The sequence below is a fragment of the Osmerus eperlanus genome, chromosome 1 (assembly GCF_963692335.1).
Source record: "Osmerus eperlanus chromosome 1, fOsmEpe2.1, whole genome shotgun sequence".
Taxonomy (NCBI): Eukaryota; Metazoa; Chordata; class Actinopteri; order Osmeriformes; family Osmeridae; genus Osmerus; species Osmerus eperlanus.
The window spans coordinates 9,520,908-9,592,996 of NC_085018.1; the positions used below are offsets into that span (position 1 = coordinate 9,520,908).

The 72,089-nt window shown below is 41.6% G+C and overlaps 2 protein-coding genes across 2 annotated transcripts; one reads left to right on the forward strand and one right to left on the reverse strand.

Moving 5' to 3' along the window:
* Nucleotides 1-287: 287 nt before the first annotated feature.
* Nucleotides 288-15,114, forward strand: tgm2b (transglutaminase 2b). Its single transcript, XM_062458047.1, has 13 exons — nt 288-427; nt 3,428-3,607; nt 4,769-4,987; nt 5,338-5,456; nt 6,064-6,192; nt 6,961-7,138; nt 7,425-7,560; nt 7,768-7,871; nt 7,975-8,214; nt 10,130-10,408; nt 10,832-10,992; nt 12,602-12,738; nt 14,235-15,114. Exons 1-13 carry the CDS (start codon nt 418-420, stop codon nt 14,383-14,385), a joined length of 2,043 nt encoding a protein of 680 aa, XP_062314031.1. The 5' UTR covers nt 288-417; the 3' UTR covers nt 14,386-15,114.
* A 4,332-nt stretch (nt 15,115-19,446) lies between these two features.
* vstm2l (V-set and transmembrane domain containing 2 like) lies at nt 19,447-39,232 on the reverse strand. Its single transcript, XM_062466354.1, has 4 exons — nt 38,911-39,232; nt 21,149-21,318; nt 20,209-20,253; nt 19,447-19,932 (listed from the first exon to the last, which is right to left on the reverse strand). The coding sequence occupies exons 1-4, from the start codon at nt 39,026-39,028 to the stop codon at nt 19,618-19,620; spliced, it is 648 nt and encodes a 215-aa protein (XP_062322338.1). The 5' UTR covers nt 39,029-39,232; the 3' UTR covers nt 19,447-19,617.
* Between the last annotated feature and the right edge of the window lie 32,857 nt (nt 39,233-72,089).

The window sequence follows — 72,089 nt, forward strand, 5'->3', positions numbered from 1 at the left end:
AGGCCTATATGCACGGAAGTTATTGTATTCAATGGAAATACTAGTCTTTTTTTAATTCGTTAAAGTTTATAATCCCAATATGTATAAACTTTAACGAATGAAACGAACTTTGCCTGGCCATTTCCAGCTATTACTTGTTTCGACATGGGTTTATGATAATTCGGCATGCTCTTAATGTCTCTTGGATTGTATCGAATGACTCAATGACTGCAGGTCATCACAGAGTTGAACTACAAACTACAAGTCGACACTCCCCTTCCCCGAAAATGAAGGGAGGGGGTGAAAGGGGTGTGGGTGGGAGTGTATGTCCGACCCTCTTACACTGGTCTCTACAAATATCAAACGGACAGGCACAAGCACAACACTGCGAACGATTGGCTGGTCTTCATAACACTCTGCGAACTGCATCACAACATAATGACTCAAGGTAGGAATCTTTATTAAACGTTTATACATTTTAAATGTACGTTTCTAACGTGTGTCGACAATACTTGTTTATACTGTATATTTCCTTTCGTCTATTTTAGTAAAAGCTATTTAATATGGCGCTGTTTGCTGGTGTAAAAGTTCATTTGCTTTGGACATATTCTAAAATATTTGATCAGTTGTTGATATGCTTAACAAAAAAGAACGGTGACACAATGATAAAAAGGAGTAGGCCTGTGCCCGGTATTCTTTATAAAAAATGACAAACACAAACCTCAAAGTTAAACTGATCGACCCCTGTTGGCAGCTGCCAGCATGTTTGAAACAACGTTGCGTCAACTTAACATAACTCTTGGGAGTTAGAGACATGCGACTAACAACTAAAATATGCTCCGAGATAATGTGCTTGTGAAGACCCCCCAAAATTAAGTGTGATTTTAATTCCATCATATCGTGCATCTCGAGAATGTGTGATGTCATCATGAAAGTGCTTGAAGTTGTCAATACCATGCCTTCTTTGCAGCTGATATAGCTGTGGCGTTTGAGGGGAAGTGAATTATTTTCACAGGACTTTAATGCGTTTTGTAGGTGTAAAGAGTAGCTCAAATTGTACCGTTTGTTATGCCTTCTTCTTAAGATCCAGAGGTTTTTTTTTTGGAGTCAAGTGGCTGAGCGGTGAGGGAATCGGGCTAGTAATCCGAAGGTTGCCAGTTCGATTCCCGGTCATGCCAACTGACGTTGTGTCCTTGGGCAAGGCACTTCACCCTACTTGCCTCAGGGGAATGTCCCTGTACTTACTGTAAGTCGCTCTGGATAAGAGTGTCTGCTAAATGACTAAATGTAAAATGTAATGTAATGCATCCTTTTAAATTTACAGTTTGAAAAGGGAGAAGAAATGTCACCTTGTTACTATGTGTCACTACACATGCACACAGTAGCCTACTCTATTACTGTATGGCTGCACTCAAGGCAGGTTGGGCGGAAAAACACAAATATTGTGGGCTTTGTGAAAACCATGCAAAACACTGGCCATTCACAGCTGAGTAAGACAGAGAGACGTCATGTATCATCATCTAGTTAGTTTGGTAACATTGAGTGTGTTTGTTCTTCCTGTGACTTCACCTGATTTTTCTGTACCTGCTTCGTTCTGCTTTCGCCCTCTGGTAATCGTCATTTTATTGCAGTTTTCTCTTGCCTTGCCTGCTTTCTTTAACCCAGTCATTCATGTGGTGCTAATCGTGGTTGGCAGACAGGAAGCAAAACATGTTTGTGTTTACCAAGGCTGAGGGAGTTGTTCCAGAACTGCATAGGACCATGAGCGGTAAACCAACACAGACCTGAGACTGTCCGTCCCTTCATTTACGACATTACAAGCAGATGAATCCCTCTTGGTGTGATTTCACTCTTGCAGTAAAATGCAGATGTACTTTAACTGCACGTAATACACAGAAATGAAATCTACCACACACAGCACTTTTATACCTCTATGTGAGAAATCCCCAAATATATATTTGAGTCCATAGAAAATTATGTAACACAGCCACAACTTGACCTATACTTGTTAATTGATTGAACTTTGATTGGCCTTGCTTATTAGAAAAAAGTTTGGACTTACCACATCTGCTATCGGTCTGCCTAATGGTCTTCACGTTCCAACAATGAAAGATCGATTTTAAATTATTTTCAGCCTCTTATGTGTGTGTGAGAACAAAAATGTGTCATGCAGCTTTGTGGTTAGCTAAAACTGGCATCCTGCCAACATTCTCTCTTGAGAAAGATAAGCACCAAATGACTCTTGGAATCCATTTAAAAACACTTATCTTCAGCACCAAGAGGTAAAACATGCAGCTCATGTCATTTCAGATGAAGTATTTTGCACATGGTAGTCTAAAGCCCTATTAGATAATGGGGGAAAAACAGGACATTATTTATGTTATATATTGCAGGAAGGCTGTACAATCCAACTCACCCAATGCTTTTTCATGTTAATATAAAAGAAACCTTTACTGAATTCAAGTAAACTGTGAGCTCATCTCAACAGAGGTTGGGGTACAACACAATGTAGACATTGTAGCTAGTTAGTTAGATAGTTAGAACATAAGCTAGTGATGTTCCACTAAATCCAAAGAATGAAAAAGCAAGCATCATCATACACAGTAGATGTGTATTACCCCCCCCCCCCCCCCCCACATGTGAGAGTTAAAGGGGTCAAATTTAGGTACAGGCAAGCAAATCAAAAGCAATACTGGATGGTGTGTGTTAACACTGGCGTGCCCTTTAAAGCCTCACGTCTTATTTCCGTGGAAGGGATTAGTTTAGTCACTCCAAGCCAGGAGGAGAAGGCCAGGCACTGTAATGTGTTTGTATGCCTTCTAGTTGACTGTCTGCCTTTCCCCCTTGTGGAATCCATTCATAAAACCATGAAAGGGTTCACGTTTGTGTCGCAATGAGTAGGTGTGACATTTGCTTACGTCCGCATAGGCTATAGCAGTAAAGCAATTCAGTTTCTAGGATTTTCAGTCACGATTTGCAGGAGGCTACAGATGTCTGGTAACACTTTACACGATTATTTGAAATGCACACAATGTAATACCATATGCATGAGTATGGTTTTACTCAATATTAAAGTAACAAAATATAGATTTTAATATACCACAAATAAATGAAACTGGAACTTGAAACTTGAATGAACTTGAACTTGGGTCATAGCAGTCTTGCTGTGAAAGCTGAGTACATAGACATTGAATAGCATTAAAAAACACATGCATCACAGCAAGATCTAGAAGCTAGAAGAAACCACTGCAATACTGGAATTGGAATGTGTTTTATTTCACCTTAGTAGCTAGGGGTCTAACTTGACGAGCGAGGAAAGCTATATTTAGGTTATGTTGGGTGGGGGTCATTGCATACCTTTACTACCCTGAAAGACCAGTGTCACCACACATAAAACAACCACAATCGCTGAGTTCACTTCATCTGGTCCTCTCTTTATTGCCCTTAGCTTTGGACGTTGCCCGTTGGGACTTGGAGTGCGAGTTCAACAACACGGACCACCGCACCGACCTCAATGGCTTTGATCGTCTCATCGTGAGGAGGGGACAGACGTTCACCATCAACCTCTACCTGAGCTCTGGGGTCTACCAGCCCGGTGCCAGCAGTCTCAGCCTCCTTGTTGAGACAGGTATTATGTTGTAGAAGACATGGATGTGTCTGAATGTAACAGCCCACCATCCCAGAGGTCTGCTATCTTTCCAGCCAATTGTGTTCCAGAAACCCTGTTCTAGTCAATCACCTTCAGCAAGGTGGGCCATTCTCATCGGCTTATTTTGAGAAACCACTGTCAATCAAACTCGAGCATGGAAGTTCAGACAAGACATTGTTTATCAACTTTGAATTGATTTTATTGCAGCTTTAAAGTACCTCCTAATATGGAAAAGGCCTTCACAATTCACTGAGGTAATTTGTCAAGACCAAGCAACCTGGCTCATGGAAGTAAAATAGTGTCAAGGACATAGAAAGAGGGATTTGGAAATGCCTTAATGAAGTTAATTGTGAGTTTTCCACCATGCCCATTGTGATATTAAGGCTGATAGGGAAATAACCATGTACCTTTGATGAGGCTTGAGAGCCTTGTGTTGTTGTAAGGAAAAGGAAGCTGAAGTAACTCGATCCAAATCTTAGTGACCTCTGCAACAGTTTCAGAGGAAGTTGGGAACTCTGAGACTCTACATTGCTCTTCCATTAACCCCTGTTCCCTTACTCCTTACCAGTCCATTTTCATCACCTAAACTCGAGAAAACAATGTCTTATTTCACAAGGCCTAAGAAAACAAAGATTCTGGGTTATTTGACATTTGTCCTGTTTTAGAAGCCTCAAATGTTGTCTTTAAAGTATTTGTGCCCTGACTTTTCAGGAAAAAAGTGTGGAAAATACATTTTCATTTGGACAGATTCCTTTAATGTTGTGTTATGTGAAGGGTGGGGCCGTTGTCTAGACCATTATCCAGGCTTGCACAGCTTCTATTCTTCAGTCAAATACAGGAAATAGAGGGCTCAACACTGAAATGTGTCCCACTAAGATAGCAATATTCAATATAACACAAAACAAATTTCTAGCTATTTGGAGTACGAAGCCATGAACGGTTAATGAGGTCACAGAATCTTCTGTCCTGACTAAATCTAGATGTGTGACAAAAATTGGGAGTGATTAAGGAACCCTGTGGGAATATTTTTCGTCATTTTGTCTGGTCAAAATATATCAACCAGTTTTCCTAATGTTTTCCCTATCTGCTTGCATCAACATTCCTCCTTCTCCTACATCTCTCCTTCCTATCTGCCTCCAGGCCCCCAACCCCATGATCAGTATGGCACACGGGCCTCCTTCGATCTGTCTGAGACCATCGACACCTCACGCTGGAGCGCAGCCGTCAGCAGTCCCCCTGGGGATACGGTGGCTCTTTCCATCTGTTCCCCCGCGGATGCGCCCATTGGGCGCTACATCTTGACCCTGGGAGGATCTGGGCGCATCGAGTTCATCTTGCTCTTTAATCCCTGGTGCTCAGGTTGGTAAACAGCTGTCAACGAATGGGTCCAGTTGTCTTTTTGCAAGCTTATCTTTAACCTGTGGAATGCAAGAGGGAGTCTCCAAAATAGTTTTAAGCTTCAGAAGGCTCAAAGTGAAAAAAGTTGCCAAATAAATTATAGTGATTAATAGGTATTTTTGAAACTAAGAAATTGCATCATGCATATTCCTTTGGAGATATAAACTTCATGATTCATGATTTTTGGCATCTTTAGTTTTGGCATAGCACAGGTGCCATTTGGAACATTTGGAAGGTTATACTTTTCCATAGAGGACTTGGTACATGCAGTTCTTAACCATTGTTTTGTTTTTTATGTCTCTTGACAACAGAGGATGTGGTTCACATGGAGAGTGAGGAACAACTGAGGGAGTATGTCTTATCTCAGGATGGAATCATCTTTAGAGGCAGTTTCAAATATCCTATTCCTACACCTTGGAACTTTGGCCAGGTACCAAAACCAACACAGCTCTTATCGGTATAAACCTCCTTGTGGAGAAAAAACCCTGCTTTCTGCCACTGTGGTAATATAGATTTAGCTTTTGAATTTAGATTAAGCTTTATCTCAATAAGGGCTGTTTTATCTCACATGATATGTTGTGATTGTATAAACAGTTTAAACTACTTTTGTTTCTGAACCTAAACTAAGTTCATACAAATGTCAGGGCCTTCACGCACTTAAAATGTGATGTGGGTTCAAATGGAATGGCAGTGAGTGTGACTTGGAAAATAAATGTTGGAGGCTCAGTGGGTCTAATGTGTTACTGACCTCAACGATAATTAGTTTCAGAGACTTTAATCTTATGTAATTGGCTGATCCATTTCAGTTGGCCTATTCAATTTTTACATTAGTTGCAGTGAGTGCATGCACAGCATGTGACTAATATATATATACATATATATAATCTATATTGATATATAAATATATATATTTAAAGCACCTGTTGTTATTCCAAATGGTATCCTGGGGAAACAGTTTGTATCATTTCTGTGTTTTTCATAAAACGTGGATAAACATTACAAAATCAAATTGTACTGTGTTTTGCCTGCTTTTGCAGTTTGAGTCAGGGATTCTGGACGCCTGTCTCAGAATTCTGGATATGAACCCTAAATACGTCCGTAATCCAGGCAAAGACAGCTCGGGCAGGAGAAACCCCATCTACGTCTCTAGAGTGCTGAGTGCCATGGTGAGAAACACAGAGAAGTTGTTTCCTAATATGTCTGTGCTGGGTTGCAGTAAATGGATGTCCTTCTGGGGAGGGCAGCAGGGAAGTTATTTAAGGACAGTATTACAGTGGATCATTTGGGAATGTATACTGAGATAACTAGCAATCTGTCAACACTTTAGATGGAGGTAACTTTAACTACCACGTAACAACATAATGTAGCTTTACCTATAGTAAAATCATTGTATGTACTAAAGAATGGTCATTTCTTTAAATCGCACAGTATGAAGAGGGATATAGGGGGTAAATGGATATTGCAAAGGAGCAGTTGAAGGTTGTATTTCCAAAACAAAATCATGGTAAACATTCACTTACCTCTGGAAAGCCCACCTTCCCCTGTACCAAGTTTAAATTGGGGGAAAAACGCTGAACTGTGATTGTGAACTGTGTCTACCGCACCTATAGCAAACATGTGTAATACACTCATCACTCAACATCTCACATCATGTCACATCTTGCTGCAGCGCCAGAACTCTCAAATGAAATGAGGATCAGCTCTTGCTACACAGCAGCTCCAATGTAACAACAGTGTTGTTAACATAGCTATGTCCTGACATGGTAGTTAACGTCATCTCAATGTAAAATGTCGCCTGCAATCTTATTTCGGACTTTCTGATACTATAAAGTCGACGCTTTGCCCCTGGGAATCCCAAACAGCATCACATTCAGTCATAAAACCAAACCACAGGAGGGAGAATGCTGTTGACTTTCCTCGTCTGGATCATTCAGGTGAACTGCAATGACGACAAAGGGGTCCTCCTGGGGAGATGGACTGATGACTATGATGGAGGGGTGAGCCCCATGTCCTGGAAGGGCAGTGTGGAAATCCTCAGGAACTGGGACACCAGCGCCTGCCAGCCTGTACGTTACGGCCAGTGTTGGGTTTTTGCGGCTGTGGCTTGCTCAGGTAAACATGTCATTGTGGGTCGGCTTTTTAAAATCTTACTGTAGAGTATGTGACTAACCATTTAGGTTGTCAACGTTTCGGTCCACCCACTCAAAGCATGAGTGCAAACTGTGAGGCAAACACAACTCATTTACTTTCGAATACAATGATGATCAATCTTTGGAACCCATGTCTGGTTTCATGATTAATTCAAATACTATCAATTTAGAGATGGGTTGTTTCTTTCCACAAATAAATTATTCACTGTACATAATTCTTTCTGCATTTTTTATTTTCCAATCAACAGTTTTCAGAGCCCTAGGTATCCCCTGCCGAGTAATCACCAACTATTTGTCAGCTCATGACACCAACAGCAACCTTGTGATTGAGCGATATGTGGATGAAGATGGACAGCCTATCCAGAAGTCCAGAGACATGATTTGGTGAGAACAAAATGGATTCCTAAAAAAACTACATGTCTCCTTTAACCTCTACTCTAGCAGTGATGAATGACTAGCCAGGTGTGCCAGAGAAATAGTTAGGAATAGGAAATGGTTGTCTACCATGAAGAAAGTCTAGATGTTGAACAGAGTAATTTACTTTAGCCATCTGGAACTGATGAAAGTTTATCTCTGGTTTTGTGTATTTAGGAACTACCACTGCTGGGTTGAGAGCTGGATGACCAGACCAGACCTCAAGCCAGGCTTCGATGGCTGGCAGGCAAGTGACCCTACTCCTCAAGAAAAAAGTGAAGGTAAGCTTTGAAAGGAGCCTTGAACAGAACAGTTTAAAGAAGGCACCAATTTAGAAGAAGAAAAACACAACTCTTCCCTTTCATGTCCTGTTCCTTTTCTTAGGGGTTTACTGTTGTGGCCCGGTCCCGCTAAAAGCAATAAAGGAAGGCGAGCTCACCTTCAAATACGATGGCCCCTTTGTGTTCGCGGAGGTCAATGCTGACATTCTCACCTTCATGAAGAAAAAAGACGGCAGCACAGAGAAGATCATCGGCTCCTCTCAGGTCGGTCAGAAGATCAGCACAAAGAGCGTGGGGAGCGACAGGAGGGAGGACATCACACATCTGTACAAATATCCTGAAGGTACGAGGCATTGTGGCATTGATGAAATGCAATTCAAAAACATGTTCCACAACATGTAATTGGGTGTGCTCAAGCCTTCGGCGAGAGCACAACCTTTGTTCTCTCACATTTTTATTTTTTTTATTTCTTTTTGCCCCCCTAAAACTCAGTCAATATTTGGCCTACCTATACAACCTAGGTGTCAAAAGTTTCGTCTTGGTAGCGATTGAGTTGCTTCTATTGGGATTTACGTTCCGTTGCATGGTTTAGGCTGAAGTTAAGTTTTTGTGGCGAAAAGTGAAGCTAACGGTGGCTAATTTGCTAGCCACAGTCACTGACGTTACTAACGTCACTAACGTCACGAAAACACGCGTGACTACCTTTGGCAGAACATTCGTTTCGTATCTGTTAACTTGGGGGATAGCTAGGCTAACTATAGCTTTACTGCAAGACAGCTAATTTGCTAGCCACAGTCACTGACGTTACTAACGTCACTACGTCACTAACGTCACGAAAACACGCCTGACTACCTTTGGCAGAACATTCGTTTCGCATCTGTTCAGGGATAGCTAGGCTAACTACAGCTTTACTGCAAGGCAGCTGCAGAAACGCCACAAGCAAAGAGGCCAGGGTGATAACTATTTACTCATTTTACTTTGTGATATGACACACAATTGTGATGTGTAATGTAACTACAATATAAGCTGATATTATTAAGGAAGTACATCTACTTTCGGAAACAGTAGTCTACTATTTCACTGAAGTATTAGCATCATGACATTAGCCTGTGTTGCCCAGGCAACACATACTACAGTGGTCTATGATGTAGCATTATCTGTTTTCAATCGTTAAAATAAACATTCCTCACATATACATTTTCGTTGTAGGATTTATTCTGACATTAGTAAACGATTTGTTGGTGAAATTACCATTACCTGTGGTTTCAAACCAGTGTAGCTAACTGCAACGCTGTAGCTTACACGAGACACACTACAAAAACATCTACAGTACACAGCTGTTTAGGAAGTCAAACGGCGACAGAACATGTTCGGCACTCTCCTTACTTAAATCAAAAGTCTATCTAACTACTAACCTGAACTTCATTGCCACAGCCTAAACGTTGTCAATCTGTTCATGAAAATAATTAATTTCAGCCTAAACCGTACAACGGAACGTTAAATCCAATTCAACCAACGCAATCGCTACCAAGACGAACACAGCAGTAGTCTAGTACTGTACCGTAGTAGTACAATTTACCGGGGAAGCTTCTACGCACAGGGCTATATCGCATTTTGCGTTGTTACTGACAATGATCGCTACCAGTGAGCTTTTTATGAATGAGCGATTCTCCACTAAATAAATGTCAAGCTTATTTACGTTTTTGGGGGCATATTTTCAGTTAGCAGATGGTACTGTTTGAATCGCGATTCCATCTTCTACTGCCGGTAACGTCGTTGAATAGTCTTCAAAGGGGGTTCTTTATTAATGAATGAATGCAATATGAGTAGGCTAAATGCCTGAAAATATCACGAGAAGGGAAAAACTTAAAAGGACGTTTAAGTCATAGAGATTAGGTCAATTTTTACACCGGTCTGCCAAATGTATTCGTATTGATTCAGCTATGAGGCTGCCTCTTGCAGGGGAAATAAGAAGACATCATATTTCATTCTACACTTCACTCGTATTTTGAGTTGTAAATGAGCAGCAAAATCTTTATAAATCTTTATAAATAATAAGTATGCATTTTTATATAAAATATACAGAAATATCAGTTGTAAAAATGTCATTAAAAAACGGACCCCTGTGCAACCGACCCAAGCAAGCACACCCTACAATTTCTCCATAAATTGTATCCTCTCTAGTTTGAAATGTAATATGACAGTACTGTATGGCCTGAGACATAGAGAGTGACTGAGGACCTCTGATTCACCTCCAGGATCTGAGGAGGAGAGGGAAGCCTTCAAGAAAGCCGACCATCAGAACAAACTTCTGACGCAGCAAGGACAGTATGAAGGCCTGCACGTCACCATCAAGGTCACCGAGAGCATGTTAAAGGGTTGCGACTTTGACGTGATCGCTTTGGTTACCAACAACTCGTCTGTCGATAAGGAGTGCCGTCTTGTGTTTGGCTCCAGAGCTGTATCCTACAATGGAATTCTGGGCGAAACCTGCGGATACAAAAACTTAATTAATGTCAAGCTGTCACCAGGAGGAGGTAAGTGTGAGTGTGTGTGGGTTTGGTCTTGTTTAACTATTCTCAAGAATAGTAAAACAAGGAAAATGGGAACTTGTGGGGGCATTGTCTTGGTCTTCACAAGTTCTAATGCTATTTCTAGGGGGTTTAGGATCAGGGTTTGAATTCATCAGTACATTAAGGTTTGGGGTTAGGGAATGTTTTAGGGATAGGTGTTAGGGTTAGGTTTAGGATTTAGGTTATAATTTGGGGTTAAGGATAGGGTTAAGGACAGGCTTATGGTTAAGATTCGGGGTTAAGGAAAATGAATGGAACTGACCTTGAAGCTCCCACATGAATAACCATGCAAACTTGTGTGTGGGTCTGTGCATGTGTGTCTGTCTGTGTTATATATGTATTCACATAATAAATTTGCATTGTGTCTTATCCACTGTCTTGTTCCAGAGAGGAGAGTTCCTCTGCGGCTGAACTACTCCAAGTACAAAGATGCACTCACTCCGGACAACCTAATTCGTCTGGCTGCCCTTCTCGTAGACTACAGCACCAGAGAAGCAGTGATGGCAGTGAGGAACATTGTTCTGGATAACCCTGAGATCAAAGTCAGAGTAAGTCAAAGAGACAAACGCACACACACACATCTGGGAAGTCATAAAGACGTGCCCTTTCTGCAAAGCATGCCTCAGTGTCTACTGGTAGGAGATTCATCTCCAAGAGGCCCGAAACCAAGTGACAATCACACAGTGCTGTGGGGTAGCTGAGCTTTTCCCAGTGTCTCCATGTCTTCTCATGACAAGCCAACCATAGAATTAGCTTAAGCCTACTGTCACACCTTATATAAACATTTTAAATATAGTTTCCACAGAATGTTTCCTTACAAGGCACAGCAGGTGATATGCATGTTTGGACTCTTAAAAGGGTATACCTGTCAGTGTCATCATCACTCATTGAAGCCTGTTCCTCTGAACAATTGAGACCATTTTCTATAAGTGTACTGAGGTGAAATCCCTGGCATGACTTAATGACCTCAGAAGGAGAGAAGCCTCTCTCACACAAAAACTCGTATCTGCGTATCAAAAGTCAAAAGTGGCTTGTTTATCATGTGCACAGTTCAACACAGGTCAAACAAATAAACACTAGCAGCAAAAATACACTTGCATCCAAAAAAGTATATAAATATAAAGCAGAAGTATTAAGTGCCGATGGATATGTTTGTTGATAGGGTTGTTAGGGTTAGCGCAGCCTGATAGCCTGGGGGGAATAAATGTTGTGCATCTGTTAGTCAGTTCCTTTATGCTCCGGTACCGTCTTCCAGATGGCAGCAGCTAGAACAGTCCACAGGCTTGGTATCTTTTATTACTTTCTGGTCTTTCTCATGCATCGTGTGTGCCTTGCATGGAGGAGAGTTGGCAGCCAATGATGCAATGATGCAGAGCAGCTGCCTTACCAGGAAGTGATGCAGTCAGTGAGAATGCTTTCAATGGTGCCCCTGTAGAAGTGGCGGAGAGTTTTGCAGACCCTGCCATGCCAAACTTCTGAAGAAGAAGTAAAGGCATCTTTGGGCAGTTTTTCCTCCCACGTCCGACTGCCTGGACCAGGATAGGTCATCATTGATATATACACACTGAGGAACTTGAACTTGAAACAGGAGACTCTCTTCACCTCAGCTGACGTTGACCTCTCTGTAGATTAGAAGGTCTCATTATTGGTAGAGATGAGGCCCAGGATGGCGGTGTTGTCTGCAAGCTTTAGAATGACGTCGGAGCTGCGCGTGGCCAGACTGTCGTGCGTGGACAAGGCTCACTGGAGGGGACTGAGTACGCAGCCCTGAGGGGCTCCGGTGCTCAGGGTCAGTGCAGAGTAGGAGGGGTTATCCATTTTCACTACCTTGGGTCTGCCTGTCAGGCAGTACAGGATCCAGTTGCAAAGTGCGAGACCATGAGCAGGCACACTTGATGTTGCCTGCTAAACTGTAATCTCTATGAAGTGTCATCTCTAAACTGTAATCTCTATGAAGTGTCATCTCTAAACTGTAATCTCTATCAAAACAGCATCCTCACACACGTCACCCTTATCCAGTGGGAGAGAGCGGTGTGCACTGCCAGGGCGATGGCGTCATCCGTAGATTTATCGGGGCGGAATGTGAACTGAAGGGGGTTCAAGGTATCAAAAAGGGAGGAGTTTACGTTGGCTTCAAGACATTTTCCTGTTCAACAGATTCTTGGAGAACCCAAAGAGAACCGGAAGTTGGCAGCCGAGATCACCCTGCAGAACCCTCTGCCAGAAGCACTGGAGAGCTGCTGCTTCAGCATCGAGGGAGCCAACCTGACAGGAGGACGTTCTCTGACTGAGAGGTAGGAGAGGTCGCCCTGTGTTACAAAAAAAAGCACTTTATTTGGAGTGACAACACTGCTTTAAAAAGCAAAGGCTGGGCAGAGGAACAGATAAACTTAAGATAAACATCTGTTTAGTACATTTTAAACAACCAACAATGAATTGTATACAAAGAAAAGATTTTACTTCAGCCTCCCTAAAAGGCTGTCTAAATAAAACGGCAATTCACATCTCAAACAAGCTGGCACCGATAATATTTTGTGCAAGCTATCAAGCATTGAAAAGAACATAAAGCTTAATTTTTCCAGATTTATTAATTCAATGATAAAGAGTTTGGATCACCACCCAACCCCTAGATAGTCTGGCAGAATGTGGCATTCCAGTCAACTTAGTTCATTAAGTAGAAATGGTAGTTCATGGGAACCATGGGTTCATGCAGACATTGAAGATTGTTGCCTTAAAAATTGTATAACTACTCCTGACAATTTAAATATATAAAACAATTATATAAAGGAGATTTCTCAATAACTCAATGATAGATGGTGTACATTTGATAAATGATAAATACCGATAAACATCAATGAAAATGATAAATGATATGAACTCAATGAAAACATTTGGGGAAAGCATACAAATGTACTTCTCTATCTTTCTATGAATTTTCTCTCACAGCTGGCCTGTTTCATTAGAATAGGTACAGAATAACCCAATTCATGAATACAAATACGTACAAAACCACGTGAATTTGCTACGGGCAGCAAGCTGACCTAAATACAGGAGGTCGCAACACAGGACGAAGGAATCAAATGAAGGGGTTTTCAATGGATGGATGGAGGTGTAGTGGACAGGCAGACAAGGCAGGAGGAACGGGCTGGGTTGGCAAGTCACACAGGGCAGACAGGCAAACCAGGTAGGAGGGTAGGTCAGACAGGCATGCAAATGTTATACTGTATAACAGCAGTTAACTATTAGTACTGACTAATACACGATTTACAATGATCTGGTGGTCATTATATTGAGAGCCGTAGTAGGTATACTGCAGGGTGCCACAGGGGTATGTGGTGAACAGGTGGAGTGGGAGATGTGGTCTGGGACAAGTGGAGTTTGGAATTACGCTCACATACTGTACATACAGTACACACACACACACACACACACACACACACGCTCACACAGACAGACAGACAGACAGACAGGGACAGACAGGGGAAAACAGGAACCCGGAAAGCACAAAACACAAGAGAAAAGATCAACACAAGGGAAACACAAGGGCATGGCTGCAGCCATAGCCATGACAGAATTGAAGCATGTGTTTAAAAGGGACTACCTGTAATCAGTGATGAGAAAATGCCCCAAAAAGCGAACAAGAACTTTCCTGGATGTGGCTTCTCACTTATTTCAGGAAACCAAACTTCAGATGGAGTTGAAGAACCACTGTCTAAACATCTGCGGTCAATACAGTTTGATAAAGTGTGTGTAATCAATGATATGTATAAATATTTACCTCTCCCACCAGACTGGACTCTGCCGTGGGACCCGGGCAGGATGCCAAAGTCAAAATCTACTTCACGCCCACCCACTCGGGACTGAGGAAACTGGTGGTGGACTTTGACAGCAACAGACTGTGTCACATCAAAGGCTACAGGAACGTTATCATTGGAAAGTAGGCTTCGGTTTACATTTACATAACATTTATTCATTTAGCAGACGCTTTTATCCAAAGCGACTTACAAGAAAGAACTTTACAAAAAGCGCATAGGTCAATGATAGACATTTAGGCTATGATATGACAAGGCTATTCAATTTTTATATGGAATATAGTACATGTACTGCAATATAGCCTGTACGTACACAAAACATTATGCTTTTTTGTTGGCAGAGACTACCAGTGATGTCTGTAACGCGTTACTCTAATCTGACTACTTTTTTCAGTAATGAGTAATCTTAACGCGTTACTATTTCCAAACCAGTAATCAGATTAAAGTTACTTGTCCAAGTCACTGTGCGTTACTATTTTGTCATTAATAGTAAAATATATGTTTGATTTCTTCTTGCATCTCTGGGAGTGAAGTAATGTAGCCTATGCGACAATTAAGTCACGTTTTCAGCATTTCACATAGACCTACCACTCCCTCCCAGTGACTCTGAGTCGCCACTTTCCTCAAGCCCCTTTGCTCCGGTGCCATCTCGATTTGATTATATATGACAAATAAGAAAGGCAAATAAGATTAATAAACTATTACATGAACAAATGCAACTAAATCCATGTTTTTTCTAAAAGTAATGGTTCGCAAATGATCTCAGATTTACTGTACTCGGGGCCTACGACTTGAGTCGTTTTTCCAAGGTCAAGGTGTTCTTAGGTCAACATTTCAAAAGAAACTCTTGTCTATAAATCAACATGAACATCAACAAACAACAACATGTCAGGAGATACATTTTTACATTGTTGTGTACTTTACTGTTAAAAATGCACTTCTAATAAAGTGAGTGTTGGCAAAACCGGTTATCATTTTTATGTTGAGGTGGCGGGGGTGTTGTCAGCAGCTGCTGAATGTAACTAATAAAGTAACTTGTAATCTAACTTAGCTACTTTTAAAATCAAGTGATCTGTAAAGTAACTAAGTTACTTTTTAAAGGAGTAATCAGTAATCAGATTACTTTTTTAAAGTAACTGTGACAACACTGGAGACTACCAACAGTTTTTAATAGATACATAACCCAAAATGTTTTTCTTATAGATTCATGTATTTGTGTATAGTTTTGTACTTAAATCCATGTATTCACCCAAGTATTTTTTTTAATGACAAAGTATCCCTCATGTTCATGTTGTACTTCTTTCATATTTTGGAAACTAAGAACATTAAAATGTTTTATACTTACAAATTGTCTTTGCAATAAAATTTTTTTGGCTTTCAGCTATATTTCCATTCATACCAATGCAATTACTGTATCGAAGACAGTAGTTTGGCAATGCAACAAAATAGAGGTTGTTATCATTTGTGCATACTATGAACTTCTGTCAAGAGAAATTGTCATAAGTTTCCCATTCAACATTCTTGACAATTAAGAATAACAAATAGTGAATGATCCCTGTGAGTGAGGTAAGATTTTGGCAGTAGGTGATGATTTATTTTTACAACTGAAGTGAAATGGCCTAGCACAGGTAGAAACTAGTGAGACACACCCCCGGAGGAAGTGAGTCTGTCTGTTATTAGTACATCATTAAAGAATGTATGGAACATGTATGTTCATGAGGAAAATGTCTAACGTTGCAGTCACTACCTGCCCTTGGTGGATAAATCTATTAGTAATACGAAAGTCAAAGATATTCTGTCTTCTGTCAACAGGATCCACTAGTCAGTGGTTTTATGGTGGCAGCATTCACACCAAAAACCCTCATCACATATCTATAGATGTGGAGTCTATAGATAGGGGGGTCAGATGGCTGAGCGGTTAGGGAAACGGGCTATTAATCAGATGGTTGTTGGTTCGATTCCTGTCCGCGTCCGATGACGTTGTGTCCTTGGGCAAGGCACTTCACCCTACTTGCTTCGGGGGGAATGTCCCTGTACTTACTGTAAGTCGCTCTGGATAAGAGCGTCTGCTAAATGTAAATGTATAGATGAGGGTCCTATGATAACATTATTTCGTTATTTTCCATGTTGTGGCTGTTTGCGGTATGCTACACCCAAGATATCTATAAGAAAGAAACTGTACATTTATGATCAGCTTTTGCTCTAAGTTAAACTCAACATCATTCTAAATACACCAAGCACTCGTTCTGAACAGAACACTACACCCAATGAACAGATGGTTTTGCTAGGTTGTATCATAATAGAATTATTTCAAAGAAATATAACTACAGTAGATTAATTTACCTGGGGGCTCTTGATACTGGTAATATTGTAGTTTGTAGTGGTTGTGTACACACTAGTATGGTGAGGTGTACAGGCATTCTTCCATATTCCAAAGCCCAGCCTGTTAAATTGAATAACCCCAAACCATGTGAGTGATTCGCTAACCAACACATTCCACTTTCGCAGCTGCAGTAAATTAAATCCACGGGGGGGAAATGAACAAATGCATTCTAAACACATGGATGCAAGGTTTCTCCTTATGGTTGCATATGGTCTCTCATTCAATCTGGTTCTTTGGAACTGTGTCGATTTACCTTTGTATTACGGAGAAAGTCAATGATGTAGTGGTAAAGCCAGATCCATTGTTTGGATACATACTTTGTAAGAAAAAATGCAGGTGTTAGTGTTTAACGAAAGCCGTGAGATGGCTGACTTGCCTTCAGCATGTCCTTTTTTAGTGTGATACTCTTCCAGCAGCTGAACTGCATTATCAATTCTTCTCTACCCCCGGGCATTTGCAGATATGCTGAAAAGTACCACACTGACCTAGTTGTGCTAAGATGGCATTTGCTTGGTGTTACTTGTTCGACGTTACATACTAGTGTGAAATTGCAGGGTACAGGAGGAGCCATAGACCGTGATGAGGGCCTCTTTGTGTGTGTTTGTTGAAGAGGATAACAACCCACTGATCACCTTCCTTCCTTCGTTTGATAAACCACTGATCTGAGGTGACAGGATTGGCTGTAGCCAGTCATAGCAGTACATTATTTCACATTCCCAATACTGATAGATCAGTAATCACTGCAAAGTAATTGACTGTTACATTTTTCTTTTTATTGCTGAATCCAATGATGAGTTGGCTATGGGGGACCTCTGCTGGTTCAGAAAGACTTGTGCAAGTTCTTAAGACTTCCTTGACAGGACTATAGGTGGCAGCAGTGTAACACTACATACCTAAAAACTAAGAACAAACGAGCAGCAAGGTGAGCTATGCACTTTCAGCTTCTACTCTCAGATACTGTGGTTCAGTATTATTTTACTGACAAGAAGTGTGTCTGTGTTGTAAATTTGAGAAAACAGTTAAGTTAGTTGCAGGTTGTGTGCAGAAAGTATGTTCTTACCTTTGATTTGTAAATGGATTGGGGGGGGTGGGGGGTGCACTGCCTTCCTCCAACTTGTTGTACTTGACGTTGCACTGAGCAGCGATGTTCTTCACCAGACACAGTGGTGGTCACCAAGATACTTTGACTAAGATTTCAATTCTGTATTTAACCCATGTGGACAATGACTAGGGGGAGAGTTGAAGCCCCTTGAATCATAACGCCCCCCCCACCACCCCCGCACACACAAACTTCAGATCCATCTAGACTCCGGTAGGTTGGAGCGTTTGGACATCAACCTCCCTTCCTGTATGCTATTGAACATTATTACCATTATTGATGTGGAGTTAAAGGAAGAGGTGAGAAGTGTCAGGTCCTAAAACTGTGATGAGAAGTGAGTGTGACACAAGTCCTTCACAGGGTTCATTTACAATATTGTCCACTTATACATGGTTACTCTGTGTAAAAATCTCAGAGGATTCGAATCTTTACCAGATCACTGGAAGATTGCTCAGGTTTACTTTTGAGTATTTAGTGTTTAGAATCAAAGAATATCCTGCAGCCGTAATTTAATCTATTGACTATGTTGAAAATACGAAATATTCGAAGTTGTTTTAGCACTGTGGCATGAGCAGAAAGCTACATGCATAAACTATTGCGGATGAGTCATACAACTTCTGCAGAACCTTTTCAACCTGTTTCACAGTGAACAAGACAGTAACACTGTAGTACATAACTCCCTAACATGCCTTTCAAGAACTCTACTCTTTTACAAGAACACACTGCCTTTTCAGATCCAACTGAATTGGAACAGCAAGGACGCCTCAGTGTCTTTTTTGGTATCTGACAGACAGATTTATACATCAAAAAACAGTCCTTTGTAGACTGACAAAATGCTCACCAAAAAAAGACCAAAGATATTTTCCCACCAAATTAATGTATTTAACAGAATATATATTAAACAGTAGCAGTTAGATAATAGAACAAACAGTCAAGAAGAGAAACATGATATACTGTATAGTTTAGTTCAATGAAAAACAGTGGCTAAGCCCCAAAGCTAGTTTAGAATACATTAACATAAAGCAAGGATTAACATACTTGTTTGTTGTGTTCTATGACTCATTTGGTTAATTAGCACTAAATACATTGTGTTCATAGTGCTGATAGGAAAGGTAAGTGTACAGTGTGAAGACAGTATACAAGTTGTTGAATGCAATGAAGGCATACGCTTGGATTTCGTTGAACATTCTAGATGTGTTTTAGAAAGGTACACCATTTTACAGATCTTTTGTCTTTCAAAACATCAAAACAAAATACATGAAACAAAGGACGACTTTCACAAAGATGGAACTAAACTGTATTCATTCATTCTCCTTTAGAAAGCATTTACAACAAAGCTCTACAGCCTTTTGGCATAGGCCTGTGTTTTGACAAAAGACCCTTTACAAATTAAGCATTTGAAAGCATTATGTCACCGAAAACAAAGCATATTTTCAAGGTGCTGTGACAGAATCACATACTTCTTTACATTCTATCACCCACAAGGAGTTTTCCCCCCATGTGCTGTCTGCCAAGACAATTCCCCGGCCCGTGCAGATCAGCCAAGCAACCTGATCTCACAACCACTTACTCATTCTCCGGCCAGCAAAGGCCAGAACAACAAAAAACAGTAACTCAAAACTATGATAAATAACATTACATTATTAACACAGAGAACACCACCACGCCCTCAGTTGCCTTTGACAATTCAACCATAAATAACGGACAGACAAACGTATTAATAAATAAGCACTGAACTGGAGGAAAAAGGGTTCAGGTGTATTTTTTTTTTCTCATCCTGGCCTCTCCAGATGTTTAGAATAACCATCCTTCTTAAGATTATCGGGAACATGCACTCTTCATCTCCCCTACAAAACTGTGTTAAAGCACCCACAGCTCTCTAAAGAACACAGCTCTCAGTGCAGTCAGTGTTGCTGTCATCGGCCGATCGCCTCTTCAGTTCCCGAGCCTCTGTTTGGTGGGGGTGTACCGGGCTCCCTTGTCCCTTGTGCCGGTGCTCCTGAGCCTGGGTGTCCGCCGACCCGTGACCCTGGCTTCGTTCGGCCTCCACCTGGAGGTAGGCCCGGACCCGGTGGTGCTGTGCCACAGAGCTGCTGAAGTCGATAACGCGACATTCGTACGTCCCCTCGTCTGACGGCTTGACGCTGGAGAGACGAAGCTTATGGGAGATGTTGCTCCCTGCCACCTTCACCACCTAGAAGCGAATTACATTAATAGGCAAATTGCATTCAAGTTGGAAAACCAATTCATTACGCACGCAGTATTTGTACCATTCATTACAAAAATTTAACAAAGTTCATTAGAAATGTATCAAATGTTAATTAAAAGCGTATTGAGCACATGGTGCACATTAGTGCAGGCATTTAGTTATAATTACTGTGTCAAGAGTAAGCTGTGTTAATAGATTAGTTTTCCTCAGCCTTTTAGATAGTTTATAACCTAATAGACAGTTGACAGGCAAACCACTCACACTTATTTTAGTAGCATCCTTTGACAATTCTTCCATGGGCACCACCTAGAAGGAATCAACACATACAGGTAAACAACTACCCACTAGAATCATCTTACCTTCTGGTATTGGATTACACAACCTACATGACAGAAGTTTGAAAAGCAGCTCCTGTTCTCCAGCAGCTATGCTTTGCCGTTGTGGTCAACAAACAAATTCAAGCTTGTATAATATCTCTGTTGTTGTGTCTGCTGTAGCTAGGAGATATTTCTGGGCACTGAGAGGTTGTGTTGCATGAGTGTGTCTAAGTTTGTGTGTGTGGCCGTGTAGGGTAAGGTATTCTTTTGGGCATAGGCATGAATTATGCATAAAACAGGTTTTGAAAATCTATTTTTTCCTCAGTGCCAATTATAGTGTCTAGAAGCTCAACAGGGGGCTCTGTATTCCTCCTCTTTGGGGAAGAGGCAACCTGCTCCCACAGCGCTAAGAATGCTAATCAGCAATTATCCATTCCTTTCCACTGCCCGAGGGCCTGGTGCTACCGCTAATGTTGTATTTCCTCTACCTGCTGTATTGGACTGTTAAGCTAATGTAGATTTGGGCCATTCAGTCCTGTCCACAGAAGTGTAACAAGTCTCTTTGTGGAGTACTATGGCGATAAGAAAATGCTGCAGCCTTCCTTCTTCAAAGATAAATGGATTCAGGATGGTGACTTCAATTTCAGAAGCAGACACAGTAAAGTGTTTGCTGAAACTACGATTACAGTTTATGAGATTGACCGACATCTGCCATTAAAATCTTGCAAATGGTTAACCAAAGACTTGAAACGACAGAATCAAACAAAGCCCTAAATAATAACTCTCTCACAAGACAAGAAACAAACTGATGCAAGTGCGACTGACTGTCACTCAAGAGCACCCCCAATATGACCCTGCACGTCATGTGTTTCCCAACAGCTCACCTGATTGGTGGTCCAGGCAGGCTTCTGGGGCCAATCTCGATGGTTCCTGATGTACCACCACTGGATCTCTAGGGAGTAGGAGGGAGAGCCGGCGCCTCGAAATGAACAGGCCATCTCCACATCCTGTCCACTCTGTGTCGTAATGTCATGCGGGACCTCTGTGAAGAGAGCTGTGAGAGAGAGAGAGAGAGAGAGAGAGAGAGAGAGAGAGAGAGAGAGAGAGAGAGAGAGAGAGAGAGAGAGAGAGAGAGAGAGAGAGAGAGAAAAGATCAAAAAGGCTGATGGGTTGAAGAAAACATACCAGGGGAGAGAGCAGTCAAAAGCACATTGTTGACATGACAACCATTGCGGAATTTGGGTCTTTTGCTTCGGAGGTGGAGAGAATTTGACTGAGCGGATGACGTGATAAGAGTGATAGGTGGGTGAAAAAAAATACATCTTCAATTCAGAAGGGTCCAATCTCAAACCGAATGATAAGATAACTGATGCCTGCTCCCACCAATTGTTGAAACTCTGACTTGTGGATTGTAGGCACTTGACTAGTATCATCTTTTGACACATTCTGTCTTTCATAGGCCAGTATTCAATTCTGTAAACGTTTTAGGGAGGATCAAGCTCTCAATCCTTTGTCCATGAGTTAAAGTAGAGCTTTGTCTTCAGAAAAGTAAATACTTTACACATCCACACAAAAACAGTTAGCATACTCTGGATGACCCTAAATTCTTTCAATCCATAAAAAGTCCCACACTGCATATATTGCTCCAGCACTGTCCTTCACTGTCAGTTTCTCATGTGAGGCATTTCAGCTGAGTCAGTGTCACTTGGTTGCCGTCCTCTCTAATCCCACTGTGGGACTGAAGTAGACGAGGTTAGAATGGAGACATCAGCTTCTCCATATCCCCTTATCTATCCCTGCACATCCGGCAGCCATTAAAGAACCGCTGTCTAAATCCTCTTAACCAGCCTCCTTAAAACACATTGCTAATTTGTCCTTAATCCCTTTTATGACAATGCCACCACGGAGTTAGTCCGTCCGCATGTCCGGCCTGAGAGGAGTCTAGCAGAGATAAAGAAATGGATGGTGCTTTGTTTACACACTGAAGAGTCAGAAGAAGCGTAGTTCGCCGAGGTGTTTGAGGAAGAAGCCTCAAGAAGAGATACTGAAACAATTAGGATAACTGGCACATGGAAGATTATCAAGTTGAAGAACAAAGCATTAGTGAGCTGTGTAGTTCGGAACTGTGTCTATATATATACATGGATCCGGATATATATATTCCGGTCTATTTTGTATCCTATACTGTATCCTACATTTGAGTATGGAACGCATTATTTTTCTATTTAAAAGCCAAATTTGACATGTTGCTACCAGCAACTAGGTAGTAAACAAAACCTGACCTTGTCACACTGTCTCGCGACAGCTTGGTTTCAACATCTGGAAATGGAGATTACTTTGTCTTTACAGAGAGGTACATGAGCACACAGTGACAGCTGAGGGAAACCCTTAGGCCTAACAGTACATGCAGCTCTCTGGATCCACAGATGATCATATAACAGGCAATTTCATCCAAAGGCAGTGTGCTTGTCTAGTATTGCATGAATCATTTTTATTCACAACAAATGATGAAGTTAATGAATTGTGAAATGATGTGCATGGTTGGTACATTTTGTGGTTGCTTGACGTCGTGTAAAACCTAGACCAGAGGTCACACTGTAGGAGGTTGTAAAGTTATCACACCCCATTGATTTCCACAGTCATATCACAAAGGTCCTTCTCTTTTCCTCAGTATAGATTTGATAGGACTATGTACTTAACAATAGAGAATTATTGTCAGAAGCTGTATTATGCTCTGGGGTAGTGCAGGGTTTAATTATTTGAGATGAAAAACTTGGTAATGCCTTCTCAAAAGTAGTGCTGTGAGGGAAGTTTTTAAGCTTAACGTTTATCAGGCTATTCCCGACTTGACTGTCAATGAACACAAAACCGTTTTTCAAGCATTTAGGTTACACTATTCAGAGTCCATATATTCTAAAACAATAAGCAACACATATCAGGACATATCAGTATATCACATACCAGGACTAGATATCATCTGAAAAAGCCGAGAGATCATTGTTATCTTATAAGTCATGTCAGTTCAATAGACCTCATATTCTCAACAGGAAATGAAAGGAGGATATCAGCATGACTCCAACCCCACTGGTTTAATTGTTATTACATTCAGCTTTTAGATATAAAGGCTGCTACCAGCCTTGTAAATGCAGTGTGTGGGCATGTACACTGAATAAATATCCCCCAAAAATAGATTGATGCCTGATCTTTGATGCTTTAAGATGACAATGGTCAAACTGACGAAACACAGTCTGTGTGTGACTTTGATGTTTTGGATGAACTACTCCTTTAAAGCATCACAGAGAATATCAAAGGTGATTCGGAAGTAAATGGAGACAGCTCTGAGCTCTATTCTCAATCTCTGTTATTTAAATAATCCTCTTTCAGGGAACCCCTGCTGATAAAAAAGAAAAAAGACTTGGGGATCTTTAAGCCTGATGAGGAGAGGAGAGAAAGATCCCAAATATGTAATTGATATTCCACCATGCCTGTGGGTCTGTGGCGCAGAGCCCCAGGGTGATGGCCATGGAAGAACGGAGGGAAGAGGGGATGGAGCAGAGGAAGAGGAAGAGGAAGAGGAAAGGGGGGGTGGGGTGGGCGATGGGTCAACAGCGCCTGACTAAGTTCCCCGGAGTGGTGCCCTCAATGGTTCACCGCACTCTGCCAGGCAGCGGCCTCATTTGTGAGAGGGGTACTGAGGGGGGAAAGAAGCACAGAGAGTGACAGGAACAACACTCCCCATAACAGTGCTGAGGCAGGAAACACATCATATCTCTCTCTCTGTTACTGTAGCCACTGATAGCATGTTAAAAGTCTTTCAATGAGACTGTTTGCCTGCAAACACAGCCATGAGTACAGTGGGGGAATATCAATTATGGTATGTTATGCTTCTGTTCCATGGCAGTGAACAATTCAATACCTAAGACCTGAGGCATATTATATGCCTTATCCTTATTGTAAAACATTCCTACTACTATTTTGATCAATTTGATCTGCTAAAGTGTGTCTTGGGTTAGGCAAATGTCAACCACACTCCATCATGAGCAATTTAACTGATACCTTAAGTTCTGGAGTACAACAGCCAGTTTTGGAATTGTGTAGCTTCTTAGGAACAATAGCTCTGTTACATTGTCTGCTTGGGAATCACTGGAACAAAATGAATGCATGTGACATGGTGTTTGTGTGGTACATGTATTTAAATATATTTGCCTCCTTTGACATGGGTTAGATGTAAGTTTTATCATTTTGGCTTGAGTTCGAAGAATTCAAACCTAAATATCCCAACCCCTCCCTTCAAAGCCACTACCCCAAAACACATAAACGTGCTGCCTGACTACTGCCAGGAGGTAGGTAGAACGACAAGCCTATCCAATCTTTGCATTCGTGAAATGATCAGTCTGTTTATTACAGTCCTGTGACTCCTACAGATAATGGATACATTTCATTTTACTGACAAACCTTTAGATGTAATTATTTAGGATCATTTCAGCAAACATGACAAAACGTGCATCTCAACAACATTACTGACCCTGCCTCGAAATCGGATTTGGGGAGGGGCAACACCTGAGTTTGGTTTCAGTTCAGTTTGGTTTAAAACTGATTCTTTCAAATCTTTAGGTCTTCAGAAGCTCTTTTTTCTTTCTTTCCAGAAGGCAGCCACTTGAGCCTAGCTACTGAAAATACCATCCCTTTTCACAAGAGTTGCATAGTGTTTCTATCGGCGAGACAATGATGTGCTCCCGACAATAAAGAACTGCCGGCAGACAATTTCAACTAGTTTATGCTTGCTCGCACACTGCAAAATGCTACCGGATGTGGTAGGACATCCTGCTATTTTTGGTGTACTGTATTAGATATAGGGCCCACTATGTATTGAGACATAGGGCTTGCAAAATCTTTTTCAAGGCATATTACAGGCAATATGGTAATATGGGTATCTGAACGCAGCCACAATGTAAAGGAAGTAGATCACCATCAGTGCTGATGATAAGAAACCCAACAGCTAATAGCCCTATGTCTGAGAACATGTGCATCTCAACAGGAGATTTTAGCATGTCTTCTCATAGGTATGGGGAAAGTCTAATTTGCCTCTATTTATTTTAGTTAATTACTAAGAAGTGGGACAGAAGTTTGTGTCAGCCCTTTTGGGGGAGAATGAAGAACATGATAAAGGCTTTATTCAAAAGTTTGATTCATGAATTAAATGCTGCTAGGTCCTAGACCATGTGTCAGTAAAAATATATTTATATATATTCTTTATTTTTTGTCTCATACAGATTTTATATTAAAATGTGAAAGTACAAATGGCTTAGTCGCTGAATCGCTTAATCACTGCTCATAATTTGTTTATGTACAATTAATTCATTTGAGCATTTGGCATGTCATAATCAGGCCTACACTTAAAAGTAACAATGTTAAAAGTAATATTTTGAGCCAGACAGTATTGACCTATTGGATACTTTTTTGTTGTATTTATGAAGGAACTACACATTTCCCATCTGATTCGTGAGACTATTTCACATTCACGTGAACTTCTGAATACTGGAGTGAATCTTTACCAGGGTTGGATGACCCAAACATACGCTTGTCATTTTAGACATACTGCAGGCCTATCTAAAGATACGTCCATTTAAACAAGGCTACTGTTGTCAGTACTGTTCCAAACTAGAATATAGTTGAATAGAAAGAATACAATAGAATAGAATCCACAAAAAATAATATAATAAAGATTTGCTTCTTTTTTTGTGCTTCATTCTTAATAAGATAAAACAAATTGGGTGAGCAGTACACCAAACTCTTTACATTATAAGTGTTATATGGTGTTACACAATACCCAGGTACGGTCTTTGGTTCCAATATCTCAGCCAATGTATCAACAAATTAATATTCAAACATCCCCAAATCTTATTTTGGGAGCAAGAACAATGTGTTCTAGCACCCTCTTTCATTTAACATATTGTTTTTGGGGAGTACTGTGTGTGCTGTTCCAAAGATAGAAACATAGCTTGTATAAACTAGGCACAAACTGTGTCATTCTTTCACTGAATACTACAGCACACAGCATACAACATTGTCAAAGAGAAAGAGAGCAAGATATAAAAATATGATGGAGGAGGAGGGTAGCGTAAGCGGTCCCATTATTGTCCAGTTATCTCCGACGCTCGTCAGGAATTTGAATAAAATGTAGATATAATACTAATTAAAAATGTTATGTAACAGCATTGTACTTTCATACGTAGATATACACCAATATTATAACATTCAGGTTTTAAAATCCAATAAAGATATGCCTAGAAATGCTATCTTCCTCATTTTGGCAGTTAGCCAGGGGGCCCCATTATCGTCGGTCCAACCACTTTCAATAAAGAAATGTCAAGTTTGACGCTGCGCAAGGCAGATGGAATACATATGGTTGAGGAGCGTGTTTACATATTTAATTATATAGTAAGTTATAAATGATAAACAAGAGGAAATGTGGGCTTGTGTTTATAAAAAACAGACTTGTTAACATTGTTTGGTTCAGGTTAGCCTGAAGGAAAAGTCAAATGAAGGGCTGTGCGATGTAGGGGGTCCTGTAACTCTTAATTTAGGGATTCGTAACTACAGGAGGATGGTCTTAAAAGCTTGGAGGTAAATCCTGTGCTGTTTTATCCAGTCTGCCAGACAGAAACTCTCCAACCTACAGCTCAATTCTCTTTCTCCATTGTCGGTCTCTCCAAATCTGTTCCCTCTCTCCTACTGTGTATCATTTCATTCTCTCGGTCCACCCCACAGTTTCTACTCTGACACCCTCTCTCCCGCGCTGTTAAAATGCAATCCGCCTCTCAAGGGGCCAAGAGGTCTTTTCTTAGTCCACTTTCACTCATGGTTATACATTCTCCCCCCCCCCTTCCATATTTCTCTCGCTCACGTTTTCCATCTCTGCCACCCTTCTTTTTCATCCTCTTCCTCCCCCTATTTTTCTCTGTCCTACCTTTGTCTCTGGGTTTCGTTTCCCCCCAATTTTCTTAGCTAACTCGCCTCTGTCCCTCGTTCCTTTTTATTGCGCCCACCTTCTCTCTCCGTTTCCTCACCCCCCCCCCTCTCTCACTCTCGCTGAGTGTGCAGTACCTGCTCTGTCTCCCTGTCTATCTGGAGCCCAGAGATGCTCTCACAGTCCCAGTGGCACAACGGAGCTCCGGGAGACATTCCTTCTGGCTCTGGCAGGTGTTCAAAGTCCCTAGTGACTAAGCCTGAGTGTGTGTGTGTGTGTGTGTGTGTGTGTGTGTGTGTTTGTGTGTGTATACGTCCGTGGACTCGGGTTCTATGCAGTATAGGCTACAAGGGGGTTCATTGTGTGTGCGCTCTCTCAACTCATGTGTGTGTGTGTGTGTGTCCACCTCCTCCCGTACCCAACACCTTCTGATGTATTCTCTCACACTAATCCCAGAACAGCCCACACACACCCCACACCCCTTCTCCCCTTTCCAGCCTCTAGCCTCCAGCCTCCAGCCCCACACATACACATACACTTCACAGAAAAAAAGGCTGCCAGCTAGATTCTCCAGAACATGGAACCATAGCTGTTTTCAAAGATCAAAGGCAGACATTTTAAAACCTATCCTCGGCAGATGGAGAAAGGATGGGAAGCACAGACAGGGTGGGAAATAATCAGTTTGATTAGCCTACCTAGAGAAAGTGATGGTTGTGCGCAAAATAAACTTTCCCTAGTTAGTTCCTTCTCCAAACATTTTTGACGAGGGAAATGTGATTGAAGCCTTTGAGACTCTTAGACCCAGTTTCTCAGACATGGATTAAGCCTAGTCCTCGACCAAAAACCTTTTTCAATTAAGTCTTTCATTGAATCTTTCTCTTACTTTAGGACTAGACATAAAATACATGTCTGGGAAACTGGGCCTTAGTGTTCACTTGTTTATGTGTTCCGTTATCTATATTTATAGGTTCGTAAGTAACTTCTAAGGATATAGTCAGATAAATACAGAGTTTGGTTGGCTCAGATGAGCTACATAGGATTCTGTCCTTCTGGTAATATGCAAAGGATCACTGGGAAAATGCAACCAATCTGTATCTCAAGTGAGTTAACTACCATTTTGTTCACACCTGCTTTTCAATCTACTCTGTTAGTGCTTTAAGGTTAAAAGCAACACCAGGATAATTCTACACTTCTATGTGGGATCCACCATTCCGATTGATGCCTGAGTTTGGGTATTGCATGTTCTTTGTAGACTGGCAAACTTTAATGCTCCATTATTCTTACCACCCAAATGCACGAGCTAACATGTAGAAATGAACCTAGAAAGGAGTAGTCATTTAAAAGAACCATTATACCAGTGATCTGAACTTTTTTTCACAGTTGTTTATTGGATGCTCTCTCTTTATCACTCTCTTTTTGTTGCTAACACTGTGGGCTCAGGGCCAGCCGAGCTCGTTCAGTTTTCTGTGCTACTCTACAAGGCCTTAGAATAGCATTCAGTCTAATGAAGGACTGGAGGAATTACATTTTACTCACTTACTGAATGGTTATGATCAGGATAATGGTTATCATCAAAAGATCTGCTGGCTTTTTATGAATATAAATGTAAATAATGGTCATTTGCTGATAAAAACAATCGGATGTGCAACTCCCCAGTTAGTTAGGCGCTCCAGGACAATTTCCAAGGCATGCAAATATTTATTTATTGCCTACATTATTTATTTTCTTTCCAGAAAGATATTCAAAACAGCTAGATATTTTCTTTTTTTCGTCTAACTGAGGCAGAGGATAAATGGATACTACAAAGGGTTTCTCAATGGTGCATTCAGCCGTTGGTGTTGAGACACAAATGTAATTACTGGGAAGACACATACAGACTCCATGAATACGTTTTGGCATATGTAGACCTTGTAGATACTGGAAATGAATACTGCACCGGAACACCTACTGAAAGTAGAAAGTTTGCGAAGAGACTAGCAACGATGACCTGGTTTTGACCTGGGGAGACATCCAATGTCCACTTCAACAGCATAAAATCTCAATTTAGTCACACAAAACATATGGAGGACACCCTGAAATGTATTTTACGCAAAAAGCTTCTTTTTTAGTGCCAGTCGAGGCAATTAGGGTGGATCTTCACAGATCAGAGAGCGGATATCTGAACAGCAAGGCCATCGAGGCTGACCGTGGACTATCACAGCAGGGGCAAGTGTCGTTCCGGGGTTAATTATCCCACTACCCCAAACTTCTCTGCTAAGAGGAGAGGGGAGGAACTCTAATTAGCTTTTGCAGCATGAGAAGGGAACAAAGGAAATGAGGGGGGAGGGGTACTTACAGTGCCTATCTTTGATGCCATCTTCAAGATTGACATTGTTACTTTATACGATAAAAAATCTGAGGGGCGACATGATTAGCCTACGCAGTGGTGGAGACAACTATTAGTATTGTATCAGTGAGTATTTGGAGTTTTCTTGCCATTTGCTGGATTGCCAAACGTGTTGGTCTCCATAGATGGCTATTGTCTTTTAAAGCATTACTGCCAGAAATGCACGTACGAAGCCACTTGATCTTAACCCATCATTCACACCAAGCACACACACACACTCTCACTCACCCCTCCACCCATGAATGCATCCCAAATCATTACCACCAGCAAATCATGACTCGACTGGACAAGCAGTCCGCCTCTCTCTCTCTCTCTTTTGGCCTTATCGATCTGACAGTTGTCAAATTGCCTTTTCAGCTCAATATGCAGGCAGCCTTCCTCAACCTGCCCATGAAACATGACTTGTTGACAAACAGAGCGTATCCTAGGGTGCATTGTGCAGACGTCAGGTCCTGACAGGACTGCTCAGCAAACATCCGACAGGTTTGTGACTTTAAATCAAATTAGCGAGGTGGGAAATCAATCGTCTAACCTTGGCCTGACGCTGAATCAACAAGATGGACACGGCGGTCAGCTTCGATGAAAATTTCCAGCTGAAAAAAAGCCCAAGGGAAAATATCAGTGGTGGAAAATTGCTATTTCGAACCAACATAAACCTTAACATGAATAAGTCTTGAAAAGCTATGCTATGCTGAATATCTTTGATTTGGTTTACTGCTCAATTGACTTGTATATGCAGCTATTGAGTAGATGCAAGTCAAATTTGGTCAACTCTGCAAGTTCCAAGAACAAAACTCATAAAAGCGTTGTTGTCATAATCCTCTCCTGGCAGTGGCAGGAAGATGCTCGTTTGAAGATGCAAGCACATGCATTTTTAAACAACCCTGCCGCACACACGGCATTTTTCTCCATACCACTCCCAGTTTTGTGATATAACCAGGGCTCTGCTTATTTTCCTGACTGAGGCCTCATTAAAAATGAAAAGGGAATGGGGTGGGGGGGTAATCAAATAAACTTGGAGAGAGAAGGGCGGAAATAAAATATAATACAAAATAAATACAGCTCAATCTCCAGAGGTCCCCCTTCCATATCTTTCCCTCACATCCTTCAGGCAAGTCCAATGCGAAATTAGATGGATAAATTCAGCCTGAGATGCCAGGGTGGGGTCAATCTGTCAGTCTCTTTCACCCTCCCTCCTTCTCTCTCTCCAAATGGAGCATGTGTTTGAAACTGGTGAAATCACAGCACCATAATTAGTATGTGTGAGAATTGCATGGTTATTAATAAGTGTGCCACCAAAGCTGTGTGTGTAAGCGAGTGTACCATGGGCGTGCATATTTTTAACTGAAGATAAAGGATGGAAACAAGAATTTGGGGCTCAGAATTTCCCACACCCTTGAGAGACCAGCACAAATCTGTCAATCATTCCTTTCTTCCCTCATTCTCTTCACCTGTTCTTAGTTAGCAGCTCTCCTTTTTACTACCTGTCTCTCTTTTAAACCCCACAAACACATTCTGGTCCCACAAGGAGTGGGGATGGTTACTAGGCCATTTATATCTCTTTTCCTTTGAGTGTCGTTACAGAGCTGTGCAGCTTAAAGGCTGTGCCGTGGCAAGTATTTGACAGTCGACGTAAAATCAAGTAGTGGATATTCACTTGGTATAGGTAAAGATCTAATAATAAATACCTGTAAGATATATCCTGCTGGATTTGGGAGTTTGTGCAATTAATTGCTCATCTTGCATTGTGTTTGTTATATGAATAAAAACTACGAACAGTGTCTACTCAGCAATGGATATCTGGAAGTTCCTGGGGTGAGATTTAAGAAGGCCATACTACCACACTTCAAAACATACTGAGACGTTTCAAGTGATACATGGCTTTGAGGATATCATGTAACAACCGTGGTTGGGAGCAGCAGAGAAATCCGTCTCCCCGCTAAGTACAAACATTTTTCAAATGAAAGGTTCCGCCCTGAGGTGACAGCTCACAAAATCAAAGGGTCATTGACTCATTGCTTCCATTTGAGTCGTGTCCAGAGGGGGGAGAGACAGGAAAAGAGATATTAACAGTTTGTGTGCATAGCAATAGAAGCTAGTGTATCTTTGCACAACCTCCCAAGGTGAATGTGAATAATTCTTAAATAGGGCGTTCTGGGCGTAAAAATTACATTACGTTGATTAATGCGTTTAATAAGGAGGGCAGGCCCAAGGGGATGTTTTCTAAAACCGTGAGTAGATTGTTGCCTATGAAAATGCTAAAATAGCATATTCATATTCCACTTAAAGATAACTTTGTCAAATGTGCATCTTAAATGGTTTGAATAGAGTCGGGTTTAGTTTGAGTTGGTGAAAAGTTTTCTTTGAAATGTTTGTTGTATTGGCTAGAGTTGATTATCAATGCTCAGTAAGGATCCAAATAAGCAAGATGTTGTGACAGGGTTTCTAAAACAGATGAAATACCACTGTGCCTGAAGGGTGAACAAAGAAAAAACGGCCTCAATCTCACACCAGCGAGGGATATCTGTGGAAGACAGTTACTGTCGACAGTCCATAACCAAATACATACAAACATGATAATGCTGATAAACAGATATATAGTCTTGGAATTCACAAAGAAGTCAATAACAGACAATTCAGTTTATAGGCAGAAGCGGGTCGAGCAGGCAGAAATAGTCCTGGGGGAAATACTCGCTTGCGAGACCTTCAGCCTGTATTCAAGGTGGAAGGTAAAATAATGAAATAAGAATGGGCCGGAAATCAACTGAGCAGCTGTCTGGCTGTTGCAGCTGATACTCATCCTCGGGAGGGAATTTTTCATAGCCCTCGGGAAAGGTGGCACAGAGGCTATTCTGCCTTCCTTGCCGTCAGTGTGTTGCGCTTGGATGTAGCGACGCATGTTGACACAAAGTAGCCGGAAAGGTAATGCTCAACCGATAAGTCACTTTTCTCCATCAGATGTCCCTGGAGAGAAGAGCCTCCATCTGCTATAATCAACCAGTTCCCCCGAATGGCTTTCTCTGGGCTGCATGCTTTCAATGGAATTGACATGGGGTTTGGAAGAAGTGCATCTAAGTTTCTAGTTGTGAGGCATGTCCCCACCCCTCTCCTGCAACCTTTCCACAAGGCTGGGAAACGCAACCCCAACACCGGACTTCATGAATGCACCCCTCACAGCAGATCCCAGTCCCCGGAGTACTGATTACAAATTCCACTCACCTGTTATCCCTCTGCCACGTACTACCACTACCTTAACTGCTCGTTCACACCCTGCCCTTTGTGAGGTATTGTTTGTCTGTTTGCCACTCCACCAAACCTACTCGTACTTCTCTGGAAGTAACTACATCTCTAGAAACAGTGCTTTGTAAAAAAAATTGTCTTTGGACCTGTATCTGCTTTTGTTTTCTTTTGTTATAATAAATACCCCTGCGCTCTGTGCTCGGATCCAGCCATTCCTGTCTCCGTGGGCTTTCATTACACTAGTAATGGAATCTCAAGTGTCTCCAAGCAGTTTCAAGGCCTTTCACTTGGATGAACTTGATATGGGCTTGCTTGCTTAAAAAAATGCTGTTATGGCAATGCCTATACTGTGCATAAAACCTGTAATAGGTAGTAGAAATTATATTAAAGATGATCTTAACCAAAATACTTAAAGCTGTGATAGGTGTGTTTGAACGTGTTGGTCTTTTCTAAACTTCAATTTGCTTGTTAAAAAATACCATCAAACGTTTCCCCTTTGACTAGTTTTCTCACCCCACAGGTAAAGGAAGATAAAAGATTGATAAAAAAAAGAATATCAAACCACACTTCAACTGTGGCAAAAGTCCTTCAGCACTTTTGCACATCAAAACCCGAGTCTGGAGCCAAACTGACCCTCTCGCACAGAGGTTATCCCTGTGAGGGAGTCTCCAGCCAAGGTGTGTATGGAAAGAGATAAGGCCCACACAAAGCTAAATCCCTCAGGCTCGCTGCTAAGTGTCACATTCTGCCGACCTATTCCTCTACGCTTTACGCTCCCTGTGATCTCAATTCACAGAGAAGACTCTTTTCCAGTGATCAAAGCCAGGATGCATTTCTTTTGATTTCCTCACCAGTATTGCAGTCACAGTCTAATTTGCAGTGTCAATCTTCTTGGCTGTTATCTTATTATTTAGTCACATTCAATCGGTAAGCTGTCGGAACAGCATTTTGTCCTTTTGGAACCTGCATGGTCTGCATATTTGACTCTTGAACCCCCCAAAAAACTGCTCCCCAGTGGAGGCTAACTCTGTGTTACTGACCGTGCGCTTTGAAACACTGTGCACTCACCTTAAAGGATTTCTGTCCATCAAGTCAAACGAACACACTGGAGTTCTCAGAAGTCAATATCTTCTTCAATTCTTTGTGGGCAACTGTTCTCAAGTCAAAAGAGTGGATCGACTCATTATGGTTTCTATATTTCCTCTACACTAACTCATCCCTCTCTTGTTTCCTGAGCTGGTCCTCTGAACATCATTTCAGCGGCCCTGGCACTATGCTTCTCCCACCCACTAGGGTTGTTTCACAGCCCTTCAGAGTGCCAACGAGAGCGTCCAATCTGTCGACCTGCCTACAAATGTGAGAGCCGTTAAATTGAAAGCAGAAGCAAACTGCCTAGGCTGGCCATCCTCATTAAAGTGACACCAAGTAGAAGGCTGGCAGAGCAACCGTGAGTCTTTGGAGGCTAATGAATCGTGTGTACACCTGGAGACTGCCGATGCAGCACCACGCACAACGATCACACGGTGAAACCGTCCGAGTGGCAAGAATGACAACATTCTGTTCTCAGCCTGGATTTTGGATTCGGGGAGCTGGAGGTGCGAGGGGGGAGGGGGGGAAGGTGTCTGATGAGCACGATGAACAGCGTGACTTCCCACTTCGTGTCAGGCACGGCTATACATCGCTGGTCGCACGCGCAGAGGACGACACAAACACAAGGTCTCATAATCAGATGCTATCTCCTTGCTATATCTCTCCATGCCCTGTGCAGTCTTCCGTGACCCACCTCTGTGAGACTGACAGGTCGAGGCCACAGCCAAAACCCAGGGAAGTCGGGGGTGAAAGACCGAGCAACACACAGGTGTTGTTCTACCCAACCCGATCACCTTGCTTTGACACGTTCCATACAAAGTTCCGCCCAGCTGCACAGGTGGGCGGAACAAGACCTACACGTCGACTGAGCCGGAGAAGGTGCAAGGGACTGAGATAACCCAGCTGAATGCACTTATCTGTGGGTTGGAAATAAACGAGCCTGAGCTGAATCTAACAAGCACTCTCTGGAACACCGCATCAAGCGCTGTGTTCTACATGAAGGCACAGCTCCCTTGCGCCTGGGCAATTTATCAACCCACCAGTCTTTCCCGATAAAAAAAAAGAAAGTCCCGTGGGGATTACTTAACCTCAGAGGATGCCACTCTCAATTCTGGCGAGAAAGATGGTCTCCTCCAATAGTGAAACAAAATATTTTTTTCCAGGAAGTAAGACTAGTGTACATCCTTTTATCTTGAATTTCAAACGACTACAGTAGCCCATTTCTATAACCCGGGAGTCAGGTGGCTGAGCGGTTAGGGAATCGGGATAGTGATCAGAAGGTTGCTGGTTCGATTCCCGGCCGTGTCAAATGACGTTGTGTCCTTGGGCAAGGCACTTCACTCTACTTGCCTCGGGGGGAATGTCCCTGTACTTACTGTAAGTCGCTCTGGATAAGAGCGTCTGCTAAATGACTGAATGTAACCCCCCCCCCCCCCACACACACACACACACACACACACTTTGAGGTGAAGACATGGATTAGGGTAGGGAACACAGCAGTTAAACCTCATTTTAATTAACTTCCTCTGGGAGTTATGCGTGCTAATTGATTTTCTAACCAGTCCAAGCAGTCAATTCACCGCCCATATACGCCACGCTCATTTATATTGATCAGGCCAAAGCTAACATTCTAAGGAGAGAAAGCTCCTGTGACTAGCAGTGAATATACAGTGATAAAGCACAGCAAGTAAGATATATAATTCACTGAAGCCTGCAGGATGGGATCATACAAAAAACAACAACAGTATGGCAGGGTAGTGGCCACAGGGTAGAGATTGTCAACAAATACTAGCTAATTCGTAAGGTTCTGTTCTGAACAACATTCGATTTTGAATAATGAAAACAATGGTTAAACCCTCACCCCACCAGTGCACTTGACCACCAGCAATTGCGGTAAGCAGATCAAATGAATCTTAGTCAGATGAATCTAAAGTTAGCTTAAACGGTACATGGTCTATGGACCATACTTTGTCCCCTGCATCTAATTTAATGGGGACAGAGTGGATGTATAACTGCAGGAACATGAATTCTCGTCATATTTTTTTCTTCCCTTGCATTGTTTTGTCTGTGAATGAGAACAATAAATCCAGCAAACTCAAAGTCAAATACCACCCACGAAAGACAACAGAAGTAAAATTATAAGTGCCAAAAAACTGTATATTGTCATGAGATGAAAAACAACTATTGCCATTGAAAGACAAGATGCACTTCATATGTGTGGAGTTGCATTAATGATTCATAAAGAATGCAACACATCTTCTGAGCCTCATGAACAACTGTCTCTCTCAGTCATGAAATACAAGCTTGCATTTTATGTTTTTTTGCTCATAGCTTTAAAAGGTTTAGTTTGTGGAGAAACTGACTACAGTATAGCTCTGCCTATGAATGTGTGACCGCATCCCCCAGGACTCATCATTTAGCATTAATATGCAAGCTGACTGGCAGTGAGCTGTGTGTTGATTTAGCATTTAAGATCAGCTACTGGTTTATTGTTTATGGGCAGCTGGAAACAGGAAATGTGTTATGTTAATTCAGGTGTGGAATGGCATGAATGGCATCAATGCCAGGCACAATGGAAACATTGTATTTGCCAATGCTTTTGCAATGATTGATACTCAAATTAAGAAGTCAAGTGTAGTCTAGGACTACATTATACATCTGTCACATACAGGGGGTAGCAAACAACAATGATATTACTACTCCAGACATATGTTCCAAAACTTGACCCTAATATATCTGTCAAGATCACATACATTAACTAGAGAGGGTACAATTTCTGGGGAAATTGTAGGGTGTGCTTGCTTGCGTCGGTTGCACAGGGGTCCGTTTTTGAATGACATTTTTACAACTGATATTTCTGTATATTTTATATAAAAATGCATACTTATTATTTATAAAGATTACATAGATTTAAAAGCATTTTTTTTTGCTGCTCATTTACAACTGAAAATACGAGTGAAGTGTAGAATGAAATAGATGTCTTCTCATTTCCCCTGCAAGAGGCAGCCTCATCGTTGAATCAAAACAAATACATTTGGCAGACCGGTGTAAAAATTGACCTAATCTCTATGACTTAAACGTCATTTTAAGTTTTTCCCTTCTCATGATATTTTCAGGCATTTAGCCTACTCATTGCATTCATTCATTAATAAAGAACCCCCTTTGAAGATTATTCTACGACGTTACCCGGCAGTAGAAGATGGAATCGCGATTCAAACAGTACCATCTGCTAACTGAAAATATGCCCCCCAAAACGTAAATAAGCTTGAAATTTATTTAGTGGAAAATCGCTCATTCATAAAAAGCTCACTGGTAGCGATCATTGTCAGTAACAACGCAAAATGCGATATAGCCCTGTGTGGAGAAGCTGCCCCGGTAAATTGTACTACTACGGTACAGTACTAGACCACTGCTGTGTTCGTCTTGGTAGCGATTGCGTTGGTTGAATTGGATTTAACGTTCCGTTGTACGGTTTAAGCTGAAATTAATTATTTTCATGAACAGATTGACAACGTTTAGGCTGTGGCAATGAAGTTCAGGTTAGTAGTTAGACTTTTGATTTAAGTAAGGGGAGTGCCGAACATGTTCTATCGCCGTTTGACTTCCTAAACAGCTGTGTACTGTAGTGTAGATGTTTTTGTAGTGTGTCTCGCGTAAGCTACAGCGTTGCAGTGAGCTACACTGGTTTGAAACCACAGGTAATGGTCATTTCACCAACAAATCGTTTACTAATGTCAGAATAAATCCTACAACGAAAATGTATATGTGAGGAATGTTTATTTTAACGATTGAAAACAGATAACGCTACATCATAGACCACTGTAGTATGTGTTGCCCGGGCAACACAGGCTAATGTCATGATGCTAATACTTCAGTGAAATAGTAGACTACTGTTTCCGAAAGTAGATGTACTTCCTCAATAATATGAGCTTATACTGTACATTACACATCACAATTGTGTGTCATATCACAAAGTAAAATGAGTAAATAGTTATCACCCTGGCCTCTGTGCTTGTGGCGTTTCTGCAGCTGCCTTGCAGTAAAGCTATAGTTAGCCTAGCTATCCCCCAAGTTAACAGATGCGAAACGAATGTTCTGCCAAAGGTAGTCACGCGTGTTTTCGTGACGTTAGTGATGTAGTGACGTTAGTAACGTAAGTGACTGTGGCTAGCATTACTTTTCGCCACAAAAACTTAACTTGAGCCTAAACCATGCAACGGAACGTAAATTCCAATAGAAGCAACTCAATCGCTACCAAACTTTTGACACCTACGTTGTCTATGTAGGCCAAATATTGACTGAGTTTTAGGGGGGCAAAAATAAAAAAAATAAAAAATAATAATATATATGTGAGAGAACAAAGGTTGTGCTCTCGCCGAAGGCTTGAGCACACCCAATAATATATATGTGAGAGAACAAAGGTTGTGCCCTTGCCGAAGGCAAAGCACACCCAATAACAGAAAATGCAGATATGAATGATATGCAGTATGTGTAACTTTTTTAATATAGCCTATGATTTAGGAAAAGTCTAGTGAGATTTGTTTATATAATAAACTGGTTACAATAGAGCACTAAAATGAAACAAGAGCTATGCTCAAATGTAATTGTAAGTAGAAACTAAAAGTTACCTAAATTATCTCAAACACAAATCTTTCAGTCACCTAGCAAATTAAAAAGCCCCATATCCACGTTCTTAAACTAATCTTCAAAGCTCAATTATAACTATGCGGCCACATCAAATACCTGTAATATCCAACCTGGCAGCGGTAACCTATCTTCAACATCTAATAGTTTGATATATACATATCACAACTTTATATCGAAAGGCATAATCTCAGCAATCATCATCATCGAGACAATAGAGTTAACCCCACCCAGTCACACTATTCGGCATTGTTCAGCCTCATTTTAAGTCAAAGCAATGATTGACAATTATTACTAGACGACTGTAGAAACCGTACCGTTTCCAGATATCTGATTGTCCACTTCGTCATGTTCAATCGGTTTGAAAGCGGTGCTAAGTTGAAGATAGAGTCCCATATAATGTAAAATCCCTATGATCACACCAAATGCTCCCATTGCTTTTGTTCGTGTTTCAAGTGGTCTATGAAAATTCACATTAGGCGGAGGTAATTAACCAATATCCACACCAGTCCAGGTTGTCTATTCTCCCTGATGCACGAAATAGCTCTAGGACAAAAAGTGCGCTTTCACGCAAAAGGTGCAGCAGGCTGCTCGATATCGAAAGCGCCACTGGTTTCCTACAGTGTCGACAAGCAGGCAAAGATGTGCCAACTGAGGCGGAGGGGGAAAATGTTGGTGACGTGCAGCGGCTTGCAGGGAAAGTAAATTAGACGGAGGGATCTCTAATTATATTGTCGCTAACTTTTAGATAGTTTTAAAATAGATTCTTTATTTATTTTCCTATATTTTGACACTCGGAGTAAATTTTTTTGTACATTTGTGGACATGACTGTCCTTATATTTTTTTCCAAATTAAAAGGCACTGTGCATGAAGTTCTAATAGGCCTATTAATTTAGTAGGCTACTGTGTTATCACACTGGTACGATTTACCAAGAACTAGCCTATATCTATAGTTTTTATAACATAAAACGAAACCCGTAACGTTTTACGGGTTAGTTATAGTAGCCTAGTAGTCGTACGACTATGTGTAGTATGTGTGGCGTACACCCTAGCAGCCTGACTGATCAAGCAATATTCACCATAACAGTTCGAGTCTCAGAAAGAACTATGGCAAGTCAAAATTATGAGATACCAAGTACGCATGCGCTCCAGCATGGCGCTGGAAGATCCCGTCAGCTACCTGGCCTAACCAATGTCCGAGTCAATGTACCCACAATCCATTTTCATTTCAAATTGAATACGCTCTTTATAGTACGCCAAAAAGCTGCTACTTTGACCGTATTGTGTTAAAGTGAGCACAGTGAACACATGCTCACTGTGTGGGCCTATCTCATCATTTCTACTATTTAATCTAAAAATAATGACTTTTTATCATCATTTTGATGTAGGTTAGTATCTCATGATTTCTATTTAGAATCTCTAAATTTTGATTTAGCCAAAAAAAAATCTTTTTTCTTTCTTTTACTGGCGGAAATGGACTTCCATACGGAAAACATTGAACAACCCTCCGTCATAATATTTAACACTGGGAGTAAAGGTATTGTAAAACCATGTCTAGATGCTCCTGCTGTTAGCATAGTACCTGTCTCTTTCTTGACATGAAGAGTTCTCCCTGATTCTTAATGGGCATCACGATGGAAACGATGCCCTTGAATTTAAATGGTCACGCCTGCTGGCGACTATCCATGGCGTGGTTGAACACCCACACAGGGCATTAATAAAACACACTCCATGAGCATCGTTCATCATACAGAGAGAGGTAACGCCTTACATGTGATTAAGGTTTGCTGCTCAGCAGCTAGAAAAATGTCGCTGATAGAATAAGACAGGATCTCTGTGTTGGTGATGGTGGTTGGTGCAATGTATATATACCTGTTGTGGTTGACAGTTAAGTGTTACCTGCTCCCATTGTAATACTGTGTTTCTGTTTCTATACAGTAGACTAGGCCACATAGGCCCACCTACAGTAAATTATGTTTTTTTTTCTTGTGATATTCCTAGAAGATTGTAGAGGAGGGGATCAACTTTCTCAATCCATCTCTCTTCTCTGTCCATGGAGCATTGTGGCGTGACTTGTGAGTACTGAAAGTCCTCTTTGGGATTATATATACAGCTCTGGAAAAAATTGAGAGACCATTGCACCTTTTTCTTTCATTTACAAAAAAGTTGATAAGTACAATTTTGAGTGAGGAACAGAAAGGTAAAAATGAAGAGTGAGGAACAGAAGGTGAAATTGAAAAGTGTCCTTTTCAATTTTATATTTCTGTTCCTCACTTAAAATTGTCCTTCTCAACTTTTTTGTAAATGAAAGAAAAAGGTGCAGTGGTCTCTCAAATTCTTTCCAGAGCTGTATATATATTCATTATTTATTAAGGATGGTAATTTCTTTTGAAAAAGCAGTTTAGTGAAATTCCCTACTAATATTTACTTTAACACTCATGAAAGAGCTGTGTTTTGCACGGCTCACTGTGTGTAGGGAGCAGTGTTGGGAGTAACGCGTTACAAAGTAACGCATTACTGTAATTCCACTACTTTTAGCGGTAACGAGCATGTAACAAAGTATTTTTTTAAATCAATTAACGCAGTTACAATTACTGAAATTTAAATGAGTTCGTTACTCGCGTTACTCTCTTTTGTGAAAAATGAACACTTGCAGAAAGAAGACAAGATAGGCATACTTTAGCTGCTTCTGATCTGACATCGCAGGACCTTGGAGGCGCAATGATACACCAATCGAATCAATCTGAGCATTAAACCACATCATGGCCGACAGTGCGGATATAATGAGCTTTCGCTCCTGGAAGTATGGACATTACTTTTCGCTCGTCGAAATTAAAGACAAAAATGTAGTGGTGAGTTGTACATTATGTGCAGGTGCAAAGAAACTATCCACATCTAAGAGTAGCAATTCCAATCTTCTGAAGCACCTGTTGAAACAACACGCTTCGACAAAGCTAGTAGCGAAAGACCCCAGCCCTACGGATGCTGAAGGCGCCACTCCATGCAAACAACCAAGGCTAGACTTTACACGGACTGCAGTGCAGCCGATAAGCCAGGCAGAGCTGAATAAATTGATTGCTAGGTATGTTGTCGATGACATGCATCCCCTGTCAACTGTCGAGTCAGTAAAAATGACAAAATAAGTAGCAATAAATAAGCAAATAAGCAATAAATAAGCAAAATTACAGGGATAAATGGAGGCTCGGGGCAAATGTGCAGGAAGACGTTTTCCAGCTATTTAGACGGAGAATATGCGAAAATGCAGGTCGAGCTAAAAAAACATTTGAGGGTTTACTGTAGGCCAATCACTTTTATTTCATTGGGCCTAATGTGGTAAAAAAAAACACTGTTAAATGACTGAGACAGTTATTTTGTATTAAGTTAAGTATTAAAAGGGACTTTTGTACTACTGCTTGATTTGAAGGACTGTTGTCCTGTTGATTACAATAAATAGGTCTAAAAAATATGTTTATTGTGTTTGACTGTTCAGTACTGTTCATTACATTAAAAAAGCAGACATAAAAGTAACTTAAAAGTTACTTTCCCTAGTAACTAATTACTTTTGATATACAGTAACTGGTAAAGTAATTCAATTACCTTTAAAAGAAGTAACTAGTAACTAATTACTAATTTTCAGTAACTTGCCCAACACTGGTAGGGAGTTAGGCTGCAATCATATCAGAAGAATTTAGACTACATATTTTAGTAAATTATTTAAGTGTTTCTTGGGGACCTAATTAACAATACTTGCCCATTTATATTCTACGTACCATTATCTGCAAGACATAAATATTCTATTTAGCACTCCAGTTTCCTAAAGACAAGTAAACAAGATTACATTTACTGGAAGCAAAAATTAGACTAAACATCTGCCTTATCTCCTGTCCTTTTAAGAGAGAATAATCCACCCTTACTTAATATGCAGCCCTTGCGCTCATTTGTTTTGCTTGAGAATGTAATTAATGATCATTAGCAGTGAGAGAACTATTTCTCTTGTTGACAAACCTCCATCTGGGCAAGCTTTGAACATCTACAGAAGGTCAGTCCACGTTGAAATATGTTGGTTTCTAGAAATAAGACATGCCGCTGGTGGTAATATCCCACACTTGCATATAGAGGTTATGACTGTGCCCATCCAATTTCATCGGAAATCCTGGCCATTAAAGAGCGAAAGATTGAAGATCAACATTTTGAGAACGCTGGTGTTTGTATTCAATTTTTGCTCAGCTTAGCTTGAGCACAACAAAGGTTCAGCAATCAGAGTTCCTGGACTTGACCGCAAATAGTTGATTGTAAAGTACGACTACGATATATTAAACACACTATCCCCCGTAAGACACATAGAAAGATTGACTCTCCATTTTGAATAGCGTTCAAAAATGGGCTTGAAAACCAGTTAACCTCAAGGGTCTCTCAGAAAAGTCTCCCATATTGACTTGGTGCAGGTCTAAAAGCGTCTCATATTCCTCTATTCTTTTCCCTTTCGGGTGTTCTGCCCTGCTGTCCTCCCAGAGGTGTCAGTCCTAGGCCCCAGTCAGGAAAGCACAGGGTGAAATTGAAGCTGATGTATGCAGACATGAGGCCTGAGAAGGACACAATACCTGCCTGGCAGCTTTGAGCTCCACAACTCCCTACAGCTAAGTGTTTGAGACAGCCCCATCCAGAGATGAGGTGTGTGAGTGTGCCTTTGTGTGTGTCTGCACATACTGTAAGTGCGTGCATGAACCTGCAGCAGTTTCTATGGGCTTGAGTGTTGGTTTTGTTGTGTGTGTGTGTGTGTGTGTGTGTGTGTGTGTGTGTGTGTGTGTGTGTAGGGGGCTGGCGGTTATATAGCACAGCTCCCGTTAAATGTAAAATGAAGGGAGAGAGAACTGGGAGTGCAACTCAACCAGGGAGCGGATTCCAAAGCCGACAGCTTCCACAGAGACATCATAACATCCATAATTTATTGAGCTTCCTTTGACATATTCAGCTGGTTTTTCACCTTTTTCACCACCATATAGTTTTTGTTGGCCAGTTGAAACCATCAGAACATGAAAGAGTAGAGGACAACGGTTATTCTCACAATAGCATCTATGTTCGTCAAATCCTTGATGATTCATGAAGGCTATAAATAATAGCATGCAGGCCATCTCTTTCCCAGCCTATGATTGTGGCTGCCCGGGAGCACCATGAGAATCCACAGTAGTCATACTGTATTGCATGTTTGGGTAAATGTTAGATTTAACTGATTTTGTGCTTAGTGAACCCTTGAGGATAGCTTAGGAGTTCCAACACCGTTCCAATCTGTTGGTTCTCTGAAAACGCATCTAAGGAAGTAATAGTGTGTCTTGAAAAAAATGGCTTCTCTGGTGTAGTTAAATTTGTTGCCAAGCCTCTGTTTACCTCATCAAACATTTTAATGCAGAGAGAACCAAATATATTTTGGCCTCTATGCGCAAAGCAAATCTGGAGTCATGCGGCACTTCATGAATATTAAACCCTGCTCCGAGCTTTAGAGAAAGCAAATAACTGGAGCTGCATTCCGCAAGGTGAGGGCTTGGAATGTGGGCAAAGCCTCTTGCATGCGCAATCATTCTGCAACTGTTCTCCGGCAGTTTGGATGCTTCTATACTTTACACAATCCATAGGGATTTGGCTCTGGAGGCTTATAAATCCCAAGTCTCTCTCTCTGCATCCCCCCCTCTCTCCTTGCTCTCTCTCTCTCTCTCTCTCTCTCTCTCTCTCTCTCTCTCTCTCTCTCTCTCACACACACTCTCTGTCTGATAGCTGAGTTCTTTAGCATGTAAATTACAAGGGGTTTCACCTCAAAAATGCAGAGCTATTTTGTGAGTCAAATGTTGTCAACGGAAGATGGAGCTCTGCCCAGGTAGAGACAAGCAGGTTGTACAATCTGAAGATGGATCCTTTCTTTGGGATCAGGTAGAGAGCGTGCATTAGGATCCCATTCGAACACAAAAAGTGTCTTGTTTCTTTCATGGCATGATCTCTTATCTGACTTGACTAGGTGAAAGTTCCTTTTTACTGCTCTTAAAATACAATAATTGGATGAATTAATTATTTTAGTAAGGGGGGAAAATACATTGAAACTGGACTTACTGTATTATTGGATGTTAAAATTGTACATAACAGTAATAGCTATAACTTGGTGGAGGCAGAGGTACTGAAGATACTTTGTTATGAGAAGATATGCCATTCATCTGTAAAAAATACTGTATGTCCACACATTTCCTGTCTTGCTTTCTTTGTTGCTATGGACTCAGATGGTCAACTTGCTTTTTGAAATTATATAAATGAAACCTGATTTTGACGTTTCATAGAAAAATGATCAAATTCGGATTTTGGGCTCGAGATGCTAAGAACCCTTTAGAATTGACTCTAGTAACAATCCTATTTAGCTCTTTGTGTTTCCCAAGAAAAATCTAGACAGGCTTTCATTGACATGAATGCTTGACAGTCCTGTGACCTTGAACATTTGTGAATGTCAACCATAAAATATTCCAATCCCCTTTCATATTAATGTGATCAAAACAGCTACCTCAAAAGTTGCTTTGTCAAACTTGTCCACTAAATGAGTAGCCAGTAGTGTGTACATCTACATCATCATCAGATGAAAGTGTACATCCATAGATCAAAATGATTCAGTAACTGTGATGATGAGGCATCTTAGGTTTCAGGCTGTGAACTTGCAGTGCCTGGTCTGGATTGTAGTGATGTATTAGCTGACACATGACCTTTAAATAACATGGTGTTATAAGACAAGTTCTCAAGCGAGAGGGATATACGGTTTCACACCCCAATAGCCCCACCACTTTCCTGTCAGGCACTTCTCAAGCCAGCCCATTCTTTTCCGTCTCCAACTGTCATCTTGCTGACCGTTCAGGAAAAATCATATGGCGGTGAAACCTTGCCACCATTTCCTGGTTCACCGCCTACGGTTTCCCCCTCTTGAGTAGACGGTTGGCGTTCATTTGTGGAACAATTTCAAAAGCGGCTGCCTCTGAAAGCGAGTATCCAAGCAGCTAGGAGGTTCGCCACATTAACCGTCTCCCTTGTTCCTTTGGCTTCCTCCGGGGGCTAATGTGGCTTGACAGAAACATGTAATGAATATGGATACAGCCACGGAATCGCTTCTGATGAATTTGTGGCACTTCGTATTCATCAGCACGCCGCTGGCTACTATGCGGGAAGGTTCAATATCACGACTGGCGTTTCCTCACAACGTCCTCGGCAGTGAAAGCGCAGCAAGTCTTGTTGATCTAAATCTAGACAGTCATGAACAATTACTCCCCATTGAAACACTGACGTTGAACAACCCTACTGTAGATGTGTCCGCGGTACCCGAAACCTATGAAAGCGTTGACGGGCAAGAGAGAAATGGCATCTCGCATTGTGTGGATGTTGGTGCAGTCATTGTTGTTGGTGCTCAGCTATATAATATCCTGTGTGAAGGGGTTTGGTGCTCTGCTGTGATTCAGTGCTTGATGGCTGGCTGATTCTCAAAGTAGTCAAGTCCACAGGGATCTGGATGACCACTCAAGAGGTCTGTTGAAGCAAGCCCACACAGTGCTAGCACGCCGTCATTAGGGGAAGTCTTCAGCACAGGAGACAACACAATCTTCAGCATCGCTGCTTGTGGCAGTCTTTGGCATTTTAAAAACAGTGGGCACTGATTGCGGCAAACCACTTTTTAATTTCTCCCGTTTCCATCTTTTTTCTCTTTTTTTCTTTTCCCAGCCTCTTCTCTTTTCTGCTTTCCTGCCTTCTCTCGTTTTCAACCACCCACCGGTAAGCTGAAGTGGCCGGTACTTCACCAGCAAGATAGTCAGCTGGACTCACCGGCTTTGAGAACAAAAGACAAAGCACCATACCACGTTTTTGTATAATATTTCAGGCCTACTATGTTGTGTAGCTTACTGAGAATCCATTGTACGTTTGCAGGGGATTGGACTGGACTCAAGAGCATCAGAATCATAATGAATGCATCTTTAACCATCCTCCTCACCTTTTGCCAATGGGCCACTGATAATGTTTCTTAGCCTGACATAAGGCCATACATTTCTATGAGTTTCTAAAGTAATTCCGATACCCTCAATTGCATTCCACCAATTTCACCATTCCACAAATCAGTATTTCAGCATTCCAGTCAAACGAAGTATGACATTCTGCCACAAATGGTCCCCAATATGTAGTTCAAGGCTTTTTATGCTCTCTCATGCATTACAGTGGCTTATTAAGTCCACTCTGTTCCTAACAATCCCATGGTTCAATCTGTGCGAGTGAATACTTTACAACACACCATGGGGGCAACCCCCCTCTTCCTTCAGTCTACCTCATGGTTTTGATACGGTACCGGTTTCACTCCTAAGATTGCAGCAGTATCACCATTCAATACCTTTGAAAGTATGCAGATTGAAATTCAAGAGGGGCGGGAGGTATTCAAATAGCTCAGACAGAGAGAGTACCACACTCGAGGAAGGAAAATGGGCGCCACAATAAGAGGATGAATGAGAACAGGATGAAGATAAGTAAAAAGATTCCATGTGCCATGCGCCACCCTATAAGCAGAGGCAGTTCTTATGGAGAGACCTTCTCATGAGATTTCAAAATAGTGTGGAATTGTACAGTTGTTCCTGGATGTTGAGTCCATGTTCATCACCAGTCCCAATGGGGGATCCAAAAGCAGTTCATGAGCTGTAAGAATGAGGAGCCAATCAATTTGCATTCCCTTATGGGAATGGCTGTTCCATCCAATCGCATACCCTACAGTTGTCATGACAACACCGCCATACACTTGTTATTTGGAAAGCATGGGCATGAAACGATTCATATTGAACCGAAAGCTGCTGCAATGCATGACACAGTGATTTGGCATCCACGCTTCTGTGCGATGTATTCCATGGTTGATGTTCAATTCTTTTGATGAGGATTAAATGGTAGCATCACAGTGCTGTTCTTGAGTCCCACCATATACTGTACATTCAAAACAAGGAGTTATTTAACACATTTAATACATACTCTCTCAGGAATACATACATTAGAGACCTTAGATTGGCATGTTAAGCCCACCACCCTTGAATATGTATACGGTACACTACCTTGCACTGGAAAAAAAGGACCACATTTCTCTGCTGACTGTAGCCGTCCTTGAATCTAAGAAAGGACAAAAAAAAGGGAGAAGGGGAGAGTCTTTATGTTGCTGTCAGCCAAGCTTCCCAACAAACACTCTCTCTCACACACACACACTCTCTCTCACACACACACACACACACACACACACACACACACACACACACACTCTCTCTCTCTCTCTCTCTCTCACACACACACACACACTCTCTCACACACACACACACACAAACAGGCTCTGTTCCGTTGGCTCGGCTTCAGTCTTCCAACAGATGGGTTTTTATTACACTGTTTCATGTTCAGCGATGCCAAGCTTCACCAAACTGGCATCGGACACCCCCTCCCCACTCCCCTAGACCCCCCCCCCACCTCCACATCAAGCTAACCCTCTGGTGGATTCATGTGTCTTTTGAACAACAAGGGCACCAGTGTGATGTGCCAAGTTGTAAAAAATCATCACAAGGGAGAAAAAATCAGTTGGTTACCGCTTTCTAGAAAGAATAAATGGTGTTGGAGTAGTGTACCATGTCTGGCCAAGGAGGACGGTGCTTTTTCAGGCTAAACTTGACGTGATTGAAAATCTGATTGAGCCAGAACGTTAAATAATTATAACAGACTGTGATGGCATCAATCACAGAGATTAATTAATTTTCTCTCCAATGTTCACAAGTGTTAAGTCGGGATACATTACGTGCCGGTGCTTTTTCTGTCTGCGCTGAAATTTCCCGTGCAAGTTAATTTTTAATCAGCCCATTATTTCAGATCATCATCACTCTTCCTCTCCCGCAATGACATGCCGTATGAATCATACACTGAGGGTTTGGTGTGGTTTGTTTGGTAAGTTTACATTGGCTACATGTGAGGATAGAGAATTACTGGTTGGTTGTCATTTGTGCTGAGAGAACATGGTTCTATGACATTCCAGGCATTCATTTTACAACCCTAATGACATTCCATTTGTTTTTAAGGGCAGATTATTATGTAACTTCATGTCACTGTGCAAAGGACAATTTTCTTGAGCTTTTATTAGTCTATAAGAGACAACTGAAAGACAGCAGTAATGTATCGCTATAGCAGTGAGTGATTTCCCTGAAGTGTCTGTAGTCAGCTCTGCGTGGGCAGTGTGTGGGCAGGTCTAATGAACACAAACCGTGGCCCAGGGCATCAGAGACACAGGCTGCAGACAGACATGAGAGAAAGATACCAAGTTGAATCTTCAGCCATCCACGCACCGCCAACGCATTGCTCATCTGCTTTAATACATAAACTGATGTCACACATTCTATTTCACATTCGTCACTGTGGAAGAAAGTTCTGTCCATCTCCACTAGAACGGTGTGACTGTCAGTTTAGGTTCTGGGTTTGTAAGATTGAGACAACCAGCTGATTGGAGTTCGATAAATACTTCAACATAAAAATGACCAGTTCATACACACAGTGGTATTGGGAGAGTCCGAGGACAGAATTTATAGTAGAAAAAATAAAAACTAAGATATACACACCATACAGCCAACAGGTTTACGTTATTCAATCAGGCGGATACCACATCATGGACCAACATCACAACACAGAAGCTTACAGTAGGAACACATATACTGTACATACTGTACATATGGTTGAACATTGAAACAGAATAAATGAACAGATAAGGCAACAGCTGATATACTGATTGTGAGGAACATAAGCGCATTAGAAATCCCTGATTCCTCCCACATCATTAAGTAGCTTTTTATTCAGGTTTTTACCCAAAGAGAATTAAAATCAGTATGTTTGTGTTGTGGTGTGATACAGATCACTGTATCAGTTGTTTGTCCTGGCTGATTTTCAAGTTCAATAGAAAAAGGACCTCAAACCTTAAATGACTTTTCTTGCAGTATGGAGAGAGAATGTAAAATACAGAGTACTAACCAGTTGCTTCAAGTCTTCTTGAACGACAGGTCCAATTTCTGAGGGTATTTATTGTGTTTCTATTATGTAAAGACAGTTAGGTTAACATAGGGGCCATGTAAATAATTTCTGCTTGGCAGAAATATGAAAGGCATATTTTCTGTTCTCCAGTACACTGTGCAAAACTGGAACTAAAAACCATGAAGTATAGACTGTCAGCTTTAACTTTTAGTGGTTGCATCCCTTCGTTATTTACATTCCTAAATGCCTTTTTAGGTGCATACACCCAAAACATAATGGACAAATTAACATAGGCCTACTTTTAAATGATGTTGATACAGATAACAGTTAGTTCAGTCAAGACACTCACGTGATTGATTTCACCATTTATTCGTACACATGACAAATGGTTTTACATTGGCGGAATGGATGTACATGGGGAAGCGCTCCCTGCCTTCACTGCAGCATGCATGACGTGAGGCAGGGAGCAACGAGTTAAATCCCCCACAGGGAGGACAGACAGACAACACGGGGAGAAGGGGATGGTGGAGGGTGGCAGCAGCGCAGAACACAAAGGTAATCGAGGATGCATGTGCGTGCATGTGTGCGACTTATAGCGCCGCCTATCGAGCTAAGCCTATGGGCTGAGAACACGGCGATGGGTGATATGACACGCCCGAGTGCCATGCCTGAACCTGCTTCGCTCATTTGCATACAGTTTGTCATGACTGCCTGAAGTCTGTGACCCATTAGAATCACCCAACTCCTGGTATCTTATTAGCTGTCAGGATTTTAAGCTGATGCCATGCAGTACAATATGTCTGGAGAAATCAACTACTCTACTCTTAATTACTCTGGGACAGTATTAACCTTTAGTCATTGTTCTAAATCCAATCAAGCATGCTGAACCACACAGTCAAAACAACAAAACCATTTAACTGTCTGGAAAAGGTTATTTCATACGCCTACTGTAAACATACATTTACACAAAGCAGAAGTGGGCAAAGGGTGATAGCAGCACTGTCTCCAAAACACAGAGGAGAACAGATCGGAGTGTGGAATTGCAGTGGGTGGACAGCGCCTCATGAAAATACCACTGCCACTACCTAAGCACGTAAAGGCATAAAGTATGTCACTTTGCAGCTCCTCCATGACACACATTTGTGTGCGTGCGTGTCTTTTTAGTGTATCTGTGTGCATCGCGGATTGTGTGTCTTAAGTGCGTCAAAACACATTTCGAGTGCTCTTTGCATGTTTGTGTCGGCATGTCTTTGTGTGTGTACGGAATGGCCGCGGCGCTGTCCAGGGTGCTGAAATTACCCTGCATTCTTGGTTGACGTTGGATACAATACAACTCCTCTGTTATGGAGTTGGCAGCAGTAGCCACACGAGGGACAGTTTGTCCACATCTGGCCCACGTCCCTGACAGCAACAAGGCAGTTGGCATTTCTGAAGCCCTGTAATTGCTCTTCTCGAGGTACTATGGGATGTGTTCCTCTTCTCCTGGATGAAAAAAAGCAGCATACTAAAAGCTTTAGAATAAGCCCTTTAAAAAGCATCTGTAAGAGTCTCTACAACGAGGTGTTTGAATGAAGAGCACACTGACAATGTTCACAAGTCCACCAGGCGTGTAAATAGCAGATAGGGTTGCATTGCACAGGCCAATAACTGGCCCCTGACCCAAGACAGGGCTGCCTCTCTGTCTAATGAGCTTCCAACACAGTTAGGTCTTTGGTCCAGAAACAGTTGTAACAAACCTCTCTCTGCATGGATTGGCACCACTGTACCTCTCCGGTCTCCTTGCACCCTATTGCCCCGCAAAGACACTTAGATCTCAAGATGCCGGCTATCTGGTGGTTCCCAAAATTAAGATAAAAACAGCTGGAGGTAGTGGCGTTCTCATATAGAGCACCTCTTCTCTGGAACAAATTACCTATCTCAATTAAGGAGGCTGATACTGTTTCGACATTTAAAATTAGGTTAAAAACGTTATTGTTTAGTCAATTCTATGATTGTTAAAGGTAAGTATGTGTGTATTTACTTCTATGTACATCTGGGGTGTGTGTTTGCCTATGTGTGTATCACATGTACTTTTAAATTGTAATTATAGCTTATATGTTCACATTGCTGTGAAAGAAATTTTGGGCCTATGTACAATGAATGTGTTTTAGGAGAAGTTTACAGTTGGTTAAGAAGCTTGATACAATGAATGTTGATTCAACTCCATTTGGTAGAGATGCCATTTGCAGTTTTATGACACCTAACTAGGATACGTGAAGTCTAAGAGACGGGAAGTCTGGGACACCTGAGAGAGTTCTTGTCACCTGGGGGGAAGAGACAGTTGGTCTGAAGACAATGTGGATTCAACTGTATTGTTCTAAGGATTTAACCAATGACAGAAGAGATTTGGTATAGCTGCATGTCTGTAGGATGGACCAATGACTTTTGAGAACTGTCATATCTATAAAATGGTCTGTTGAAGAATGTTCTGGGGGGTTCAGGACCATCAGCTGGGTAGTGCTGGTGGGCTGGATTCTCCCGGTTCCATTCTAGAATGATAGATGGAGCTCTATGGAATTGTATTTGTGTTATTGTCTTATGTTTGTGTGTCGATGATGTTATGTTGATAACGTTATTAATGTTTAAATCTACGTCAAATAAACATTAACTCTGTACTTCACCCGACTTCAGCTTAAACGATTGATTCTCTCAAAAACTTCCACGACAATTGCCCCGTCTGGATGTTACATCTAGATGTTACAAATAAAGTAAATCTGTTACTGTATATTGTTACTGTTATAGTTTCCGTTGCTGTATATTGTTAAAATGACAAAATGTAAATGACTAAATGTAAATGTTACTGTTATTGTTTCTGTTACTAGTTGGAGACAACGGGGGACGGGTTGTTTTCATCCTTATTCTATAAGTATAACTTATTTTAGAGTTCTTTCCCCTGGAACAGATTTCATGTTCCAACCGAGGGGGGCTGTCGCTGTCTTGGTGTGTGGGGCTGCATCAAATACCCCTTTTTTGCTCTGTTAAATTGCTGCACCAGTCCACACTTGACCGGTGGGGATCTCATTCTATTATGACTGTAACTGTTAGCTGCTCCTGGCATTCTCTAATCCCTGCTCTCCTCTCTCTGCCCCCCCCCCACACACACACACACATCCCTTGTGGTGTGGGGGTTTGAGCTGTCAGCACCTGCCTGGTCGTTGGTCAGCCAACGCTGGACCTGGTCGCGAGTCTCCCGGTCCTGTCCTACATCTATAAAGTTGAACAATGGATTTTGGTGTTTCAAAACCCATTGACACTGTATGACTATGTTTAGCCTGTGTTCTGCTCCTCTCTCTCACCAACCGTCTCTGGAGGAGGGGATCTCTGAATTGCTCCTCCCAAGGTTTCTTCAATTTTTTCTCCTGTTGGGAGTTTTTCAGGGAGTTTTTCCTTGTCTTCCTTGAGGGTTTCGGTTGGTTGAGGGGCAATTCTATGGGCGTATGTGAAGCCCTCTGTGACATGCTTGCGTGTAAAAAGGTCTATACACATACATATAATTTGATTTGATCCAGGTTACTGCAGTTCATTCATTATTAGAATCGTGTGCCCTAAATCAGGGTTGGAGAAACACAGACCAGACGCTATCTTTCCAAAACAGGATGGAGTATTGCATGGGCTGCATTTGTCCCTGTCCACCTGGGGTAGGGTTATAAGTGAATGGCGTAAGATTAAGATTCCATTCCTTTTGTGTTTTCTGTGGACGCATGATCTATTCTTTAAAATGGGTTTTAATTGTTAATTAAACTGTATTATGGTGCTTGGATGCTGTTATGAAACCCGCATGAATCTAAATTAGATGCATTCTAACTGTTAGTGAGAGATTTAAAGAGAGCCCAAACAGAGAGGATAGCGTCTGGTAACTAGACCGTATCAGACTTCTTTAATAGAAACAAATGGTGGTTCAATCTGTGCTAAGTAGAGCTACTGTGAGCAGACAATAAGACAACACTAGGAGCTTATTTATCATTAGCAAGAAAAGAATCTGGTTAACAAACATAACTCTAACAGCCATTTCTGCCTGTGGGAAATTACAGAAAAGGCATTTTACATTGTATAAATTACAGAACAAGAAAATACTTTTCGTACATTTTTCTGTTGAAGGGTCAGCTTGCATCTGTTGAGAGACCACTTGCCACAATGTGCAGATTTATGCCAGTACTTGAACTATTGATCCTGCCAGTGACCCTACAATTTAATAAACACATAAGACTTAATCCATCTATCAGCTTTCTTAATTCAAAAACATCCCTTTGACTTTCTGTACATGGGTTTTCCTCGAGGGATTTGGTGTTCCAGACAGATTCCAAGTCCTGGATTTCTATTTACAGTGACATCCTACGGTGTGAGGAAATCTTACGCGCACTAAGCTCGACTTTTTGCTCAACTGCAATTGATTTGCTCCCTCCTCCACTTCCTCCTTTTATCAGCGTTTTTCTTGTTGCTTGGCAGTCTGTGTATACGCACCTTGTCACATCTGTTTACTTCTGAGACCTCTGTATTTTATTTCATTGGATAGAAAAAAAAAGATGGTGACAAAATAAGTGGAGAGAACGAAAATATTTTATTTGGAAGGTGTCGGCTCTGGCGGAAGTGCAAAAGATGAAGCTGAAGCCTGTGGTATGGTTTCAAGATGAACCGAACATTGTGTGTCATGGGAAGATACGATCACTCCAACCCCCCTATTTTGACGATCTGAAACGCAAGTATCAAAACGCAAAGCGCAAGTAACTTTGTGGGCGGGACTCCGGCTTGGTTGCTATTTTGCCGGCGGGATAAATGACTTTGCGCCTGGCGCAAATCTAAAATGGGTAGGTCCGAAGTAGCTACATTACTAATGGGTGTGGTTTGGGCGTAACGTGCAATAAACCAATCAGAGCGTCATCTCACATTCCCTTTAAGAGCAGCGCTGGTTCCATGGCGGATTGCTATTATAACGGCGGATTTGCCAGGCGCACGCCAGGAGCGGTTCACAGCCAAGGAGACCGACGTTCTAGTCAGGGCCGTAACAGATAGATAAGTGACATTGTATGGGAAAGGCAGAGCAGTTTTCTCATTGCACGAAATTGCCCGCTCATGCTGCTCATTCAAATTCTTATTCTTATTTTTATATAGCCTACCCTATATTTTATTTTTTAAATTGTTTAGTTCTTGGAATTAGTTTAACTATTGTACTTTTTTACTTCATTTAAGACCCGTATATGTTTATTGTTTGCACCTTCCTGCCACAGTAAATTCCGTGTTTGTGTAACATAGGCTACATGGCGAATAAACCGAATTCTGATTCTGATGGAGATGGGAGAAGAAACCCACCCATATTAGCGTCGGTTAAACAGGCGTGGGAGAAAATTTCCACAATTGTTACAAATCATGTTCACATACATAGAGATTTCTCATGAAAATCTTTTTATAATCATTGAAGAAATGTAACACACCATAAATCAAAACAATGTAACGTAGCTTTGCAGAAAGAAGACCCTGGCCTCGCCAGCAGTGTGCAAGGACCAAGCTTGCGCCCTTAAAATAGCATCTGAATAATGCGCCATTGACTTTAGACCACGTTTTTCCTGGTCAGTGGGGAACTGTTTTTCGGAAACTGCAAAATAGCACCAGGGAACGTTTGCGCCGGAACACGCCTCCTTTTTCGCTGAACCGCCCACGGGGGCGCAAGGTCATTTCGACGTGCGTCTGTGGAGGGAAAAGTCCGCTTTGCGTCGAGTGCAAACTAGGAATGATACTTGCGTCGTTGACAAAGTCAATTGCGCTGGGTGCAAGATCGGGCCCCAAGACTCTTCAGAGTAAGAAATACACCATTACCTGTCAATTAACCTGACTATGCCTTAAAAGTCACGTTAACTAACCATTCAAATAATCCTGCAAATTTGTCAACGTCAGTAAATGCACTGTATTGACATTTGATTTATTTTCGGAAAGAGTAGAGAATGAAAAAGATTGCAAAGTTCCACATTACTTGGCTCATATTGATACATTCACCTTAAAATCTTAAAGTGCAACATCCCAACAGTAACATTGTTTAATGTTAGACACCAGTGACCTACAAATAGTTCCCCATTTAAAGCTCTTGGCAGATCAAACAGGATGTAAGACCACGCATCTCTAGGCGCCTCTCCACCCTAGTCATCCCAGACACGATCCAATCCTCAAGCACACACTTTGGTAACCCCCAAGTACACAGAGACCAGCCTTAATGGAGGCCTGTACAACAGACCCACAGGTAGTTATCCCTGGAAGCTCGCTAGCACAAAGGACACCTAGCACTCCTCCCGCTAGGCAAACCAGAGTTGCAACACATTTACACAGTAATCAAATAAAGCTATTTGCTGGTTTGGGAGGGCTCAGCCATACAAGAGCCAGAGGTCTGGAGGAGATTATGATGAATTATTACGAGGAATGCCTCAATTGATGCTTGGTGTGCCGTGAGAGATAGCAGTTGTCTGGCTTTGTTCACGGCTTTCCGTTAATCCCCCTCCCCAGTGTGACTAGCTCTGTAGTCATTGTTTTCAAGCGAGTATCAGCATCTGCCCACAATTCTCACAGCGGTGTTGCTATGGAGAAGCACAATGTCATAATGATGTCATGTGAAACCGACTAGAACAGGATGCATTAACCTAAGTAATGGAAGTAAAGTTTTGCTTGTGTAAAATAGAGAGGTGATGACTACATCCTGTAAATTCCAAACGATTTCCGTGGCTTTCTGAAGTCTTTCTCCACTTCTATCTGTTTCGGTCTTAAACTTGGCATTCCGGCACAGGAAGGTGGTATGATTTTCCACATTGTAACATTAAAAAGGTTGTCACATTTATGATTATGAATTTTCAAACATTTATGACTACATGCTAATAAACGCATTACCAAGGGCTCCCACTTTATTGCTATTTTCATGTTGATGTGAAACAGACCAGTGCTGTTTATTTCTAGGCCAGATCTCCCTTGAAAGGAGACCCTACTTGTTTTTGTTTTTTTTGTATTATTTTTTTCTAGTTAAAATGACAGATTCCCCATAGACGCTTAAATGATAGATGTCCCCTTTGCGGTTTACATTCAAAATGTGCATGAATGACTGAGCTAGGACAATACCATTAGATGAACACTAGGGGCCCGATCTTGCACCCAGCGCAATTGACTTTGTCAACGACGCAAGTATCATTCCTAGTTTGCACTCGACGCAAAGCGGACTTTTCCCTCCACAGACGCACGTCGAAATGACCTTGCGCTCCCGTGGGCGGTTCAGCGAAAAAGGAGGCGTGTTCCGGCGCAAAAGTTCCCTGGTGCTATTTTGCAGTTTCCGAAAAACAATTCCGCCACTGACCAGGAAAAACGTGGTCTAAAGTCAATGGCGCATTATTCAGATGCTATTTTAAGGGCGCAAGCTTGGTCCGTGCACACTGCTGGCGAGGCCAGGGTCTTCTTTCTGCGAAGCTACGTTACATTGTTTTGAATTATGGCGTGTTACATTTCTTCAATGATTATAAAAAGATTTTCATGAGAAATCTCTTATGTATGTGAACATGATTTGTAACAATTGTGCCAATTTTCTCCCACGCCTGTTTATCCGAAGCTAATTTGGGTGGGTTTCTTCTCCCATCTCCATCAGAATCAGAATTCGGTTTATTCGCCATGTAGCCTATGTTACACAAACACGGAATTTACTGTGGCAGGAAGGTGCAAACAATAAACATATACGGGTCTTAAATGAAGTAAAAAAGTACAATAGTTAAACTAATTCCTAGAACCAAACAATTAAAAAAATAAAATATAGGGTAGGCTATATAAAAATAAGAATAAGAATTTGAATGAGCAGCATGAGCGGGCAATTTAGTGCAATGAGAAAACTGCTCTGCCTTTCCCATACATTGTCACTTGTCTATCTGTTACGGCCCTGACTAGAACGTCGGTCTCCTTGGCTGTGAACCGCTCCTGGCGTGCGCCTGGAAAATCGTTATAATAGCAATCCGCCATGGAACAAGTGCTGCTCTTAAAGGGAATGTGAGATGACGCTCTGATTGGTTTATTGCACGTTACGCCCAAACCACACCCATTAGTAATGTAGCTACTTCGGACCTACCCATTTTAGATTTGCGCCCGGCGCAAAGTCATTTATCCCGCCGGCAAAATAGCAACCGAGCCAGAGTCCCGCCCACAAAGTTACTTGTGCTTTGCGGTTTGGTACTTGCGTTTCAGATCGTCAAAATAGGGGGGTGGGAGTTGAAGTGTCAGGGTAATCTATTCCATGGGCTTGCAAACCCACGTAGCTGTAATGACCTGCCACGGCCGCTGATCCATTGGAAAGCCAATGAGCAGTCTTCCGACACCATCTCCGATTTAGGAAGTGACACGACCTGGGGTCGTATCTTTAATTGACTTCAAACATGGCTGACTTTACGGTAAAGCACGCACCTTTGGGATTTAGATTTACATTGTGGCATACTTCAACATCACCTATACACTATTTGTCATTGGTTTGAATGACAACAGAGCTTAAAACGGTACCACACAAACATGACACAGTCCAAGTGAATATCGGTTTTTAGGGTTTGTTTTTGTGGCGAATTGTTGTGGATGCTGTAGTGGCAGAGCAATAGCAGACTGTCCACTGTCATCTCAGTGAAGTATATAAATGAAGCCGACAGAAACTTTTAATTACTATCATACAGGCTTTTTTGTGAGTACACGGTCTGTTTCTCATCCCTCCATCCACCACTCCACGCCTGTACCTCACCCTTCTCCTCTACCAGCGAAGCGATTGAACCTTTTTTTTAATCGCATTACTTTGTATTTATTGCATGTTCAAGCTGTACAGCCAAAATTAAACTTAAAGTCTCAGAATAAGTTAATATCTCATTATCAGTCCAACATCCATGCAATGATAACGTCATACAAATTGTACGTTCAAAACTGGCACTGGATAATTTCAGAAGTCAGTTTGAATGGGATCGAAATTGGAAAAACGTAAATTACACTTACAAAAAAAACATTCCCCTACATTACATAACAGAGATAGAAATAAGTGAGCAAAGATGAGGGATGTTCACAACGGAAGGAAAGGTAGAGAGGAATACACTGTGGTGTACAACACCCATGGTACTGCAGGAAAAGCTTCTGCTGTTGGAGATGCTGCAATAAAACATCAATCTGACCCATTTCCCAGAGAGAGTATCCCTATCTGAAAAGGGGAGAGAGTGTGAGAGAGGGAGAGACGGGAGGCTACGCCACAAGAGAGACGTGAGATTAATGGGGAAAGGTGGAGGGAGGAAAAGGTTGAAAGGGAAAAGCAGATGGAGAGACAATGCTAACGAAAGGTACGGGAAGCATAAACAAACATGTGAAACAGAGAGGAAATCAATTGACCTCCAGGGGCTCCAGCGCTGGAATGCACATCAACTGAGGCAGCCATGTTTGCTTCAATATTGTAGGTGAGCCGGGAAAGAAATACTGCGTCCGACAGTCAGTGCAGTAGAGTCAATTAATGGTGAACATGTTCTGTTTCTGGGCAAACTTTCGAGACATTTTGTAGCTATCGACAAATAACTGAGAAATCCATAAATCCATAAATAAGAAAATCTTTGCATGTGAGAGTTGTTACCCTTTGAAAAGATTGTGGTCAAATAGTGTCTTATGTTAGAGGTGGTGAAGCACACTCGTAAGAGAGAAACTGCATTCACATTAATATTTGCAGCTTGATCTTGAAAAGAATGGGCTCTGGTCACCAGTGGAGAAAAAGCAAGAGAGATTCTTTAAAAAGTCCACACCTCTCTTCAAACCCATTGTGCTTCTTCGCCATCTTCCTCTCCTTGTCATCTGAGCCAAGGTCAAAGAATAGATGACAGAGAGCATCTTGAGAGTCAGCCGGGGGCCTATTAAAATAAGTAAAGTTTCATAAATCCCAGAAGGTGACATCACAGAAAGGTTAGTCTGGGTTGAGCTCTTCACAACCTTTGACTCGCTAGACTTTTCACAGGGTTCGCCTATTAGAGTGCAATGCTAAATGTCCAGTTGGACAGCACAGCTCATTGTTTATTGGTCTTAGACAAATAGGTCCCATAGACAATACACACGATAACTAGAAGGTGGGTCTCGTTTATTACCGTTAGATCCCCATGTGTCATCACACACAGGCATTGAAAGTATATGTCACAGATGAGACATGTTGTGGGAAGACACACCGACAGACAAGAAGGCTTTAATGACACAGGAGGTTTGCAGTGCAACCATTAGCATTGCAGGTGTGTCAGAACACCAATGTTTCAATCCGAGAAAGGATGTGAGGAAGAAATGCAATTGCTCACTTGAGAGGTTGCCTTGGTCTTCCCAAGCCGAGCCAAAGCCACATCTGAAGAGGGATGATGGAGCCAACTGTGAACTCAGTTGCCATGACAGGTGTTAAGAGTAGTCATGTCTTTATTGCATCTGAAAGGAGCTTGAAACGTTGGGTAATATCAGACGTGGAATTTGGAATTGCAAAAAAAATGTTTTGTGACTGAAGAAATTGTTTTTCAAATCCAATAGCAACAAAGGCTTAGCAAAGGTGCAGGTTGAGTGGATGTTTGTTCTCTTTTAAACGTATTTCAGACGGCGGAGACAAGGTACATGGTGAAAATAAATGTTATTTTGATGCTGAAGGTTCATCTCTTTTGTAATTCCTTTAGAAAATGGAAACACACAAAGAACACATGTGCCTTCAAAGGACCGTATCCAGATCCAGCAGACAGACTTGCACTAAAGCAAATGCAAAAGATCAGCCGTGAACTGAATAGAGAAACAAATGCAATTACAGCTGCCATGCCAACAAAACATACCTGCCTTTGACAACAGAACAGAGTCAGAGGCTAATTGAGATGGAGAGTTTGTGTCTGCGTGACACTGAATACAATTCGAAGATGTTAAAAAAGTCCATAATCGCTTGTTTGCTATGAGGAGCACATACCTGCTCAGTTGTGACCATGAACAACACGGATTAGGGACCTAGGATAGCAGTGTGATACCATTGTTGAAATACTGTCCCTCTGTCTGCACACAAATGAGCCATTGCACTACAGTGGCCACTTTCATGTACTGGTTTATATGGAGGTTTCAATTGTGGGGAGAGCTGAGGTCATTTCTGGAAGGCTGGGGCAAACATCAAAGGTGAATTAGTCATAAACCATGCATGTTTAGAATGATTTGATGACTGTATCCCTGTAAAGAACTTTAGCCCTCTGTTATTGTGAGGATGACGATGAGCGGTTCATAGAACATTCTGTTTCTGCATATATCTGAATTTACAGAATTCCAGACACTTATAACTGTGTGTCTGTGCTTTGACACACTACAAATGATCCCATACACATGATGCACTTAAATAGAATACAAGAAAACGGGTTATTTGCAGCCCGAATTAGACATAATATTGCTTCGAGTACAGCCACCCTATCTCTCACCACCTGTCCGCAGCCCATCATCCTCCCTCTGAACTGCTCTTTTGAGATAAAAGAAGTTAGGCCAGCTCTCAGGGGCATTAGCAGGCGCACCTTCCCACCTCTCAATCCCCCTCACATGTAATCCATTAGATTTGCCCCAGAAATACACTGCAGAGCCGCGCTAACTATATTAAAAGAAAATCACAAACAAACGCAACTTCAGCAGCCCTTTTTTGCCTGTGTCCTTGAATAATTCAGTGCGTTCAAAGCTGGAATGTGAAATGATGAGCAGGTCTACAAATCACAGCCAACATTGACAGGGGTTTTAATCAGGGATTAAAAAAATGAATGACTGAGTTTTAGAGAAGTATGAATAAACTGAAACTACATAGGTTCCAGAGCACTGTTCATTACAATGTCTTTGACTGACAAGTATCATGATAATTTATTAAGCTCCTTGATAGTACAAACTGATAACTGATTTTTAGGGGGAACAAACTTAGTTAAAAGAGGTTTCAAGAACACTAGCACAGCCCGCTTAACAACACACATCACCGCTGGCTACTTAGCATGCAAGTGTTTGCTGTCCTACATTTACTCAATAGCAAGAAGTCATTAGCCTCTCGGCTCATTTGAAAGCAATTTTACATCCAATTTTCTGTTTAATGTGTCAAAAACAATGCAATCACTAGTTTCGATTTCAAGTCCCCCCATTTGAAGTCTGGGAGGTACAGATAGCATTAACGTTTAGGCCATCATTATTTAGTCAACATTAACAATGACATTTAGTTTAATTTAGGAAATAAGGCATTGTATTCTTTGTGGGGGGGAGGGCAGTATAAGACTATGGTTAAGTCATTACCTCCTGTTTGGCTGATTAATGGCTGTTAAATTACTTTTTACCCCTTCACATTAAAAGTTAATACATCTCAACATGTTCATGGTCTGTTGGTGTCCTGATATTGTGTTTCACTTACTAGCAAAGAATTATGGTTTCATACATTGTTCAACTTACATCCCAGTACATTGGCCATTGCATTTGTGTTCTCCAAACAAACAAACAAAAAAGTGGCTTTGACTCCAATACTAGCAAGAGGTCAAATTAGGTTCCCAACTTCAAATGTATTTTCTTGTCCTTTATCTCAATTCGGCAATGCAAAGCGTTGACAACCCTCTTGTTGTCGGTTTAGTCACTAAAAAGGCTTGTGAGACATGCAAAAAATCCCCTTTTCAAGTGTCATTTAATGTTTATGACCACAGGCTTGCTGTTGTCACTGCCTATCAGTCACAGGAGGCCACAACGGCCAAAAATGCTAACAGGACATGATTGATAAGGCAGTCAACCTTGAAATAACATTGAGAAAGAGATGGAAGGGTGAGTGAGTGAATGCCCCTTTCTACACCTGTCACTTGGAATGAAGCCTTTATTGGTCTTGTGGCCAGATTTGAGCCAAAACACACTATTGGGCAAAACACACTAACCCTGTGTAAATTCATCCGTAAAAGTATGCATACGGAGAAAACGGTAAAGCTCTGTACACAATGTTTTTCTCAGATTTATGAACACTGCTTTACACGACCGGGAATTCTGTAGGCTACATGGGGGACAGGCGGATTCCACACCTCGGACATCACACGACTGAGGGTGGTGGGCTTATCCCCGACCCGTCTGCCAGATCCCAGTTGCAGAGAACTTTTACAGTTGATTTGCTTGACTTTTGTTGGACATTCCAACACAGGGCCCAGCTCACTCAGTACAATAATCCAAAAGAATTGCTCTCGGATATCGTCCACAATGATTGGCCCATCATTGTGGGCCAATAAATTGGCACGCTCCCTGAACTCCCACTCGCCTTAATCTCCCAGTGGCGATGTCCTCCAAAAGCACTGCACACCGATAGTATTATGACACATATACTGTATATCACATTTATATTGGCATGACTCATTTGTGACCCAAATGTACACGTTTTGTTTCTGGCTAAATAGGCTAAAGCAAGATAATTGGCATCATTTGTAGATGAGGGGGTGAGAATCACTAGAGATCTGCCGTTCATGACTACCCTGAAGAAAGTGTGCATGAGAGGCTCTGCAGACCAAGTCTATAGCCATCACATTTGATTTCATTCTCTAGCTGATGGAGAAAACCCATTTCTACTCAAACAAACACACGCATTCCCACATTTAACGCAGATCACATTTCACTGCTTATACTTCGTTGCAAAAAAGATCGTACGGGAAATTGCAGCGACAGAAATTTGTTCTGGGTCCCTGCTTTGACGCGGCCACAATGTGTGTCATGTTGAACAACGTATAATAGGTATGCTTACATTAAGAGAGAAAGAGTGAGATTGGATGGAGGGGGAGAGGGTGGAGGGGGAGGGGTGGGGAGGCAATGAGCCTTCTCTCCAAGCTGCCAATGGAACCAACTCAATAACAGGCAGCACTTTGTCGCAAGAACTCCATACCGTTCCATCTTCTGATTGAATAGCACTGGAAATTCCATTACCCTGCTTCATCTCAGGAAATAAAATGAAACCCTTCATACTATTTCCCCATCCTGCTTTTGTGCGACACAGCCAAGTTCAGGTGATAGAATATCAAGCACTCAGGTTGTGCATGTCCTTGCAACTAATTAATTTACTCTTGTATTATATGTACTTGGCAACATTACACATTATTCAATTTAGCTTATCAAAGGCAATTTGTTCAGTGTTATGAAATTATTACAGAGGACAAGTTGACTTACCAAACTGGACACCAGTATTTTTAACAATAACAGTATTTTTGTGTGATATTGTGTGTATATTGTGAGACTATTAAAAGTGGGTTTACATAGCCTAAAGAGGTGAAACTAGAAATAGATAGTTGGTACAGTTAACAATTACTAGTAAACCTGGTTTCACAGTGTTCTACAGTAGCTGTAGAACACTGATTCTATTGAGATTACTACAAATTAATTCAAAATATCTCCTTAAGATTAGCATTACATGTATTTAGAAACGACTAAATAAATGTGTTGCCTATGAGCTACAAATTGATGAGGGAGCAAATCCAATCTCCCCCCAACCCCCCCCCTTCTTTCGCTATTGTTCCTAATTGGCAGCGCAGTCAATGTCCGCGTGAAAATTGAATACCAGCAGATATCCTCCAGCGGCAAGTTCTTGTAAGCCTCCGTTTCAATCAGCAAATGAAGTGGTCTCAATGAGATGTGATAAAACTCATACATTTTAACAAGCCTGCCCCTGCTGTCCCTCTCTAGGGCTACCTCGTCTCAAGACCGGCCCCTGTCAAGACCCATCAGATTGGTAGCAGCCATCAGACACCGCAGGGTTAATCAGAGTCACTAATGGAGGCCATGCCGCTTAGAGACATGGCCATTACCAAAAGAGAGAAAGGGATCATGGGATACGGAATGGTACAGTCACAACGAATCTAAATCAGGTGTCTTGGGAGATCTGGAGGACGGGAAGCCAAGTAGAGAAAGAAAATGTCCCATGGATCCTTGTTTCATTACGATGTGATAGAAAGTTTTCAGATTCAGAATGTGGTGCAGACTTCCGTCTTTACAATGTTAATACCCTGTATTTCAATGAACATCTTCATTGTACTGTATTCTTCTTGATAGAAACACTTTATTGAAAATTAGCATATGCCAAACCACACAAACTCTATTAAGACACCCAGCACCACCCCCAGAGAAAAAATGTAATTCAGAGGAACAAAATGACCCAAGTTGTGAGGACAGTCATCCCGACCAGCAAGTAGTAATTAAAACATTGCTTTTCTCAATTAAAATCCATTCATCTACTCTATGCTAAGGGTGTCCGCTGTTGCCCCTGTTAATAAGCAAATGAGATGAGTCCCCATCATCCGTAACAATCACAGCATTGCACAGTGAATGCTGAGCGACTACCCAGGGCCTTCATTGAAATGCAGGGCGACGGAAAGCCGAGACACTAAAACAGTGGTCGGTGGGGCGGCAGCTGTTTCCAACGGCGCTCTGTATTAATCTAAATCAGCTGGTGCCAAATTACCTTTACCGCGCCACGCAGTGATAATGAGGTTAGGCAGGGGATGGCGATCTGGAACCTGGAGCGTGTTTGAGTGGAGCATTAGCCAACTCTGCTGGGCTTTTGACCGAAATGTTCTTTCTTTGTCTAGCCTCCCTCCTTGGACCATTCCCTGCAGACTTGTTTTTTCACTGTCATGGCTGGAAATTCTTCATCTTTTTCGGAAATTAAATTGGTACTTCGAAGATTATGAGTGGTTTGTTTTGATGGGGGTAAGGGTAGTGGGAGGCACAGAGGAATGCACAGTCAGAATTCAAAGTATTAGTGCTAGAAGCCCACCTGTAGTTTTCTGGAATGGACACTTCTTGAAAGGTGGTACGAAGCACAAATAACGGTGCAGCTACAGGTGGTATGACCATGTTATTGTCAACCAGAAGATATAAATGCTCATTGTTTGGTACCTTTATCCTTTTTCTGTATTTCTCTCCCAACCGTTCTTACTGTATACTAAATAGTGGGCTGCATATAGCTTTCCATTGGTATTCTAATCGGGGTTTTTTTATAGTCAATTCCTTTTTCAATCTTATCTGTGGTTTCCTTCCCCCAGCCAAACACCTCTGATTCATTGTAAGGGAAAGAAAGGTGAGGAAGGAAGCCACAAAGAATCAAGGGAAGACTTTTTTCCCCCCACCTTGATACGTCCTGTCAAGGCACATTTAAAAAGCCTGTCTCAAGGCTTGAGTGGGTGTCTAAGAGCTTTAAGGTTAATTAGCTTCTCACTAACTGTCAGCGATGCAACTTCTATGCCCGGTTATATTGATATGCTGGATAATTAAAATGAATTGACCTGTGAAATGAAGTGTCCTTCACCACTTGGCGGATCATGAATATATTATGGTTAGTGTGGAGAGTGATGAAGGAATAGGGATAGGACAGATTATTGAAAGAGAACAAAAAGTCACATAATTTTTTAACCGGTTCAATACTGGGTTGAGGTCTTCTTTGATTTATTAAAAAAGGTTTCCCTCACTATATGGACTTACCTTTTCTAGTCTTAGTTAATTGAATTTTGTGAGTTTAGATGTTGATACCGGGTACTGACTAATTATCTAACAAATACATTACATGTTTTTTGTTCACTACAGTATGGTTTTACTTCATAAATGCAAGGTCAGGCTTGTATCTGGAAGTGGAAATAATGATATCCTACACTTGAAAGAAAATCTCAGTTTCCTAACCCAATCTATGGTCAGAGCTTAGCCACAAAAACACACAGGCACACATACAGACACACTCTGTCCTACACACACACACACACACACACACACACACACACAAACAAACACACTGTAAGAAGTGCAATTATTTTTATCCCACAATGGAGACTTCCCTTGAAGTTGGACCAGAGGCTACAAAGCTCTCCGGATTGGCTCTATGACTGATGTTCTGGTTGAGGGAGAACAAATGAACTTTCTATATTTGGTGCCAAACCACTACACCACTCCCTGTCTCCCACACACTGGACAAGGCAATAGGAGGGATGCAGTGCAGAGGGACTTCCCTGGCATTGACAGACAGCCCACTCCTGAATCTGACCCCCAGGTGTTTTTTCTCATCCTCTGTTGTGCAGTGTTGTATTAGTTCCTCACTACAGGGGAAGGGAGCAGGGGTTACCACAATTGCTGCTGCCAATTACCAGGACATAATGTGAGGTAATGGCTGACTCAAGGCTTATTTAGTTCATAGCTCTAATTACCGTAGATCACAACGGGGATAAATCTCAAATCTCATGTGACAGGAGAATTACAAAACCTTAGATAAAATCCAAGTGAGAGATACAGGGGAAGTCCCTTAACAGGAAACTGCAGAGTGCCTCCGGGACTTTTTTGGGTGAAAATGTTCATTATGATTTTTCTGACCTTGAGATAAGGTGCTAATTACTGCTACTGCATGGAAACACAAAATGGTATTACAAAATACATTAATCACAACAGCACATTTCAGGTACATCCTTAGGATGTGGAACAGTAGTCCTTAAATAGCAGTGGATTGGCTTCCTTGTAATAGATTTCTGCTCCTTTAACTATTGATGTTCTGTGAATACTAAAGAACACATCCAGTATTGGATAGATCTTTTAGATGGATGGATTGCGTGTATTGTAAAATGTGCAGCTTCAAGGCCATAGACGTGGATTGATTAATTCCATAAAGTGAGGAGTATGTTTATTATGTTGTATTACAGAGTGAGATGGTATGAAAGCTAATACTCATAGTCAGGCATTAGGAATGATGTGCACACTAGCCCTTCTAATATAGTGTGAATGTATTTCCTGCATGCTTTTACGTAATCTGAAATTAATGTGCAATGAAAAGCCCCAAATTATATTTTATGAGGTGATATAAACACATCGATAACTATATAAAACAATATCACAATATAAAAATATCACCAAATAGTGAAATCTAATGGAGATTTGTTGCAGAATGAAACAAAAGTGTAAAGAAATGTGTAGGGCTGCCCAATAAAATACTTTATTTCTGTCCGTAAGTCACAATTAAGAACAATGTATTTGGTTTTATGTGGAGATGTACAATCAAGGTTTTCCAAAAGAGTAGACATGTCTTTCAGTGAACCTTTTAACCCTACAGCCATGGCTGTAGGGTTGGGAGCAACAAACATTTTGTGTTTGCAAAGCTTGCTGGGCCTTGGCATAAAATGACTGCTAACATAATTTCAGTAAGTCATATCATCAGCACAGGGGAAAGTGTGGTCTAGGTCTAGCCAGGTGAAATCACTCTATCATTGGGTGTGCTCAAGCCTTCGGCGAGAGCACAACCTTTGTTCTCTCACATATATATTTATTATTATTTATTTTTGCCCCCCTAAATCTTTGTCAATATTTGGCCTACATAGACAACCTAGGTGTCAAAAGTTTCGTCTTGGTAGCGATTGAGTTGCTTGTATTTTTATTTACGTTCCGTTGCATGGTTTAGGCTGAAGTTAAGTTTTTGTGGCGAAAAGTGAAGCTAACGGTGGCTAATTTGCTAGCCACAGTCACTGACGTTACTAACGTCACTACGTCACTAACGTCACGAAAACACGCGTGACTACCTTTGGCAGAACATTCATTTCGCATCTGTTAACTTGGGGGATAGCTAGGCTAACTATAGCTTTACTGCAAGGCAGCTGCAGAAACGCCACAAGCAAAGAGGCCAGGGTGATAACTATTTACTCATTTTACTTTGTGATATGACACACAATTGTGATGTGTAAAGTACAATATAAGCTGATATTATTAAGGAAGTACATCTACTTTCGGAAACAGTAGTCTACTATTTCACTGAAGTATTAGCATCATGACATTAGCCTGTGTTGCCCGGGCAACAAATACTACAGTGGTCTATGATATATCTGTTTTCAATCGTTAAAATAAACATTCCTCACATATACATTTTCGTTGTAGGATTTATTCTGACATTAGTAAACGATTTGTTGGTGAAATTACCATTGCCTGTGGTTTCAAACCAGTGTAGCTAGCTCACTGCAACGCTGTAGCTTACGCGAGACACACTACAAAAACATCTACAGTACACAGCTGTTTAGGAAGTCAAACGGCGACAGAACATGTTCGGCACTCTCCTTACTTAAATCAAAAATCTATCTAACTACTAACCTTAACTTCATTGCCACCGCCTAAACTTTGTCAATCTGTTCATGAAAATAATTAATTTCAGCCTAAACCGTACAACGGAACGTTAAATCCAATTCAACCAACGCAATCGCTACCAAGACGAACACAGCAGTAGTCTAGTACTGTACTGTAGTAGTAGAATTTACCGGGGCAGCTTCTCCACACAGGGCTATATCGCATTTTGCGTTGTTACTGACTGATTGCTACCAGTGAGCTTTTTATGAATGAGCGATTTTCCACTAAATAAATGTCAAGCTTATTTACGTTTTTGGGGGCATATTTTCAGTTAGCAGATGGTACTGTTTGAATCACGATTCCATCTTCTACTGCCGGTAACGTCGTAGAATAATCTTCAAAGGGGGTTCTTTATTAATGAATGAATGCAATATGAGTAGGCTAAATGCCTGAAAATATCACGAGAAGGGAAAACTTAAAAGGACGTTTAACCCTCGTGCTGCCTTCGGGTCACATGACCCAAAGGTTCATAACGAACCATCGTTGTGTTTACCCAATTTTACCCAATACAAAAACAAATACAAATAATTTTCTTTTAACCATTCCAATGTGGGGGGTCTGAGACAGCCCGACAGTTAAAAGAAAATGCTTCACTTTGTTTTTGTATGAGGTAAATTTGTCGCAATACGACGGTGGGTCACAATGACTGATGGGTCAGAATGACCCGAAGATAACACAAGGGTTAAATCATAGAGATTAGGTCAATTTTTACAACAGTCTGCCAAATGTATTCGTTTTGATTCAGCTATGAGGCTGCCTCTTGCAGGGGAAATGAGAAGACATCATATTTAATTCTACACTTCACTCTATTTTCAGTTGTAAACGAGCAGCACAAAAAAATGCTTTTAAATCTATGTAATCTTTATAAATAATAAGTATGCATTTTTATATAAAATATACAGAAATATCAGTTGTAAAAATGTCATTCAAAAACAGACCCCTGTGCAACCGACGCAAGCAAGCACACCCTACAATTTCCCCAGAAATTGTACCCTCTCTAGTTCTGATTGGATTTTAAGAGCAGATTGACTGCTGTAAAAGAGCAGTCAATGCATATATTGAAAATGTTTGCCCCCAAAAAGCTGAAATGTCCCTTTCCAGTACAGAAACATGTGAAAACATTTTCCTCCCTTAACAGACTTTTCCTTCCTTAACAGACTTTTCAAGAGGCAGAATCCCCGCAAAGCAGCTGGGCCGGACTCTGTCTCTCCAGCCACCCTCAAGCACTGCGCTGACCAGCTGTCTCCGGTGTTTACCTACATCTTTAACACCTCCCTTGAGACATGCCATGTGCCAGCCTGTCTCAAGTCCTCCACCATCATCCCTGTGCCCAAAAAGCCAAGGCCAACAGGACATAATGACTACAGACCCGTCGCCCTGACCTCTGTGGTAATGAAGTCTTTCGAGCGCCTGGTGCTGGCACACCTTAAATCCATCACTGACCCTCTACTGGACCCCCTGCAGTTTGCCTACAGAGCCAACAGGTCTGTGGACGATGCAGTTAACATGGCCCTCCACTCCACCCTACAGCACCTGGACTCCCCAGCATCCTATGCCAGGATCCTGTTTGTGGACTTCAGCTCTGCCTTCAATACCATCATCCCCGCCCTGCTTCAGGACAAGCTCTCCCAGCTGAACGTGCCTGATTCCACCTGCAGGTGGATCACAGACTTCCTGTCTGACAGGAAGCAGTGTGTTAAGCTGGGAACACAAGTTCCCATCAGCACCGGATCACCTCAGGGCTGCGTCCTTTCTCCTCTGCTCTTCTCCCTGTACACCAACAGTTGCACCTCCAGTCATCCGTCCGTCAAACTCCTGAAGTTTGCGGACGACACCACCCTTATTGGGCTCATCTCTGGTGGAGACGAGTCTGATTATAGGTGGGAAGCGGCCAACCTGGTGACCTGGTGCAGCCAGAACAACTTAGAGCTCAATGCTCTTAAGACAGTGGAGATGGTTGTGGACTTCAGGAGGAACACAGCCCCACTCACCCCCATCACCCTGTGTGACTCCCCAGTCAACACTGTGGAGTCCTTCCGCTTCCTGGGCACTATCCTCTCCCAGGACCTCAAGTGGGAACTGAACATCAGCTCCCTCATCAAGAAAGCACAACAGAGGATGTACTTCCTTCGGCAGCTGAAGAAGTTCAACCTGCCAAAGACAATGATGGTGCACTTCTACTCAGCCATCATTGAGTCCATCCTCACCTCCTCCATCACCGTCTGGTACGCTGCTGCCACTGCCAAGGACAAGAGCAGACTGCAGCGTATCATCCGCACTGCTGAGAAGGTGATTGGCTGCAATCTGCCTACCCTCGAGGACCTGCACACCTCGAGGACCCTGAGGCGAGCGAGGAAGATTGTGGCCGACTCCTCCCACCCTGGACACTCCCTGTTTCAGTCACTCCCCTCCGGCAGAAGGCTGCGGTCCATCAGGACCAATACCTCACGCCACAAAAACAGTTTCTTCCCTTCCGCTGTTGGCCTCTTCAACAAGGCCAAGGGACCACACTGACTCTAATGACTTCTTGCTTAAAACACACTGCTTTTTGCACTGCATTACAAAATGGTATCTTGTACATTTGTATATTTTGTAATATTTGTATTTTTGTATTTTTATATTGTAATTTACGGCAACTTATATTTTATTTTATTGTATATTTAATTCTATTCTAATCCCACTTAGTAGTGCTAGTTTATGTACCCTTAGTATAGATAGTCCACATATTTAAATTTTAGGTATATGTTTATTGTATGCACCTTCCTGCCAAAGCAAATTCCTTGTCTGTGCAAACTTTCATGGCGAATAAATCCCATTCTGATTCTGATTCTGATTCTCAAATACTGAACCAGAAAACTTTGCATTTGTCATTGCCAAAACGTATGGCCACGACTGTACATGTAAACTGCAAACAAGCAATACACCAACCTGTGTTGCATTTTTGGAACATCTGCCATTTTTGCCTTTCCACTTTAGCTTCTGTAGGCAGTAGGGTCTTGTTCAACATTTACTGTTCAATGTTCAACAATTACTTTCTTCAATGACACATTTCAACTAATCTCAACAAATCTAAAATCTCAAAGTGTTCAACGTGTAATGAATGGTTGGCGTGTGCAAGTGTGCTTGTGTGTGTGTCTGCGAGGGCGTTAAGGTCCCATCACCTACCCTCTCCTCAGTGTTCTTGTTTAATAGTGGTAATCATTTCTCCGTGATGGGTGTCGACTCACAGTCTCACAACACTCTTACTTTACTAACCCCCCCCCCACCCACACACACACACACCCACCT

Excerpts from the sequence above, each read along its gene's own strand:
- tgm2b (XM_062458047.1), top strand. Across the intron at positions 8,215-10,129 it reads TCTGTACAAATATCCTGAAG|GATCTGAGGAGGAGAGGGAA; the intron begins GTACGAGGCATT and ends ATTCACCTCCAG. Across the intron at positions 12,739-14,234 it reads GGACGTTCTCTGACTGAGAG|ACTGGACTCTGCCGTGGGAC; the intron begins GTAGGAGAGGTC and ends CTCTCCCACCAG.
- vstm2l (XM_062466354.1), bottom strand. The coding sequence starts at position 39,028 with ATGGGAGCATTTGGTGTGATCATAGGGATTTTACATTATATGGGACTC. Across the intron at positions 21,319-38,910 it reads CAATCAGATATCTGGAAACG|CTCTCTTCACAGAGGTCCCG; the intron begins GTACGGTTTCTA and ends TCTCTCTCACAG. Across the intron at positions 20,254-21,148 it reads CTGCCTGGACCACCAATCAG|GTGGTGCCCATGGAAGAATT; the intron begins GTGAGCTGTTGG and ends GATTCCTTCTAG.